The sequence below is a fragment of the Euprymna scolopes genome, chromosome 46 (genome assembly GCF_053919585.1).
Source record: "Euprymna scolopes isolate OS-2025 chromosome 46, ASM5391958v1, whole genome shotgun sequence".
Lineage (NCBI taxonomy): Eukaryota > Metazoa > Mollusca > Cephalopoda > Sepiida > Sepiolidae > Euprymna > Euprymna scolopes.
Genome location: NC_136527.1, coordinates 146112896 through 146174277, shown reverse-complemented (window position 1 = coordinate 146174277; position 61382 = coordinate 146112896). Strand labels below are relative to the sequence as shown.

General features: G+C 34.0%; 1 protein-coding gene and 2 pseudogenes across 1 annotated transcript; 2 read left to right on the top strand and 1 right to left on the bottom strand.

The window, feature by feature from the left end:
• Nucleotides 1–34774: 34774 nt before the first annotated feature.
• On the bottom strand, nt 34775–37507 carry LOC145270227 (uncharacterized). The gene has a single exon (XM_080125862.1). It carries the CDS (start codon nt 37505–37507, stop codon nt 34775–34777), a length of 2733 nt encoding a protein of 910 aa, XP_079981988.1.
• A 13608-nt stretch (nt 37508–51115) lies between these two features.
• LOC145271815 (U2 spliceosomal RNA) lies at nt 51116–51249 on the top strand (annotated as a pseudogene).
• Nucleotides 51250–53945: 2696 nt separating this feature from the next.
• LOC145271814 (U2 spliceosomal RNA) lies at nt 53946–54079 on the top strand (annotated as a pseudogene).
• The last annotated feature ends 7303 nt before the right edge of the window (nt 54080–61382 follow it).

Here is a 61382-nt window from a genome sequence, read left to right as displayed (position 1 = left end):
GAGATAACTTCAACTCAATCTTATGAATTTCATCATCCCAGGCATTAACTCCTTCTGTCAGAATGAGGTAACTAATAGTCAACAACTGAGGCCTTGCTACTTAATAATGCCAATGGATATTTCTGTGATATTTTTTTCCTGTGATATTATTATTATTTTTTATTTATTTTTTGTGTGTGTCAGATGACTCCCTTGTATTGCTTTTATAAGGAAACAAAATATATGAGGTAATCTCGAATATGAACTGATTGTTAACAGCAGGAAAACGGGATTAAACGGACGTTATTGATTGGTGCATTTTTGGTGGAAAAAGATATACAAAAAAAAAAACGAGCTGTAATTCGAAGGAGGAAATGTGAACACGTGTTGACGGATGGAAAATAGAAATCTTTATTGAGGTACAAAATGTGGTGAATAATATATATATATATATATATATATATATATATATATATATATATATATATAAGTGCATTATATATATATAATATAAGAAAAAGTCCATTATATATATATATATATATATATATATATATATATATATATATATATATATATATATATATATATATATAATGGACTTTTTCTTTTTTTTTTTCTTTTGTTGGGAGAGTGTGGTGAATAATACATAGCTTACCTGAGTGTGGCTGCCGGAGATGAGGATGCTCTTCCAACAATCAAGAAGAACAATAGCCTTGTGGTTAATAGAGTAAGGTAATTGTTATAAAAACCTTCCTCCTTTGTGAAGAGTCACTTATTCCTTTATTTTTATGTTACTGTGGTTACAAGACCTGAGAAGAAGGTCGCGATGAAGATTGTATTTTTTTCGCAACCTCACTTCAGGTTAGCTACTCTCAGTTATATGACTTTTTTTCCAACAATTTGCGAAAAAAAATACAACAGTTCAACACAATTTCTAACAGAACTTTGAGTCATTAGTAACAGCAATTACTGACAATTCTGGAAATTGTTCAATTACCCGTACAAGGATATGGAGACCACTGATACTTCAGCTGTGGCAGATTCCAGGGAGCGACACCGTAACCAGATTTCCATTCTGAAGATGAAAATCAAGGGTAGGCTTCGTTTGTCCCGTGGCTCAGCGATTACTCCTGCTATATTTTCTGTATTCCACAGGGAAATTTTGGAATATATCAACGAAGTTGAAATCTCCATCTCCATTGCAACTTTCCTGTGTCTCTGAAGAGGAAAGAGAGATTATGGAGTCCGATTAGCTAAGTTACCAGCTGAATTTACGGAAGGAATTAGAAGATCTCTCTCTCCTGTTACATCCTCCAGAGGCTAGTGGCTATTCGGAGCGACCTTCCCTTCCTTATACGCATGGACCTTCTACGGATAGAGCTCATTCATCATTCACTGTTAGACTTCCTCAAGTTCAAATCACTGGACCAACGTTCAGTGGTCGTGAAATGGAAAACGATAGAATGAGTTTTTACAATTTCTTATCTCGATTTGAAAATTGTGCAGCAGGCATGGCAAATGACGCAGAAAAATTAAACTTTTTAAAATGCTCTCTGGGAGACCTCTGCTGCTGATTAATCACTTAAGTTGCGCCAATACAAATTATCAGCAAGCACTGGCAGTATTAAAACGAGAATATTTAGATGTGAGAAACATCATTGATAAGATATTCCAAGATATTATCGATTTCTCCCCCAAGGGGGAGAGTTCTTATGAGGATCTTGGTAGTTTCATCTGCAGAACAGCTTCCATTCTCGAAGAACTGCCCAGCTCTCTCGATTGTGATTTCTCTGAGGATGGTTCTGCAGGGGCCCGATTAATGGCTAAAATACTTTTGGCCAGCTCTCTTGTGATTTCTCTGAGGATGGTTCTGCAGGGGCCCGATTAATGGCTAAAATACTTTTTTTGAAATTTCCGAGAGTATTGAAGGGAGAGCTTATTCAGTTATGTGGCTCTAGAATTCCTTCTCTGTCAGTTTTGATGCGAGACACCAGTGAGGCTATTAAACGCTTGCTAATTAAAAGCGGCGGGTTGCCTGGTTCTTCGGATATCCATCGAAAGAATTCTCGGGTAACCGTTTCAAAATCTAGAGCCACTACAACCCGAGATGTTTCTTTCTGCATAGATTCAGATTGTCAGTCTCCTTCTGGTTACTCGAGTAAACTACCTCCTCTGATTTGTGTTACCTTCGGTCGAGGAGGAAGAACTATCTCTGTAAACTGCCTATTGGATACTGGCAGTGGCAGAACGTATTTGTCTGGTGATGTCTTGCACTCCTTGGGTTCCTTGAGTCCTGACTGTTTGGATTGTCATTTGAGGCTGACTACACTTCTTGGAGAATGTAAGCCAATATACAGAGAGGTGAAATTGGATGTGGACTTAAGGTCTGGTCATGTGGGGCACTTTCCGGTACTGGTTGCCAACTCATTGGACCTATCCTTATATCTAAAAAATTGGTATTTGCTGTTGGAAGAGTTCAAACGAACTGGATGTTCTCTGGCTGGGCAATTTGAGTCTGGCACTGATTTGGTGGCTATAAGTGGAATTATGGGTCTGGATCTGGTGCAACATTTGGGTCCCTTGCAGTTGGTGCCTTTTTGGGCGGGTCGGGCTTTCTCTGTTCCTGCTGGTTTGATTCCCTTTGGTGAGGTAGACACTTTTTTTTCTACAAATCCTGCCCCTATTTCAAGAGATTCTACTTTGTTCAGTGCAGTGATAGAGAATACTCCCCAAGTGGAATCATCGCATGTTTGCTTCATCCTGGAAGCCGATCCTACCTATGCAGACCCCTGGGTGGATGTCTTTCCTTCTAGCGATGTGGAAAGAGGATTGGAGAAAATGTTCAGCATTGAGTCGTTGGGCATTCAGGACGGAGAAGAGATTTCAGGATATGATCAGGGTATGATTCGGCAGTTCCAGGAATCTATAATATTCAGGGATGGGAAATATCATGTGCAATTATCGAGGCATGCAGATAAGCTCTGGTTTCTTCTAATCATGCTATTGCTTTGCACGTTTTGGATCGTGTGGTCAGGAGCCTGGAGAAGAAGGGGCTGTACCAGGAGTATGTAAATGTATTTCTTCAGCAGCTACGAGAGGGCATCATTGAGGAAATACAGGTGGATCCTAAAAATTTTGTGGCCTATGTATGGGTACCTCATCGGCCAGTTTTCAAGACGCATCCGGCAGCTACTACTAAAATCAGGCCTGTATTTAACTGTAGCTTGAAGGTCGGTGGCTCTGCTTCTCTTAACGAGGCTGCATACTCTGGTGTGAATATGACAGGAGATATGTTGGACCTGTTGATGTCTTTTAGATCGAATAAGTTTGTCTTGATTGCAGACATCAGGAAAGCTTTCTTGATGGTTCGCCTTGCACTGGAGGCAGACAAGAACAGGTTCTGTTTTTTTGTTTTTTTCTGTTTCCGCTATGCCACGTTGATTTTCGGATTCACCTCGAGTCCCTTTATATTGGGGAGTATCTTGAAGTTTCATGCAGCCCAATATCCCTTTGATGAATGTCGAGTCGCAATAGAGAACCAATTCTATGTCGACAACCCGGTGGTTACTGACTCTGACCCAGCAAAGATTGTAAGGCTGTATTCCCAGGTTAGGAGGCGGTTGCAGGAAGGTGGATTTGTGGTGCAGTCCTTTAACTCAAACTTAGGGAGGAGATGAGGAAAGATGGTACATTGAGTACTCATGAGGCCGGATGGGAGATGGTGCTCGGGTACCGGTATGATCCTATTTCAGAAAAGCTCCGCACTACTCCTGCTAAGTGTGATCCGAGTGCATCTACTAAGAGGCAAATCCTTTCGGAATCAGCAAAGGTATTTGATCCCTTATCTCTTTGCCTGCCCGTGACTATAAGGAGTAGGATTTTGGTGGGAGAATTATGGAAGCGAGGTGTGCAATGGGATGAGGAAGTCTCTCCAGAGTTTCAGTCTTCTTGGAGGAACCTGGCAGAAGACTTACCTAAATTGAGTGACATGCATTTCTGCAGATAGGCCCATGACGAGAACCGAACTGGAGAGTTATACCTGTTTTGTGACGTTTCTAAAGAAGCATATGGATTTGCAGCCTACTATGTTCAGGACAACAATTCTACATTGATCTTTGCCAAAGCACGAGTGGCTCCAGTGAAGGATAAGACATTACCAACTTTAGAACTAATGGCGGTATTTCTTGCTCTGAAATGTTTGCCCACTATCTTGGTAGGATGCAAGGGTGTCCGCCCTTCTAGGTTGTGTGTGGTAACAGATGCACAAGTAGTACTGTCATGGATTTTACAGAAACGATGACTAGTAAAAGCATCTTTGCTAGAAACAGGTTAAAGGATGTCCTGCTAATGAGCCTGGATTTGGAAACAAACTACGGCATCAGGCCGACCTTCAGGTATGTTTCTACCACCGAAAACCCGGCTGACTTAATCACTCGTTAAGGAAGTTCCGAGACAACTTTCACTTTTGGTACCATGGCCCTTCTTGGTTGCGCGGTGGGTTCTTGACTTGGCCGGAGCAGGAGTTGCCCTGTCTTGATGATAGGTGCCAACAGATTGTTCGTTCGTCAACAAATTTTGCTGCGATTGTGGATGAGGAGTGTGCTTCGGTGATCTCCATGCGGCGGTTCTCTACGTTTACCCGTTTGTTGAGGGTAACTTCTTTAGTCTTCCGATTCATCGGCTTGATGACGAAAAAGGAAGACAAGAAACAACAAGAAAGCCGCAATTTACTTAATAAAATGTTCTCAACAGCAGGAATTTACGGCTGAATTGAATTACCTGCGGAATCCTATGGTAAAGCCTGTACCTAATCGTGTTCAGGCACTAGATCTTTTTCTGGATGAGGAAGGGTTGATCCGCTCACTTGGACGGCTGGACAGGTCTTCTCAGTTTTCTTATGAAGAATCCCTTGTTGCTGGGCAAGAATCATCACCTGACCCGACTTATAATATTAGACTGCCATCTTAAATGTTCCCATCTGGGTATAGGGTCAACCTTAACGGAATTGAGATGCCGTGGATACTGGGTACCTCAAGGGAGGCAGGCAGTCAAAAATGCCCCGAATTCCTGCACAAGGTGTAAAAGATAAAATTCTAGGCCGGTGCTGCCCGAGAACATGGCCAATCTACCAACTTGTCGTGTCGAATTTGAGGTTTCTTATAGGAATACTGGAGTGGACTTCACAGGACATTTTGGGTGAAGGAGGGTAACAGTGAGAAAAAAATGTATCTGTTGTTGTTCACTTGTTTGAGTGTAAGAGCAGTGCATATAGAGGTGGTGCCTGACATGAGTATATTGTCCTTTTTTCAGGTTCTAGTCAGATTTACTGATACACATGGTGTTCCAGAGTCAATTCTTAGCGACAACGCAAAAACCTTTCTGGGTAGTGGAAGACTGTTTAAGTGCCTTTGTCTTCTCCAGGACTACCAGGCCAAATTTGGGTCATGTAATTTTAATTAATAATAATTTAACCTCTTCATTTTATAGAATGTAAAACAAAAAATAAAAAAAATTTAAAATTTTAATTAATAATAATTTAACCTCTTCATTTTATAGAATGTAAAACAAAAAATAAAAAAAATTTAAATTTTAATTAATAATAATTAAACCTCCTCATTTTTATAGAATGTAAAACAAAAAATAAAAACTTTTTTAAAATCTTAATTAATAATAATTTAACCTCTTCATTTTTATAGAATATAAAACAAAAAATAAAAACTTTTTTAAAAATTTAATTAATAATAATTTAACCTCTTCATTTTTATAGAATGTACAACAAAAAATAAAAACTTTTTAAAAATTTTAATTAATAATAATTTAACCTCTTCATTTTTATAGAATGTAAAACAAAAAATAAAAACTTTTTTAAAATTTTAATTATTAATAATTTAACCTCTTCATTTTTATAGAATGTAAAACAAAAAATAAAAACTTTTTAAAAATTTTAATTAATAATAATTTAACCTCTTCATTTTTATAGAATGTAAAACAAAAAATAAAAACTTTTTTAAAATTTTAATTATTAATAATTTAACCTCTTCATTTTTATAGAATGTAAAACAAAAAATAAAAACTTTTTTAATTTTAATTAATAATAATTTAACCTCCTCATTTTTATAGAATGTAAAACAAAAAATAAAAACTTTTTTAAAATCTTAATTAATAATAATTTAACCTCTTCATTTTTATAGAATATAAAACAAAAAATAAAAACTTTTTTAAAATTTTAATTATTAATAATTTAACCTCTTCATTTTTATAGAATGTAAAACAAAAAATTAAAACTTTTTTAAAATTTTAATTATTAATAATTTAACCTCTTCATTTTTATAGAATGTAAAAAAATTTTTTTTAAATATTTATTAATAATAAGAAAGCCAACAACAATATTTTTACTATAATTTCTTAACCTTTTGACTAGGAGCAAAGTGTAGTATATGTTCTGATACTGCACTATACCTTGTCTTACCTCGATCAGTGGAGCAGAAATCCTTCTAGATTGAGGCAAGTTTTATTTTTGTTCTTATTTAGAGTGCTCCTCTTTAGGGAACTAGATTTTCCCCACATTAAATAGATGAGTAACACTGTTATGTCAGGTTTCTATTAATAATAACAGGACAAGGGTATGTGACCGTTCAGACCAACATGGCCGACTGACCAAGTCTCGTTTATTCACGTTTACGTCTGAGAGTTTACATTTTAAACATTGAACAAAGGGGGACAACTCCCACCGATCCAAGGGACATAACATCTCCCTTTTTTATTTTATTTAATAATGTTTAATGTTATTTTACTATATGGTCTCTCTCTCTCTCTCTCTCTCGCACACACACACTTGATATATCTATTAAAAGAAAAGAGTTCATTTATTTACTTTTATATATATATATATATATATATATATATATATATATATATATATATATATATATATATATATATATTTGTATATACATATATTATAGGTGTAGTTTAATAGGTGGTCTTGACTGACGCCCAGATCTGTTTGTTGTATACTATTGAGAGGTGAGAGTGGGGCATGCTGTTTTGACTGTTTCTTCCCTAGGTAGATGACTGTCTTCATGGGTCTCCGATGTGTGAGCCTCGACCATTTCTGGTGGTTTGGGTACAATGTGTCGTCGATTGCGTCGGATTATTGTTCCTTCTTCTTTGGTCCGTAGAATGTAGGAACGTGGTGTATTTGCCATTCCAACAACGATACCTTCCTGGTTTGGGTGGGGGGTGGAGCTTCTGCCCCATACCGTTGTACCATTTTCGAGTGGTTGTAGCTCTTTAGCTTTGTTTGATATGCGGTGTGTGAGTTGCTGTTGAGCCTTCTGGTTCCTTTCCCTCTGTCTAAAATTCTCAAGATCGGGCCTACTGGGGTTTAGTAGATCCGGGTGAGTCGGGACGTTTGTCCTCAGACGTCGGCCCATTAACAGTTCGCTGGGGCTAAACCCACAGTCCATTGGTGTCGCTCTGTGTGCAAGCAAAGAAAGATATGGGTCTTTTGCCTTCTTTAACATTCTCTTCATTGTTTTCACACAGGCTTCTGCAGCTCCGTTGCTTTGGGAATAGCGGGGACTGTTTGTAACGTGCTGGAAACCCCAGTCATTTGCGAACTTGGCAAAGTTCTTCGAAGTGTACTGGCTTCCTGGGTCTGTTCTTATGACGACAGGTACCCCATGTCTGGCAAAAATAGCTTTAAACCTCTGTATCATTGTGCTGGAAGTCATTGATGTAAGCATGGCGATTTCTGCATATCGAGAGAAGTAGTCAACAAGTATGACATAGCTGCTGCCTTTCAACTCAAACAGATCAGAGGCTACAGTGTGCCATGGTCTTGTTGGAAGCTCAGTTGTCATGAGGGGTTCAGGCGGTTGGTGTCTTAGCTCAGCGCATCTTGGACAGTTTTCTACAGTTCTTTTGATTTGTTCAGATAGTCCTGGCCACTATACGGACTGGCGAGCTCTTTGTCTGCAACTGGTAATTCCCTGATGACCAGAGTGGATTTTTGCAATAATAGTCGGTCTCAGTAGCGATGGAATTATGATCCGTGTGCCATACATCAGTAATCCATTCTCACACGTGATGCTGCCACAGTAGGCCCAATAGGGTTTAACTGATGCTGGGACATGATCCTTTGATGGCCAGCCATTTCTTACATATTGTAATATGCAATTGCTGATTTCATCAGTTTTAGTGGTTTCGTCCAGCTTTTTCAGACGTTTTTCTGTGGCAGGTAAAGATTCCATCATGGTGTGGACGAAACTCTTCGAGGTCCTTGTCTTGTTTGGTGGGTCCGTTGTCAGATACCGCTCTTAACAGAGCATCAGCTGTGTATAGTTCCTTACCATATACTTCATAAGTTTTGGTTTCAATTTAAGCTGATGCACCCAAGTCCTATGGATATATTTTTTTTATTTTTGAAATCGCAACTTTATAATATATAAAAATCGATAGAACATTAACTCTATAAGAATATATACAAAATCTGCAAGAATAAAAATATATTTAAGCATAAATCATGACCGGGCTAGGTCAGGCGTCCCTGCTGACTTAGATAAATACTTTTGCAGTTTTAATAAAAGAGCTACAATTTGGTCAAGATCAAAGTGTAGTATCTGTTCTTCAGATGCTGCACTTTCATTTCTTGTTCTCTTTCGGTGGAGGAGAAATCCTTCACGACTGAGACAATTTTTATTTTTGTACCTTTTCTCCACGTTAAAAAACGACCCTGGTGTCTAACTCTGTCCCGTGATAAATAGTAAATAGGTACAATATTATCAGAACGCTTCCATTTACACTTACATATGAATGAGTCCCTTGTGGAATTTTCACAGGTCACGCTAGTTATTATTATTGTTTTGCTATAATTTTATGGCAATTAATTTCGGTGGTTGTTCATTTTATAAGATAATGAAAGTCTGTTTTTGTAGTCATGCAAATATTAATCAAAACATTTTTTACTACATTTAAAATTTTACTTTTATCTTTTATCTAGCATTATTATTATTTCTATCGACAATGTTCTTTAATTACCAGAAAAAAAGAAAAAACATTTTTTTGCCTTAAATTGCCAGAAAAAAAAGAAAAAAAAAACACTTTTTTTGTCTTAAATTGACACAAAAAAAGCAAAGACAAAAACTTTTTTTGTCTTAAATTACGAGAAAAAAAGGGAAAAAAACCCAAACTTTTTTCTCTTAAATTACCAGAAAAAAACGCAAAGAAAAAAACTACCGTAATTTAAAATCTTGTTTAAATCGGTGTAGTAAAGGTGTTTTTTTTTTGTCTTAACTTTTTTTAAGCAAAAGTTGGGGGATGTTTATACAATGCTAGGACAGTCACCGTGTGGCATTGTAATTGGCCCAGCTTTATGTTCTTAGAATGAATGAGGAGGTTGGGGGATGTTTATAAAATGCTAGGACAGTCACCGTGTGGCATTGTAATTGGCCCAGCTTTATGTTCTTAGAATGAGTAGGTTGGGGGATGTTTATAAAATGCTAGGACAGTCACCGTTTGGCATTGTAATTTGCCCAGCTTTATGTAAATTAGGAGGTTGGGGGATGTTTATACAATTCTAGGACAGTCACCGTGTGGCATTTTAATTGGCCCAGCTTTATGTTCTTAGAATGAATGAGGAGGTTGGGGGATGTTTATAAAATGCTAGGACAGTCACCGTGTGGCATTGTAATTGGCCCAGCTTTATGTTCTTAGAATGAGTAGGTTGGGGGATGTTTATAAAATGCTAGGACAGTCACCGTTTGGCATTGTAATTTGCCCAGCTTTATGTAAATTAGGAGGTTGGGGGATGTTTATACAATTCTAGGACAGTCACCGTGTGGCATTTTAATTGGCCGAGCTTTATGTTAATGAGGAGGATGGGGGTGTTTATAAAATACTAGGGCAGTCACCGTGTGGCATTGTAATTGGCCCAGCTTTATGTTAATGAGGTTGTTGGGGGATGTTTATACAATGCTAGGACAGTCACCGTGTGGCATGGTAATTGGCCCAGCTTTATGTTCTTAGAATGTGGACGTTGGGGGATGTTTATACAATGCTAGGACAGTCATAATGTGGCGTTGTAATTGGCCCAGCTGTACGTTATTAGAATAAGGAGGTTGGGGGAGGTTTTTACTATGCTGGGACAGTAACCGTGTGGTTTGTAATAGGCCCAGCTTTATGTCCTTAGAATGAGGAGGATGGGAGATGTTTATTCAATGCTAGGACAGTCACTGTGTGGCATTGTAACATTATGCATATTTGGGTCCTTTTGCTTACCAGGGGTGGGGGCAAATACAGTTTCATTTCTTCACCAGATTGGACACTAACAGAACAAATTCAACATAAATCATTACCGGTTTATTTCATTTACAAAATAAAGTCCGCTGTTTGCATTTACAGAAAATTTCCCTCCGTCATATATTAGCTGAACCAGGGGGGGGGCATCTATAAATATAAAAGCGAAAATGTGTGTGTGTGTGTGTGTGTGTTCACTTCTTCTTGTGTATGTCCGTGAATGATTTGGCTTGCAGCGCAAAAATAGGTCAAACTTCCTCGCACCTGTTCATTTCGCTTCATAAACCTTCATATAACGCCCTTATCAGTTTCTCTTCCTCGTAGCACAGATGGATAAGCGACTGGCTTTTTCCCCCTTTCGTTTCCACCTTCGCGTCAAGGCTTCGGGGTTCAATCCAACCTTCCGACCAAAACTCTTTTTTTCTTTTACACCTCTTTTTAACACTAACACACACACACACACACACACACACACACACACACACACACACACACAATTCAAAACACCTAGCAACGCCGGGTACCCTCCGCTAGTTATATATAAGGTAAAGGTATTATAACAAGCACTTATTTGAAAATACATAAGTTTAAATACAAAATTAAAAATGAAAAATATATAAAGTAAAGGAACTTATTTGTAAATACATAATTTAGAATACAAAATTTAAAAATGTATAATTATATATAAGCTAAGAGAGACTTATTTGTAAATACATAATTTTAAATACAAAATTAAAAATGAAAAACTATATATAAAATAAAGCTATTCTAACGAAAACTTATTTGTAAATACATTTTTCTAAATCCAAAATGGAAAATAAAAATGATATATAAAGCAAAGGTATTATAAAGGTATTAATGCCGGTGTCCCTCAAGGATCCATCCTGGGCCCAACTCTTTTCCTGATCTACATTAATGATCTTCCAAATCATATCCTTACATCATTTGTAGACATTTATGCTGACGACACTACCATTTATGGTACCACATCTAAGACAGTAAACGACCAAGTTCTCTCCAATTCTCTCTCCTCTGATCTTGAGCACGTAGTACAATGGGGAAAGGAGTGGCTGGTTACTTTTAATGCATCTAAAACCAAGCTTCTCTCTTTACATCATCAACATTCTAATTCGCATTTGTCATCAATTGAAATGAATGGCTCTCGTCTTCAGGAGGCCTCAAGTTTTGACAAGCTTCTGGGCTTGACCATTACTCCTGATCTTAAATGGAACACGTATATCAAATCTGTTGCCAAGGCCGCTGGAAAAATGGTGGGATCTTTCTATCGATCCAGTAGATATCTCACTGCTGATGCTATTCTCTACCTATATAAGAGCCAGGTACGTCCAAGGATGGAATACTGTTGCCACATCTGGGCAGGAGCTGCTAAAAAGGACTTGTCCTGCCTTGGTAGAGTTCAAAATAGACTTCGTAGCCTCGTAGGAGATGTCCTTTTCTCCTCCTTGCAACCTCTATCTCACAGAAGAGATGTTGCGAGTTTGTCTCTGATGTATCGTTATTTTCATGGAAAGTGTTCAACTGAGCTTCAATCTATGGTCCCCCCTCGCCAAACTTTCACAAGAAACACTCGTCTAGCTGTAAACACTATCAATAATTTCCCCCACTCTTTATCTGTGCCTAAACCTAAACGTAGATTCCATGAACAAAGCTTCTTTCTTAGAACTGCACGCCTGTGGAATTGTCTTCCGTTTTCCTGCTTTCCGGCTGACTACAATATGGTTGTGTTCAAGTCTAAAGTAAATAAGTTCTTGATGAGCCGTTCCATATAAGTTATTAAATTTACCAAATTTTCATTACTAATGATTACTATATTGAACAATTTCTACTGTACACTCTTTAACCCTTATCCTTGAGTGGCCTCTGGGCCTTGATAATGTGGTGATGCCTTTGTAAAAAAAAAAAAAAAAAAAAAATACCGAGAATTTATTTGTAAATACATCATTTTAAAATAAAATTAAGACTTTGAAATTATATTTAAAGTAAAGCTATTATAACGAGAAAGTAATCGTAAATACGTCATTTGAAATAAAAATGAAAATTTAAATGAAAGGCTACTATAACGAAAACTTCTTTGAAAATACATCATTTTAAATCAAAATTAAATATAAGAAATGTGATGTAAAGTAAAGGTATTATAACGAGAACTTAATTGAAAATTAAATTTATATATAAAGTAAAGCTATTTTTCAAGAACCGATTTCGAAATACATCATTTGAAATCACAATAAAAATTCTGCAAGGATTTTTTTTCAACGTAAAAAAAAACACACACAAAAATTGGGGGGGGGGGCTTTTTCCCTTATATTTTTGTTTATTTATAGAACTTTTACAAAAATTATTTCATTTGCATTTTACTGCATAAAATAAGTTCTTAAAAAGCAGGAATTTCGGGCGAGTTATTTCCCTCGGGCAAACTAGCCAGTGCAACAGTTATCGTACAAAAATATTTCAAACAACAGAATGAGTTCCTTCTTCCAGTATTTACACAGCAGCGATTTTTAGTCCATTTTTTACACCGATCTACAATAAAAAGAAAAGTGTCATCATCGGATAGGGCTGTGATATAATGATAGTCTGTCAATAAAAAAAGAGAAATTAATTAGATAATCAAACACTATGTAAACAATAGTATTTTATGCCAATCCAACGAAGAGAGGTAAATTAGATTTGTCTTTAATGCAATGTAAACAGTAATTCTTTTTTGGCAAAGTTTATTCTTACAAGAATGTTTAGAAATTTAGAAATTTAAGCATAAAAATGTATATGAAAAAAAAAACACGTCTACTATTAAAAAAAAAAATCAAAAGTATGCACCGGGTATAAAGTTGTATTTTGTTGTTGTTTTTTTTTTAACAAAACTGACTTTGTGTAAATATTATTGTAAAAATAAACTTTATTCAATTTTATTCTTTAGGAAAAATAATTCAGTGGTTGGTACGCCAAATACAATTTTATCAAACCAAAGTAAGTTTTGTTTAAAAAAACAAAAACGAAAAAAAAAAAACCACTTCATACTCGGTGCATAATTTGATTTTTTTTTAATAATAAAAGCGTTTTTTTTTATACGACACACAAAATTATCCAAAAAATTAGTTTTGTTTTATAATCGGAAACACTAACTTCAACTCCGTTGCTGGATTTTAAAAATAATAAACGTAGTTTTTAATATATAAATGTAAAAATATGTTTGTTTCTTTTTTCTGTAAAAAGTTTTTATGACGGATGAACTTTGTCCCGTGGCATAGTTTTTGGCAAGCAAGCGTTCTGCCCCCCCCCAATTGTATTTTATGTGGATCAAACGAAGATAATAAGTCTATGGATACAATGTAAACAATAAGATTTTCTGCCAATAAAACAAAGAGATATTAATTAGATAATCGAATACTATGTAAACAATGGTATTTTATGCCAATCAAACAAAAACAGATTAATCAGATCATCATCAGTAGGTGTATCGGAATTTTTTTGGGACGTTTTGACACCTCTAACAGAAAACGGTAAATTTATACAAATAACGTGACAGCGAATTGGGTAAAAATCCGAAAGTGTATCCGAAATTGGGTAAAAATCGATTTTGTGCGCATAAAATTGGGATACTGCGCATGAGCAAGTAAAATTGGGGTGGTGAAGTGGTGGGGAATTAATTAAAAAGGAAAGGAAATAATTAATTTTTTTTTTTTTTTTATCGCTTATTTTCATTATGGATTATCTCCACTTGTTTTGATTTAAGAGTAGAGCCGATGTACGCCATTTTTGAAAGAAAATATTCCCTTTTAAAAATGTTAATATCTCCGAAACTATTAATTTGCGAGGGGTACGGTTTTCAGATTCGTGTTCAGCACACCGAAACGTAACAGAATACTACGTCTGTTTTTACTAATTCGCTGTCGGTGTTTGTATAATAATACCCAGAAAACTGCGAATAAAAATTAAAAAAGAAAAAAAACTCGTAATTTCTTTTTTTTAAAGTGGGCTGTTTATTTTCTGTATGGAATATACTTCTAAAATAAACTATTAAAGTTGTTTAAAAAATAATAGAAATATTATTTTTTTTTTATTTAAAAAAAAAAAAAACAGTGTTTACAAAGTGCGCGTTCAACCAGCCATTTTTTTACGTATGAAATCAAATAAATTTTACGAGTGAAATTTTTTTTTTCAATTTTTAAACTTAAAAAAATCTATCAAAATTTTTCTATTCGTTTAATTTTTGCGATATTTTCAGAGTCAATGTTAAATTTTATGCTCTTTCCAATAAACCGAGTATAATATTTTAGACAAACATTGTTTTCATTCACCCCGCCCTCATTTTTAAATATCTATTAAAATTTCAATAATTAATTTACACACCAAAGTTTTATATATCACAAATTGAAGATAAAAGATAAACAAATTGACACGAAAAAAACATACGCAAGGTTGCAAAAAAAAAAAAAAAAAAAAAGGTTTAGTTTTTATGGAGCAATTCTGGTTTCTGATTGGTTGGCAGCAGAACCTGAATTAATTTGATTCGTCAGTTCCTAGCAGCAGCCTTTATACATAGAATCTCCCAACTGTGAGGGACCATACACCCAGTAACTTTGCCGGCCTTCGGGTCAAGATCAAAGTGTAGTATCTGTTCCGGCAGATACTGCAAGCTATGACTAGCTATGACTAGCAAAGACCAGATGTGGGGGCAACCCCACATGCCTGACCTTTAACCAGCTCCCATTTCCCACCTCTCGGGAGCTGGTCCCCTTTTTCCCTTCCCCCTCCCTTCACTCCTCACATTAAAAATTGGCCTTGTGCCTAATTTGCTCGGTGGGGGAGCAAATAAATACCATCTGTTCCGGCAGATGTTGCACTTTGTGACCATTGCCCTTGTGGCAATTGGTTATTGGTACATGTAGGGGCAACCCTATATGTACCATCCCCTCCCCCTCCCTCCCCCTTCACCTCACATAAAGCCGACCTTGTGTCACATTTTGCTTACGTGGGGAAGCAAATAAATAACTACACCCAGTACGTATAAACAAATATTGCAACGCCCCCTATGTTTTATATATATGGGAAGTCCTTTATTTATTTTTAATCATGTTAAAAATAAATATGTATTTTATATTCAATTAAAATTTGAGCATGTATAAAGAAGCCATGTTTAATTTTGTTCAAATTTCAAAAAATATTTGTGTGCTTGTAGAAAAGAGAACTAAAAGAAAGTATATTAATTTTTGCCTTAAAAAGGGTGGGAATGTGAAAAATGACTTAAAATTGCTTAATTTTGATGACGCAGTGCCGTTCAAAAAAGACAAAAATCCATCCATCTGCCTGTTTGTTTGTTCACAATTTGATTAATATATATATATATATATATATATATATATATATATATATATATATATATATATATATATATATATATATACAGAAGTTTCCTTTCATTTATTTCTATATACAGTACTAGTAGGGCTACCCGGCGTTGCTCGGGACCGTATAAACAATGAAAAAACAAAAGCAGATATTGAACATATGTTTTATTTTTAGGGGAGAGGAATCTTTAATCTCAAGTTTTAGCGTTACAAACAAACATTTGTCTTCTTTTATATATATAGATAATGACAGGTTTTTTGGGGGCCCCCCTCGAAGATAACTGATCAGTTGACCAACTTCTAGTGGTCCGTTTGATGTGAAATTTCGATATTTGTCATCCGGGTGATGGGGCTTCGATATGATACCAAATTTGTCAAGTTTGGTTCCGTCTTTCAAAAGTTTTAGCGTTACAAACAAACATACATACACACAGACGTTTGGCTTTTATATATATAGACTAGCAGGGCTACCCGGCGTTGCTCGGGACCGTATAAACAATGAAAAAGCAAAAGCTAGAACATGTATTTCAGTCAATTTTTATTACATCCTGGGCTATGCCGGGAAACCAGCTAATCTCTATTTAGTGACTTGACCACCAAAATACCTCCCTAAGTGTGTCCTTTCTTTTGAACTTATTAGATATAGGTATCTAGAAATTTGTGTGAAATTTTGTTGAATGCATTGTTCACTATGATTTTCTTATTGTTCTACACAATATCAACTGTAGCGAAATAACAGTAAACTTAGTGTAATGTTAGAATAAAGAGCAAAGGAAAAAATTAGAATCATATTCTGTAATTGCAAATCTAAATTTGCTAGCGTGTACCAGTATTTGCCAGGTTGTGGAAATTTGGAATTTATAACATATGTAGTGGCCTTTTCCTAGATACCTATTTTTATAATTGTTTCAGTACATTGCTACAAAATGTGACATTTGTTGGCGTTTGTAAAAAAAAGCATGAATTTGCTTATATTCCAAAAAAGAAAATATCAGTGCACAGTATTGAAAGTGTTTGAGATTCAAAAGTCTGTAACATTTCTACTAACTTCATAAGATATCATGTTAGAAACTGAATTGAATATCAAGACATTATCTGAAGCGTTTTTATTTTGGTGTAACATATGTGTTTACAGTGAACCTTAACTTTTAATAAACAGCTTGGTATGCAATGACATGGGCTAGGAATCTTAGACAAAATATATATAAATTGGAAAAATGTGTGAACAAATGAAAAAAAAAAAAATGATCCGCTCCACTTGATGATATCAAGCACAGTAATATTTTAGTGAAGAAAATATGAAATTGATGTTCAGTGATTAGTTTGGATGAATGAGAAAATGTAATTGTTTGATGCATAAAAAATAAGTCATTTGCTGTATTTGATATTAAGCAGCAAAAAAATAGTGATTTGAATATTAAGGAAAACATTAAATCAGATTATGTAAAAAAAAAAAGATGAAATTAGAAAATATATATTTTCTGATTATGAGTTTTGCCAATCAAAATTTTGTGGCAGAAATTGTGTGATTACCATGCAATTTTATTTTGGTAAAATTCTTAAATTATTTCAATGTTTATTATAATTTCTTATTAGTGACTTGTTATCATCAAAATCCGCCCCAAAGAGTGTCCTTTCTTTTATTAGGTATCAGAATAGGTATCCAGATTTCTACTTCTATACAAATATGATATTGTAGTACAGTAAATGTCAAATTGTTTTTCAAGTATTAGTTTGTAACGTTTGTACTGACTTCATCAGATGTCATGTAAGAAACTGAATTCTATGTAAGAAGACTTTATCTGAAGTGTTTTTATTTTGGTATATCATGTGTGATTACACTGTAGTAATTGCGCTGAAATCATGTTAATTACAAATGACAAAAGTTAAATCAATTTCTTATTCAGCTACACAATATAAACTAAAGGAAATCAAATTTGCAAAATAAAAGAAATATGTAGTTATGGGTTAGTTTGGAGTTAGAATAAAAAGCTAACAAAACAGTTAGTTTGTATTGTGTAGATTGTTCATTTCTGATAGTATTGAGAGTCGTCAATGAAACTCTTAATTTCTGACAAAATACTGAATGTTTCTCGGATACCCATTCATAAAAAGTACCTTTTTAAAAAAAAAAAAAAAAAAAAAAAAAAAAAAAACACTCCCCGGATCACCTTCACCACCTTAAAAAAAAAAAAAACTTTATTCTTCAAAAAATGTGCACATTGTTAGTGTAAAAAACAGATTCGCACCACTTGATGAAATCAAGCATAGTAATAGTTTAGTAAAGAAAATATGAAATTGATTTTCAGTAATTAGTTTGAATGAATATCAGAAAATGTAATTGTTTGATGCCTAAGAAAGAACTCATCTGCTGAATTTGATATTAAGCAGCAAAATATTTCAAAACATAAAATGTGAAACATAAATTTAAAAACACAAAAGAGGGTACAATCAATATTGAAAAAGTAACATCTGTCACAGAAAATAGTAATTTATAAATATCAAAAGAAATATTATTCTGTACTTAAAATGTTAAACTTACTGTTAACAATAATTTAAAATGGTGATCAGGATGAGTCCAACAACTTAGTCCTTGAGCTTTCTTATTGGTCATAGTAAAAAGAAATTGTAGTCTTTCAAGTTTGTTGGTCGCATTGGGATTCTTGGAATGTATCAACAGATTCCTGCATATGAATTTTTGTTAATTCCACACAATACAAAATATATATACAAAACAAAGTATAGGGTTAGTTGTGTCCTCTAATTATCAACCAAGTATATGTACTGATAAAAAGATAAAAGCAATGGAAATGTTTATTACAATGTATCAATATTAAATTTTTATCATGAACAACAAATCGAAATTATGATAGATATTTTGTGCTTATACGAAACTGGAATCAAGGATTGTCACCTGTGATTTTATATATGTCAATAGTGCATGCCACTACAAATGATATTAGCCAAATTAAGTTTTGTTTATTTCACTCAATATAAAATATATACACAAAATGCAGTAAACAAAGTTTAGGTTTAGTTAATGATAAGTTTAGGTTCGAGAAATAAGCAAAGAAAAGAAAAAAAGATACATTTGTTTATAGTGTGTAAATTGTAAGTTTGTAAATATTTAAAACTATCCACACTGGTATGTGGAAATTCTAGATACCTATTGTTATAAAGTTCCAATTCATGTTTGATATATCACTCTACATGTTCCCTGTTGCACCCCAAAGATGTAAATGATTATCGAGAAAGTGAAATGAAACAGTATTTGAAATAAAATAAAATAGAAACAAATGCTGATGTTTACTATATAAAACACTGTGTTCAATGGAATTGAGCCTTATACAATATTGGTGGAATAAAAAAGTTCATTTTTTTAATTCAATTTAAGAAATGAGCAAAAATTTGATATTTAATGTATTTGGCATGAAGAAAAAGAAATATAAGATAAAAGGTGATAAAGCAGTAAGAATCATGTGCTGAATTCAATTAAAAACAAATATGATTGTCAAAGAAATATCATGAAAATTTTGTAAGTGAAAAAAAATTGTTTTTGATATATTTGGTTTCGAAGTATTAAGAAACATGTACAACTTCATTTTAAAGACAAAACGAAAACTGTACTAATGATAATGACAATGGTGAAAGGAAATTGGAAAAAAATATATCAGAGGTAAAATGTTGGTCACATATACGTTTGTGTGGTATGCATGAAACACGTGTAGAAAATTATATTTTCTGATGCTGAAAGTAAGAAGAGAAACATTGTTAAAAAATGATCTAAAAGGCAATAGTAAAATCCTCATGTTTAGTGAGGGATATGTTGTTTGTTTCAATTGAGAAAGGAAACTTTAATTTATACAATTCGATGTTATAGATCACAAGTTTTATTACAATAAACATTGTGTTCTTTAATTATCAACCAAGTATATTTATTGATAAAAAGAGACAAGTAATGGACATGTTTATTATAATTTATCAATAATAAATTGTTATCATGAGAAACCAATGGAAAGCGTGAATGTCATTTGGTGTTTTTGAAAAACAGCTACCAATGATTGTAACCAGTGATTTTTGTGTATGCCAACAGTGCAAATGTGGTGGTGAAATGAATTTTTGTTTATTCTTCACAATATAAAATATATACACAAAACTAAAACATAATTTACGGTTAGTTAATGATAAGTTTAGGTTAGAGAATTAAGCAAAATTATAGATACCTATTGTTATAAAGCACCAATTCATGTTTGGTATATCAATCTACATGTTCCTTGTAGCACCCCAGAGAGGTAAATGAGTGTCAACAAAATGAAATAAAACATAGTATTTGAAATAAAATGAAAAGGTGCTTGAAAAGTGAAATATGCTGATGTTTACTATCTAAAACATTGCGTTCAATGCAATTGAAACTTATACTATATTGGTGGACTAAGAATTAAAGAAATAAAATTTAAGAAATTAGCAAAAAATTGATATATAAAATATTTGGCATGAAGAAAAACAAATATAAGACAAAAGGGGAAAAAGCAGTAACAATCATGTGCTGAAGTTCATTGAAAACAAATCGTTTGTCAAAGAAATATAATGAAAAATCTCAGAGTGAAAAAAAAATGGGATTTTTAAAAAATCTGGTTTCCAAGTAATAATGTTCATGGTGAAAGGAAATTGGAAAAAAATTAAAAATGTCAGAGGTAAAATGTTTGTGTGGTATGCATGAAACACGTGTAGAAAATGATCTCATGCTGAAAGTAAGAGAAACATAGCTAAAAAATTATGTAAACGCAATAGTAAAATCCTCATTTTTAGGAACATAGTGTGGGGTATGTTGTTTGTTTCAATTGAGAAAGGAAAGTTTAATTGTTAGAATTGGATGTTATAGATCACAAGTTTTATTACAATAAACATTGTGTTCTCTAATTATCAACCAAGTATATTTATTGATAAAAAAAGAAAAGTAATGGACATGTTTATTATAATTTATCAATATTAAATTGTTATCATGAAAAACCAATGGAAAGCGTGTTGGTTATTTGGTGTTCATAAGAAAAAACATCATGGGTTGTCACCAGTGATTTTATGTATGCTAACATTTCGCTGCAAATGTGGTAGCGAAATGTCTTTTTGGTTATTCTACACAAAATAATATATACACAAAACAAAGTAAAAGAAATGTCAGGGTTAGTTAATGATAAGCTTAGTACCAAGAAATAAGCACAGAAAAAGGAAAAGAAAGATACATTTGTTGATATTGTGTCGATTGGTGAATTTGTTGGTTCATTTTGTTTTATGACATATCAACACTATATCAGGTTATTTCATGCCAAATCTAGTGACATTTTTTTTCCTAGAATATATTTGTTTATTTAATGTTGGTTTCTATTTAACTCATAATTGGGACCCTAACAGGTACTACCACTCCAGATCAGAGTGGACCTGGTAGCAATAGCAATTAAATGGTGGCTTCACACTTCACAAAGCCCCACGTTTGGATACAGTTTATGGTCATATCTAGGACCTGGTGAATTTGTAAATAATTGAAACGATCAACACTGGCGAGTTAGAATTCTACATACCTAATGTTATAAAGTACCAATTTATGTTTTACATATCACTCCACAACGTTGCTGCAGAATCCAGACAGGTGAAAGAGTCTCAAGAAACTGAAAAGCTATTTAGTACTCTTAAATAAAATAACATGCATAAAGAAATCCTAATATAAGACAATAGATGAAAAAGCAATAAAAATTTTGTGTGGAATCAAGTGAAAACAGTTTCTTTGTCAAAGAAATTGCATGAAGATTCTCAGAGACTTTTCCTTCCTCGTTCCCTTCTCTTTTGGTGGAAGGAAACTTTCACAGTGGCTCAGAAGGTGGGCTGAGCACACTTCCTACAAAGGTGGGATGGGTAAATTTCTTTTTCATTTGGTTGCCTGGAGGACAGGCTTAGCCCCCCCCCCAAAGAAAAGGTTGGAGCCGGGGAACTTCTCCTCCCCGAAGGGGGAGGGGGCCCGGGAAGGCTTCTCTTCCCATATTTTTTGTTTTGTGTAAGGTTGATCTCTTTCCCAAGGGAGTAAGAGGATATCCCTCTCTTAGGAGGAGAGCAAAGGCTCCCTGGGCCTCCCATCCTCCTTCTGAGAGAAGTTCCCCGGCTTCCACATTCATTGCTCAGCCCGCCGTCCAGGCAATCAGAGTCTGATTGTCTGTCGTATATAAAAAGGCGATTTTAGCTTGTCAGGCGGTATGCTCTGCGTTGACTATTTTTCTTCCACCTGTTGACCTTCCCTCCCTGCTACGCAGATTAGGGAAGGGCTGAAGGGGTGATTTGCTTTTATTTTTTACCCCTCGGTATAGGGAGGTGACTGATCATCCAACCAACTAAGGGGATGGGGCAGAAAGTCTACCCTCTCCTGCCTTAGGGAGGGAGTATTTTTTTTTTTTAAGTTTGCCCGGAGGGGAGATGGGCAACCAACTGGGGGGGGGGGAGTCAGGACCTTATTCGCACGGAGGAAATGCAGGACTGAAGTGAAATGCAATCTGAAGGAGGTGAGTGGTATACCCTGCGTTGTAAAGTTAATTTTAAGACTCCCTCGCACATGTATGTAACACAAAGGGTTTTTCCGTGGCGCATTTCGCATTGTTTTCCTTCTGGGAAACGTTTTGTAATCCTGTTGTTTATATACTTTTCCTTCTGGGAAAAGTTTATTCTTATAATCTGTGGAACAAAGAATCAATCAGACTGTCTGTGTGTGTCGGTGTATATAAGAAGGTGATTTTAGATCCCCAGGGGCTATACCATGTGTTGACCATGTATTTTTAAATATTTTTTCTTTCTACTTCCCTTCCCTTCTGGTGGAAGGAACCTTTTGTTTTATGGTGGCTCAGAAGGTGGGCTGAGCACACTCCCCACAAAGGTGGCATGGGTAAATTTTTTATTTATTTGGTTGACTGGAGTGCAGGCTGCGCACTCCCCAAAAGGTGGGAGCCGGGGAACTTCTCCCAGAAGGGGGCTCTGGAAGGCTTCCCTCTACCCATATTTTTTTTTTTTGTTTTTGTGTAAGGTTGATCTCTTTCCGGAGGGAGTAAGCGGTACCAACAGGGGGGGGGAGACCAACCATACAAAAGGATATCCCTCTTTTAGGGGAAAAAGAAGGTTCCCTGGCCTCCTCTCCCGCTTCTGAGAGGAGAAGTTTCCCCGGCTCCCACTTTGGGGGTGAGGGAGTGCTTAGCCCGCCCCCAAGGCAAATAGTCTTACTGTCTGCCGTATATAAAAATACGATTTTAGCTTGTCAGGCGGTATGCCCTCCGTTGACTATTTTTCCTCCACCTGTTGACCTTCCCTCCCTGAAGGAGGGAGCCGTGCTACGCAGATTAGGGAAGGGCTGAAGGGGTGATTTGCTTTTTTTTTTTTTATCCCTCGCTCTAGGGAGGTGACAGTCATCCGACCAACGAAGGAGATGGGGCAGGGAGCCTTCTCTCTCCTGCCTTAGGGAGGGGGTAGTTTTCTTTTTAAGTGTACCCAGAGGGGAGTTGGGCAACCTTCCTGCACTTGGGGGGGAATCAGGACCTTATTCGCATGGAGGAAATGCAGACCTGAAGTGAATTTCGGTGTAGTGTACACCTGTGTTTATGAGACCAGCTGGCTATAGCTATTGATCTCTTTATCTTTTTAAGTTTCGCTGTGTGTTGATGCGTATAAAAAGACTCTTCTAGCTCCCAAGGGTGTATACCCTTCGTTGACAATTTATGTTTAAGAGTTTTCCTTGCTCCTTCCCTGCCCCAGAATGGTAGGGGAGCTCCTGTCTCCTGTAGGGCGGGGGGGGGGCTTTCTTTTTTGGTTATGTGGGGGAGCCTTACCTCTACTCCACTTTAGGTGGTAGTTCTTTTTTGTAAGTTTGACATACTTTCAGATATTTCTTGAGTTTTTAACATTAAATTAATCTTGTCCAATGTATTCATTGCCATGGCATGATGGATACTGTACCAGATTTTTAAACTTTAGTTTGTGGGTTCGATTCATTTTTGTCCAATCCAATCTGAAGGAGGATGGTGGTATACCTTGCTTTGTACAGTTAGCTTTAAGACTCCCTCGCACATGTATGTAACGCAAAGGGTTTTTCCATGGCACATTTCGCATTCTTTTCCTTCTGGGCAAAGTTTCGTAATCATCTTTATATATTTTTCCTTCAGGGAAAAGTTTCATAATCATGTTGTTTATATATTTTTTGCTTCAGGGAAAAGTTTCGTAATCATGTTTATATATTTATGCTTCATCTTAATGCTTCAGAATATACAATATTTTTGGTTTTTTTATCTGGTGCCAGAATGAAGAGTCCATCAGGGTGTCCAACTCTTGATAGGCCAACATATAGCTGTCCATGAGAAAATACTGGTTTTGACAGGTTGAGCCCAACAACTTTTAGTGACTGTCCTTGTGATTTGTTTATTGTCATTGCAAAACTTAGCTTGACAGGAAATTGCAGCCTTTCAAACTCAAATGGCAATTCTTGTGGTCTCATTGGGATTCTGGGAATGAAGCAGTGTACTCCTGCATACTTACCTGACATAATTGTTGCTTCCAGTACATGAGGCATCATATTCTTTATGGTGAGCCTTGTGCCATTGCAGAGTTTTGGTGGATCAAGATTGCGAAGTAACATTATTGGTGCTCCAAGTTTTAGAAACAGACTATGTGGAGGCGTTCCTGGTGGTTCAAGACTATTAAGAAACTCAGTCGGATAATTTGTTACTTCGTCCTGTGAACAGATTGTATCAACTGAATTGTATAATATGATTTCTCCAGGTAATCTATTCAACAACCTGCTATTTATTTCATTTACAGATTCATTCTTTGCTGCTAAAATTGCACGGCTACTTAGCCAATTGATATCCGTATGCAAATTATGAAGATCTGGAAAAACTCTCATTATAAATTCCTCTTCTGTTTGAATTGTTGTAAAAGGCAACTGAATCTGGTTATAGGAGTCCTTGTCCAGAAGTCCATTACCCACTTGCAAAAGTTTAATGGCAAAGTCACCAACAGCATCATCAGCATGTAAATGTACTCGCATGTTTAGTGTTAAACTCATTGTTTTAATATGATGCCATAAATAGGAGTTTTTGAGACATGCATTCATTTGATCAGCTCTGGTTCCTCGAGGAACAATTGGAAGGGTTTGTCTGAAATCACCAGCAAAAACCAAAGTCACTCCACCCATTATTTGTGTGTTATCTTTTAGGTCCTGTAGTGTAGAATCTACTGCTTCCATAGCTTTTTTGTGACTCATTGTTGCTTCATCCCAGATTATTAATTTACAGTTTTGCAGTAGTTTAGCCTTTGCTGAATCTTTTTTAATATTACACAATGGTTTTTCCTGTCTAGTAAGGTCCAATGGGAGAGAAAACATAGAGTGAGCAGTTCTACCACCATCCAAAAGTGTTGCTGCAATTCCACTGGATGCCACTGCAAGGGCAATATTGTTTGTGAGACGAACTTTTGTAAGAAGCAGATTTAACAGGAAAGTTTTGCCAGTTCCACCTGGGGCATCAATAAAGAATGTCGATCCGTGATCATGATGAACTTCTCCTCCCAGAAAGGCTTTCCTCTCCACATATTTTTTTTTTTTTTTGTGTAAGCTTGATCTCTTTCCGAAGGGAGTAAGCGGAACCGACAGAGACGGGGGGGAGGAGATCAACTATACAAAAGGATATCCGTCTCTTAGTTGAAAGAGGGAAGGCTCCCTGGCCTCCCCTCCCGCTTCTGAGAGGAGAAGTTTCCCTGGCTCTCAACTTTGGGGGGGGGGGAAGAGGGCTTAGCCCGCCCTCAAGGCAAATAGGACCTTAATCGCACGGAGGAAATAGGGGTCTGAATTTGATATTAAGCAGCAAAATATTTAAAAACTTAAAAATGTGAAACAACATGAATACTCTCCATTGTCACTTGAAAACATTGGTCTTGGTAGGAAGTTTATTAGATGCTGAAATAGTGGGCTTGGTATTGTGTGCTTAATATTATTTTATGCAAAATGTAAAAACACAAAAGAGCGTACAATCAATATTGAAAAAGTAACATCTGTCACAGAAAATAGTAATTTGTAAAAATCAAAACATAATATTGTTCTGTACTTAAAATGTTAAACTTACTGTTAACAATACTGTAAAATGGTGATCAGGATGAGTCCAACAACTTAGTTCTTGAGCTTTCTTATTGGTCATAGTAAAAAGAAATTGTAATCTTTCAAGTTTGTTGGTCGCATTGGGATTCTTGGAATGAATCAACAGATTTCTGCATATGAATTTTTGTTAATTCCACACAATACAAAATATATATACAAAACAAAGTAAAGCAAATTATAGGGTTAGTTAAGTCCTCTGATTAGCAACCAACTATATGTATTGCTAAAAAGAGAAAAGCACTGGAAATGTTTCTTATAATGTATCAATATTGAATTGTTCTCATGAAACACAAATCGAAATAGTGATAGTTATTTGGCGCTTATAAGAAACAGGTATCAGGGATTTTGGTGTATCAGATGTTTTTACAGTGAACTTAACTTTCAAGAAACAAATTGGTATGCAATGATATAGGCTGAGAATCTTAGGCAAAATATATTCAAATGAAAAAAAAAATGTTGAACACTTATAACATTGTATGGACTCTCAAAAACATTTGTAAAAAATGTGTAAACAAATGAAAAAAAAAAAAGAAAAAAAAAAAGAAAGAAAATGATCCGCTCCACTTGATGACATCAAGCACAGTGATATTTTAATGAAGAAAATATGAAAATAATGATTTTCAGTTTGGATGAATATGAGAAAATGTAATTGTTTACTGCATAAAAAAGAACTCATCTGCTGCATTTGATATTAAGCAGCAAAATACAGTGATTTGAATCTTTAGGAAAACATCAAATCAGATTATGTAAAAAGTAAAAAAGATGAAATTAGAAAATATATATTTTATGTTTATGAGTTTTGCCAATCAGAATTTTGTGGCAGAAATTGGGTGATTACCACGTAATTTTATTTTGGTAAAATTCTTAAATTATTTGAATGTTTATTATAATGTCTAATTAGTGACTTGTTATCATCAAAATCCGCCCCAAAGAGTGTCCTTTCTTTTATTAGGTATCAGAATAGGTATCCAGATTTCTACTTCTTTACAAATGTGTTATTGTAATACAGTAAATGTCAAATTGTTTTTCAAGTATTAGTTTGTAATGTTTCTACTGACTTCATCAGATGTCATGTAAGGAACTGAATTCTATTTAAGACTTTATCTGAAGTGTTTTTATTTTGGTAGATCATGTGTGATTACACTGTAGTAATTGCGCTGAAAGCATGTTAACTACAAATGACAAAAGTTCAATCAATTTCTGATTCAGCTACACAATATAAACTAAAGGAAATCAAATTTGCAAAATAAAAGAAAAATGTAGTTATGGGTTAGTTTGGAGTTATAATAAAAAGGCAACAAAACCGTTAGTTTGTATTGTGTAGATTGTTCATTTCTGATAGTATTGATAGTGGTCAAAGAAAATCTTAATTTATGACAAAATACTGAACGTTTCTTGGATACCCATTCGTAAAAAGTACCTTTTTTGAAAAAAAAAAAAAAAAAAAAAAAAAAAAAAAAAAAAAAACACTCCCCGGATCACCTTCACCACCTTAAAAATAAAAACAAAAAATAACTTTATTCTTCAAAAAATGTGCACATTGTTAGTGTAAAAACAGATCTGCACCACTTGATGAAATCAAGCACAGTATTATTTTAGTAAAGAAAATATGTAATTGATTTTCAGTAATTAGCTTGAATGAATATCAGAAAATGTAATTGTTTGATGCCTAAGAAAGAACTCATCTGCTGAATTTGATATTAAGCAGCAAAATATATCAAAACATAAAAATGTGAAACATAACATGAATACTCTCCATTGTCACTTGAAAACATTGATCTTGGTAGGCAGTTTATTAGATGCTGAAACAGTGGGCTTGGTATGGTGTGCTTAATATTATTTGTATTTATAAAAAGAGAAAAGCAACGGAAATGTTTCTTATAATGTATCAATATTGAATTGTTATCATGAAAAACAATTCGAAATTGTGATAGATATTTGGTGCTTATAAGAAACAGCTATCAATGATTGTAACCAGTGATTTTTGTGTATGCTAACATTGTAAATGTGGTAGTGAAATTGATTTTTGTGTATTCTTCAATATAAAATAGATATATAAAACTAAAACAAAGTTTATGGTTAGTTAATGATATGTTTAGGTTAGAGAAATAAGCAAAGGAAAAGAAAAAAAAAGATACATTTCTTTATATTATGAGATTTTAAGTGTATACATGTTTAAAACTATCCACATTGCTATCTGAAAATGCTAGATACCTATTGTTATAAAGTACCAATTCATGTTTGATATATCACTCTACATGTTCCTTGTAGCACCCCAGAGAGGTAAATGAGTGTCAACAAAATGAAATAAAACATAGTATTTGAAATAAAATAAAAAAATACTTGAAAAGTGAAATATGCTGATGTTTACTATATAAAACATTGTGTTCAATGGAATTGAAACTAATACTATATTGGCGGACTATGAATTAAAGAAATAAAATGTAAGAAATGAGAAAAAATTTGATATATAAAATCTTTGGCATGAAGAAAAAAAATATAAGACAAAAGGGGAAGAAGCAATAACAATCATGTGCTGAAGTCAATTGAAAAAAATAGTTTGTCAAAGAAATAAAAAGAAAATTCTCAGAGTGAAAAAAAAAAAAATGAAATTTTTACAAATCTGATTTTAGTCCTCTAATTATCAACCAAGCATATTTATTGATAAAAAGAGAAAATGAATGGACATGTTTATTATAAATTATAAATATTAAATTGTTATTATGAAAAACCAATGGAAAGCGTGAATGTTATTTGGTGTTTTTGGAAAAATATCAGAGGTAAAATGTTGGTCACATATACGTTTGTGTGTTATGCATGAAACACATGTAGAAAATTATATTTTCTCATGCTGAAAGTAAGAGAAACATAGCTAAAAAATTATGTAAACGCAATAGTAAAATCCTCATTTGTAGGAACATAGTGTGGGGTATGTTGTTTGTTTCAATTGAGAAAGGAAAGTTTAATTGTTAGAATTGGATGTTATAGATCACAAGTTTTATTACAATAAACATTGTGTCCTCTAATTATCAACCAAGTATATTTATTGATAAAAAGAGAAAAGTAATGGAAATGTTTATTATAATTTATCAATATTAAATTGTTATGAAAAACCAATGGAAAGCGTGTTGGTTAATTGGTGTTCATTAGAAAAAACATCATGGGTTGTCACCAGTGATTTTATTTATGCTAACATTTCGCTGCAAATGTGGTAGCGAAATGTAATTTTTTTTTTTTTTTTTTTAATTCTACACAAAATAAAATATATACACAAAACAAAGTAAAAGAAATGTCAGGGTTTGTTAATGATAAGCTTAGAACCAAGAAATAAGCATAGAAAAAGGAAAAGAAAGATACATTTGTTGATAATGTGTCGATTGGTGAATTTGTTGGTTCATTTTGTTTTATGACATATCAACACTATATCAGGTTATTTCATGCCAAATCCAGTGACATTTTTTTCCTTGAATATATTTGTTTATTTAATGTTGGTTTCTATTTAACTCATAATTGGGACCCTAACAGGTACTACCACTCTAGATCAGAGTGGACCTGGTAGCAATAGCAATTAAATGGTGGCTTCACACTTCACAAAGCCCCACGTTTGGATACAGTTTATGGTCATATCCAGGACCTGGTGAATTTGTAAATAATCGAAGCGATCAACACTGGCGAGTTAGAATTCTACATACCTATTGTTATAAAGTACCAATTTATGTTTTACATATCACTCCACAACGTTGCTGCAGAATCCAGACAGGTGAAAGAGTCTCAAGAAACTGAAAAGCTATTTAGTACTCTTAAATAAAATAACATGCATACAGAAATCCTTAGTACCAAGAAATAAGCAAAGAAAAGAAAGATACATATATATCCGTCTCTTAGTTGAAAGAGGGAAGGCTCCCTGGCCTCCCCTCCAGCTTCTGAGAGGAGAAGTTTCTCCGGCTCTCAAATTTGGGGGAGGGGCTTAGCCCGCCCTCAAGGCAAATAGAGTCTGACTGTCTGCCGTATATAAAAAGGCGATTTTAGCTTCTCAGGCGGTATGCCCTGCGTTGACTATTTTTCCTCCACCTATTGACCTTCCCTCCCTGAAGGAGGGAGCCGTGCTACGCAGGGAAGGGCTGAAGGGGTGATTTGCTTTTTTTTTTTACCCCTCGCTATGGGGAGGTGGCAGTCATCCAACCAAAGAAGGAGATCAAGCAGTGAGCATTCTCTCTCCTGCATTAGGGAGGGGGTAGTTTTCTTGTTAAGTGTGCCCGGAGTGGAGTCGGGCAAACTCCCCGCACTTGGGGAGGGGTCAGGACCTTATTCGCACGGAGGAAATAGAGGCCTCAACTGAACTTGGATGGAGTGTAAACCTGTGTTCATGAGACCGGCTGGCTATAGCTATTGATCTCTTTATCTTTTTAAGTTTTGCCATCAGATGAGCTGTATAAAAAGGCTCTTTTAGCTTCCCAGGGTGTATACCCTTCGTTGACCATTTATGTTTAAGAGTTTTCCTTACTCCTTCCCTACCCTGGAATGGGAGGGGAGCTCTTTCCCCCTGTAGGGGGGGGCGGCTTTCTTTTATGGTTATGTGGGGGAGCCTTACCTCTACTCCACTTAAGGTGGTAGTTCTTTTTTGTAAGGTTGACATATTTTCGGATATTTCTTGAGTTTTTAACAGTAATTTTATCTTGTCCAATGTATTCATTGCGATGGCATGATGGATATTGTATCAGATGTTCAACGTTTAGTTTGTGGGTTCAATTCATGACTGTTCCTAATTTCGTTTCCTTTTAATTTCATTTTTGTCCAATCCAATCTGAAGGAGGCGGATGGTATACCCTGCGTTGTACAGTTATTTGTAAGACTCCCTCCAACATGTATGTAACACAAAGAGTTTTTTCCATGGCGCATTTCGCATTCTTTTCCCTCTGGGAAAAGTTTTGTAATCATGTTTGAATGATAAGTCAGAATTGTTAATGTTGGCTCAGTGTTTTAATCTTATAATCTGTGGAACAAAGAATCAATCAGGTGGGCTGAGCACTCTCCCCACAAAGATGGGATAGGGAAATTTCTTTTATTTGGTTGACTGGAGGGCGGGCTGAGCACTCCCATAAAGTTGGGAGTTGTGGAACTTCTCCTCCCAGAAAGGGGGCCCGGGAAGGCTTCCCTCTCCACATATTTTTTTTTGTGTGTAAGGTTGATCTCTTTCCGAAGGAAGTAAGCGGAACCGACAGAGGGGGGGGGAGATCAACCATACAAAAGGATATCTGTCTCTTAGTTGAAAGAGGGAAGGCTCCCTGGCCTCCCCTCCCGCTTCTGAGAGGAGAAGTTTCTCCGGCTCTCAACTTTGGGGGGGGGGGGGGAGTCAGAGGGCTTAGCCCGCCCTCAAGGCAAATAGAGTCTGTCTGCCGTATATAAATAGGCGATTTTAGCTTGTCGGGCGGTATGCCCTGCGTTGACTATTTTTCCTTCTTTCTCCTGCCTTAGGGAGGGGGTAGTTTTCTTTTTAAGTGTGCCCGGAGGGGAGTTGGGCAACCTCCCTGCACTGGGGGGGGGGGAGTCTAGCTTCACAGGGTGTATACCCTTTCGGTGACCATTTATGTTTAAGAGTTTTCCCTGCTCCTTCCCTGCCCCAGAATGAGAGGGGAGCCTTCTTCCCATGGAGGATGGGGCTTTCTTTTTTGGTTATGTGTTGACCATGTATTTTTAAATATTTTTTCTTTCTACTTCCCTTCCCTTCTGGTGGAAGGAAACTTTTGTTTTATGGTGGCTCAGAAGGTGGGCTGAGCACTCTCCCCACAAAGGTGGGATGGGTAAATTTTTTATTTATTTGGTTGACTGGAGTGCAGGCTGCGCACTCCCCAAAAGGTGGGAGCCGGGGAACTTCTCCCAGAAGGGGGCTCTGGAAGGCTTCCCTCTACCCGTATTTTTTTTTTTTGTTTTTGTGTAAGGTTGATCTCTTTCCGGAGGGATAAAGCGGAACCAACGGGGGGGGGGGAGACCAACCATACAAAAGGATATCCCTCTTTTAGGGGAAAAAGAAGGTTCCCTGGCCTCCCCTCCCGCTTCTGAGAGGAGAAGTTTCCCCGGCTCCCACTTTGGGGGTGAGGGAGTGCTTAGCCCGCCCCCAAGGCAAATAGTCTTACTGTCTGCCGTATATAAAAATACGATTTTAGCTTGTCAGGCGGTATGCCCTGCGTTGACTATTTTTCCTCCACCTGTTGACCTTCCCTCCCTGAAGGAGGGAGCCGTGCTACTCAGATTAGGGAAGGACTGAAGGGGTGATTTGCTTTTTTTTTTTATCCCTCGCTCTAGGGAGATGACAGTCATCCGACCAACGAAGGAGATGGGGCAGGGAGCCTTCTCTCTCCTGCCTTAGGGAGGGGGTAGTTTTCTTTTTAAGTGTACCCAGAGGGGAGTTGGGCAACTTTCCTGCACTTGGGGGGGAATCAGGACCTTATTCGCATGGAGGAAATGCAGACCTGAAGTGAATTTCGGTGTAGTGTACACCTGTGTTTATGAGACCAGCTGGCTATAGCTATTGATCTCTTTATCTTTTTAAGTTTCGCTGTGTGTTGATGCGTATAAAAAGACTCTTCTAGCTCCCAAGGGTGTATACCCTTCGTTGACAATTTATGTTTAAGAGTTTTCCTTGCTCCTTCCCTGCCCCAGAATGGTAGGGGAGCTCCTGTCTCCTGTAGGGCGGGGGGGGGGGGGCTTTCTTTTTTGGTTATGTGGGGGAGCCTTACCTCTACTCCACTTTAGGTGGTAGTTCTTTTTTGTAAGTTTGACATACTTTCAGATATTTCTTGAGTTTTTAACATTAAATTAATCTTGTCCAATGTATTCATTGCCATGGCATGATGGATACTGTACCAGATTTTTAAACTTTAGTTTGTGGGTTCGATTCATTTTTGTCCAATCCAATCTGAAGGAGGATGGTGGTATACCTTGCTTTGTACAGTTAGCTTTAAGACTCCCTCGCACATGTATGTAACGCAAAGGGTTTTTCCATGGCACATTTCGCATTCTTTTCCTTCTGGGCAAAGTTTCGTAATCATCTTTATATATTTTTCCTTCAGGGAAAAGTTTCATAATCATGTTGTTTATATATTTTTTGCTTCAGGGAAAAGTTTCGTAATCATGTTTATATATTTATGCTTCATCTTAATGCTTCAGAATATACAATATTTTTGGTTTTTTTATCTGGTGCCAGAATGAAGAGTCCATCAGGGTGTCCAACTCTTGATAGGCCAACATATAGCTGTCCATGAGAAAATACTGGTTTTGACAGGTTGAGCCCAACAACTTTTAGTGACTGTCCTTGTGATTTGTTTATTGTCATTGCAAAACTTAGCTTGACAGGAAATTGCAGCCTTTCAAACTCAAATGGCAATTCTTGTGGTCTCATTGGGATTCTGGGAATGAAGCAGTGTACTCCTGCATACTTACCTGACATAATTGTTGCTTCCAGTACATGAGGCATCATATTCTTTATGGTGAGCCTTGTGCCATTGCAGAGTTTTGGTGGATCAAGATTGCGAAGTAACATTATTGGTGCTCCAAGTTTTAGAAACAGACTATGTGGAGGCGTTCCTGGTGGTTCAAGACTATTAAGAAACTCAGTCGGATAATTTGTTACTTCGTCCTGTGAACAGATTGTATCAACTGAATTGTATAATATGATTTCTCCAGGTAATCTATTCAACAACCTGCTATTTATTTCATTTACAGATTCATTCTTTGCTGCTAAAATTGCACGGCTACTTAGCCAATTGATATCCGTATGCAAATTATGAAGATCTGGAAAAACTCTCATTATAAATTCCTCTTCTGTTTGAATTGTTGTAAAAGGCAACTGAATCTGGTTATAGGAGTCCTTGTCCAGAAGTCCATTACCCACTTGCAAAAGTTTAATGGCAAAGTCACCAACAGCATCATCAGCATGTAAATGTACTCGCATGTTTAGTGTTAAACTCATTGTTTTAATATGATGCCATAAATAGGAGTTTTTGAGACATGCATTCATTTGATCAGCTCTGGTTCCTCGAGGAACAATTGGAAGGGTTTGTCTGAAATCACCAGCAAAAACCAAAGTCACTCCACCCATTATTTGTGTGTTATCTTTTAGGTCCTGTAGTGTAGAATCTACTGCTTCCATAGCTTTTTTGTGACTCATTGTTGCTTCATCCCAGATTATTAATTTACAGTTTTGCAGTAGTTTAGCCTTTGCTGAATCTTTTTTAATATTACACAATGGTTTTTCCTGTCTAGTAAGGTCCAATGGGAGAGAAAACATAGAGTGAGCAGTTCTACCACCATCCAAAAGTGTTGCTGCAATTCCACTGGATGCCACTGCAAGGGCAATATTGTTTGTGAGACGAACTTTTGCAAGGAGCAGATTTAACAGGAAAGTTTTGCCAGTTCCACCTGGGGCATCAATAAAGAATGTCGTTCCGTGATCATGATGAATGCTTTCCAAGATGCTCTCGTAAATATTCTTCTGCTCGTCTACAAGCCGAGGTTCATTTTCCTGAATGAATTGGTCATAGGCATCATAGTCATAAGTCTCTTGCTGTATTCTGTGGTTTACATTCATAATATCAGCAGGCTCTGGCATGCCACAATTCGTTAACGTACGGTTAAGTGCTTGTACTCGACGGGATAGGTCAGCAAGAGATAGATTAAATATCTCAGGCGAAAATGCAATTGCCATATTTTCATTTCGCATTTGGGCTTGATGAAGAAAATCTTCGGACATATCAGTTTTAAATTCATTCCAGAGCAAATGTGGTTGTTCAATCCCACAGGCTGTAAGCATAATTGCAAATAATTGTCTAATTTGATTGGCGATTTGTGAGACTGATGCTTCTTGTAAAGTTTTCCGCCAGTGTTCATCGTCTTTCAAAAGTCCACGTACAGCACATGCTTCTTGGTATGTTGTACACAGTCCAACTTCAAAGCGTCAGAGATCCTCAAAAGATGTTGGTCCACGAATAGTATGGAGAAGCAATCGTAAATAAAAGCATTCTCTGTTATTAGGATGCACAATATAAACACGGCCAATAGCGTCAGATGCTTTGATGTCATGACCTGGCACAATTTGTCCTTGCTTACGACGAACCCACTTTTTTTGCTTACTCCAGGTATAATATGTAGGAATTTCAGTATACATGAGAGATCTAGCGAAATCATCTTCTTGGCATAGTTTAAAAAATGCAGTTAAGGTTGTTTCTGGTGGTGTCTGCGCCAAATTATGTGCAGTCTCTTCATTGAAATAAACTCTCTGTCCATTCTCAACATGTACTGCTAAATGTACAACGGTTGGAAATCGTTGGTGGATTTCAAATCCAAAGATCCTCCATATTGCTTCATTACTGGAGATGTATCTTCCTGTCTGATAAAACTTTATTTCATCCCTTGCACCCTCATCACCAATACTGAATGTTGCCATGTCACTACCCTTGTTTATGTATTTTGTTATGTACTTAAGGGCTTTGATGGAGTTGCAAAATTCCACATTGATATGTGCCTTCAGAATTTTACATAATAAACTATTATAAGGCACTATCCATCGATTGTCCACGGTTGTTATTTGTCCTCTAACAACTAAGGTTGTTGATTCGCCTCCATTTTCTGGTGAACGTCTGCGATAAAGAGGATAACCATTATTGTCAGTCTGTGTTTCTCCAATAAAAGGCTTTGGATATCTTCTGGAGCATTTACGATCTTCCATACAGGGTGACGCTGGATTTAAGACTCCACATGGTCCATGGATTAATTGAGTTTTTATTATTTCGAAAAGTTCTGGATCCGTAGATTCATTTGGCAGTTCAGCCGAAATTATTTTGTCTATATCATCAGCATTAATATTATCTTTACACCAAATCAGGGTGTGAGAGTGCGGAAGGCCTCTCTTTTGCCACTCAATCGTAGTTATATAAGCACTAAGTTCACCAAAAATTCGTCCTTCTTTGAGAAGCCAGAGGAGTTTCTTTTGTTTTTCATGGAACACTCGAGCAATCAAATCATGGCGATCCTTGGCTTTTTGATGTGGAAAAAGTTCATTAGTAATTTCACTCCACTTTGGATTACATGTGAATGTGATGAAAAGATCAGCTCGTCCAAATTTTCTTACATAAGTCATTGCATCTTGAGTCCGTTGTTGCATATATCGTGGTCCTCCTGTATAACTGGAAGGCAAGATAACTGGTTGTCCAATATTTCTCGGGTCACCATCACAATTCATAGCATCTTGCAGATGTATATATTCTTCCACCCTTAATTTTTTTTGATTTTTTCGTATGAAATGTAATCTTTCAGTTTCTATTTTTGCATACATATCCACCATGAACTGACTGGTCACTTCTTTTAAAGATAATACATGATTGAATCCATCTCGCACCATAAAATGAAATGCATAAAAACACTTAGATGTTACAGATCGAGTTGTATTGAGACCTGTTTGTGGATTCCTCTGCCACAGCTGAAAATGATATCCATCTTGTCCATTCCAGAACATAAGTGGGTATTGGAGTGCATCATAAGCTCTATGAGTTTCTGGAATACGACGCAGTTGTCCACTTCTTAATTGCAAAACAATGTCCCTGTATTCATGTTGTTCACCCACCATTATGATAGCAACTTCATCGGCCGTAGGTGCATTGTATCTCCGTGCATGTTCTGATGGTGGATGTTTGTCTGCTTTGATGATGACTTTATGATTACGACTATGTTGCATCTGTTCAATTGCATATTTCAAAATTCCAACATATTTATGGTGTTGGTGAAGCATGTTCTGCAACTCCATGACAATCTCCAAGTCTAATCCACCTTGCACATTCGTGCATCTTTGCTGTGCTTCTGATTCGTTGCCACCCATAAAATAAACCTGCACAAATTCATAAGAATGTCCGGGTAATGGAAGCAGATCACCCATCAAGTGATAACACTGACCTTGTATTTTGTAAGTGGTAAAGAATGCAAAGTCAGTAACATTTCTAGAAGCTCCAAAAGATGTCATTTGAAAGGCAGAGTTGTATTTTAGAAGACTTTTTCTGAATTGTTTCGCTTTTGTTGTATCCTGTGTCAGTAAAGTTTTCAGAACTTCTGGAGGATCTTGTATTTTTGGCAAATTGATTTTACCTCCCAAGCAACACAAACCAGGTCTTTCAGCAATCCATTTTTTGGCACCACAATGTCCACAAATGTTGTCCATTTCCCCAATTATTACTTTCGGGTCAGTGTTATAATGTTTCTCTGCATCATAAAAAAATGCTTCCATCAGCCAATGACTATGTCTCTCGTGTCTTAGATTAGTTCTGCGTGTTGACTGGAAGGTTCGATCAGCCATTCTCCTATTCTGTTGTATTTCTTGTGTCTCTTGTGATCTCACTGTAGCCATGTGATTGCTATGAGCCATAAGACGAATTTCTCTTTCGTCTTCAGTTTCATCTTCTCTCAATGCAGCGATGCGGCTGTAATTAGCCATTAGACGAATTTCTCTTTCGTCCTCAGTTTCATTTTGTCTCATTGCAGCAATGCGGCTGCTATTAGCCATTAGTCGAATTTCTGTATCGTCTTCATTTTCATTTTCTCTTATTGTAGCCATGCGACTACTGCTAGCAGTCAAACGTGTTTGTCTGTCGGCCACACTTTCATGTTCTCTTTTGTTTTCAATCCTGATTCGATTAAGCATCAAGCGTTCTTCTCGAGCTTCTGCACTTTCTTCCGACCGCCTTCGTTTCTGTTCACGCGCTGCTGCTGCTGCGCGTCCATATGATGATGCTGATGATCTCCTAGGCATTTTTTGTTGTTTTTTTAATATATAAACGTTTCTTAGAAGAAATGTATGGGTAAAAATACAATAATAAAAGTGAAATGTAGCAACAAAATTGTTAACGTAAAAAGCAAAGTCAAATAAACAATTAAAACTTTTATAATAAAAATGCTTATATATTTGTAACTGTTTCTATTCAAGTCGGCAAAGAATGTGCAAACTGCAACGAAAAAGGAAAAATTGTATACATGTTTAGTAGAATGCATTAGCAAATGTGGGAGAGGGGTGCAGTCTTTTACAGGTTTTCAGGGATGCTTAAAATGAATATTACATTTAAATATAGGGCAGATAAGTAGTTTTCATAAAATAAATATATTTCTTTACTGCGAATAATAATTTTAATGTGTAAATAGAACAGAAAATGATAAGATACTTTCTGGCCACCAATTTTTTTTTGGGGGGGGGCAATTATGAGTATTTTGGGCTGAAAGTACTTTTTATTTGTTTCAATTAAGCAAAGGTCTCAATTGGTTTGTAATTCAAACCCTAGTGTTGTTATGTGGTGAATATTTTAAAATATGATTTTTAATTCTGTATGTTCTAAGAATATTTAATAAAGTTTACTGTAAAATCCAAAATCATGGAAACAAAATATTTGTTCCAAAAAATATTAGCATATGAAATAAATGTGTCAATGTTATCGACTTTTTCTTTTATTTAATTGAAATATTATGTATATGAAATATTGAAAGTATTCTTATATCGAATATTGAAATAAAAGACATTACTACCCATTTAAAAATAAAATTTTTTTTTTTTTTTTTTTTTACTGTTTATGTCTCACTCTTATCGACGTTTACTTTTTTTAATAGCATATTCTTTAAATGAATAGAAAAAGAATTTCCCAACTTTTCGACCCCGGCTATTTGGCTGATAGTCGATAAAAGTGATTAAAAGAGAGATAATATTAATAAATGTGCCGTAATGTATTTTATGTATTTGAACATTAACGTTGTCATATAAAAAGAAAATGCTATGAAAAAGTATATAAAAAACTTAAAAAAAAAAATTAAGAGAGATAATAAAAATAAATGTGTACTAATGTATAATAGGCACCGCCAAAACTGGGGGGGGGGGCAGATCAGTACTTTTTGACGGACCGTCTTTTTAAAAATCTACCAAAAATCAGGTAATTATCCGATCAATACGAAATTTTCAGCGATTATTAGGAGAAGAATGAACTTTATAACAGTGTACTTATTTTTCATAAACGATATATATATATATTTTTTTTTTTTGCTTACAAACCCCCCCTTGTTTTGAAGTGGGAACAAATATGCTTAAAATAATCATCTGAGACTGAAATCAACATATTGTGTTGTAAGGGACAGAATTATAGATTTAAAAAAAAAAAAAAAAAATTGTTTGCATACCTTATTTTGACGTCTGAATATCAGAACTTCGATTGTGTTTAATTATCCCGCTTTTGAGTTTTGAAGTGTGAAATTCGGTGAATATGTTAAGTAAAATAATTAATTTAAGTTAAGCAAAAAAAAAAAAAAAAAATTTAATATGTATACTAAAAAATCTATTTAAAAATTTTTGATAAATAAATTAACAATTTTTTTTTAGCGAGCCGAATAATGCATGACCATTATTAAACAGGGCATGCTTTGAATAATCGATACCAAAAAAAAAAAAAAATTCGATAAATATTGTGCCCTTTGTGTTAAAAATAGCATCTTTTTTTTCGATCCCGTTTGAAAACGTTTGCCGCCTATGACTATGGTGGACCAAACGCGCTGAAATAATTTTTTTTTTATTCTGCTTTAAATTGCCCCCCCCCCATTTTGGGGAGTCTGGCCCCCACACACATACACATTACAAACTAAACGCATACAAATGGTCACCCATCTGGTACTGGCCAGCCTCAGCTTAATAATACATTGAAATTTTCGTCACTGAAAAATAAGTTTTTTTTGGCCTGTTTGGTCTTCCATAGTTTGCTTTTTATCAGACGAAAACGTAAACAGAGTCGATCTGAACTCTACGTCAACGCGAATATTTGGTTACCTATATGAATAAGTGGAATTATTTGAAATTCAGGTACTTATATTATAATATTTTTGCATATTCTCTTAGAAAATCATCCTAAATCTTAGTTAGACAATAAATAAATTAATTAATTATTTCAAAAACCCTTTTTTTTTTAATATTTAAGTACGTTTTTTGTGCAAGACAAAAAATGTCAATTGTTAACTTTTTGGGAAAATTTAACATTTAAAATTGAATTAAAAATAGTAGAAAAAGTTTTACATTATTCTGTTTTCTAAATGATAAAATTCAGGGTTTAATCTTTCTGGAAAAAAAAAGTTACTCAGAAATAATGGATTTTAATAAACGTAATTTCGTTTAAAAAAACAAAAACTTGATTTTGCGGCCATTTTTGGCGGTGCCTAATGTATAATGTTGTAATTTAAAAAGAAAATGCTATAAAAAATTATAAAAAAAGGTAAAAAGAAAAAGAAAATTCCGAAAAATGGAAACAAAATATTTTTATCCAAAAAGTATTAGCAATATGAGTTAAATAAACTGTTGCCAAAGTATTTGTAATAAAGTGTATTGTAAAATTCCAAAAATATTAGCATATGAAATAAATAAATAAATGTTATTAAGTTCTATAAATAAAAAGAAAGCAGCCAATATAACTCCTTTAAAAATGTAATTCAAGCCCTAATTTTTTTTTCAATTAAAGGAGCAAGGACCAAGGTTCCATTAAAACAAAAAAAAAAATCAAATAACGTGGTTAAAAAAAAGGTTTTAAACTTCAAACTTTACAGGTAAAATTCTAAAAGAACACTGTTTTTTTTTTAAATTTGAATATATTATGTATTGACCTTTTCTCTTCAATTTGTGGGTAAATTAATAATTTACTATCGGGTTACTAAAGTAAGTATTTATTTTTTAATAGACACTTAAAAATTGGGATTGGGGGGGGGGGTCGTGAATTAAAAAAAAACGTTTGTCTAAAATATTATATTCGATTTATTGGAAAGAACATAAAATTTCACATTGACCCTGTAAATATCGTAAAAATAGAATCAATAGAAAAATTTTGATAGATTTTAAAAATTTAGCAATTGTAAAATATTGAGTTGTGAAAATTCATTACTGTTTAAAAAAAAAATATTTCTATTACTTTTAAAACAACTGTAATAGTTTATTAAAATAATAAAATGTGTTTATTAATAAAAATCGAATCAGCACAAAAATTAACTGATAGCTGATAAAAGTGATTAAAAGAGAGATATTATTAATAAATCTGTAGTAATGTATTTTATTTCAATATTCATAAACATTAACGTTGTAATATAAAAAGAAAATGCTAAATAAATAAGTAAATGTTAATAAGTTATATAAATGAAAAGAAAGCAATCAATATCTAAAGTATATAAATATAATTTCTATTACTTACGTGAAAAATCAAATCGCTGCTGATAAAAAATGGCACGAATGATATAATGAATTTGAATGTTTACATCGCTAACCAATGTATGGTTTTCGATAGAAAGAGGGTGATAGAGAGAGAGAGAGAGAGAGAGAGAGAGAGAGAGAGAGAGAGAAAAAAAACTCCCAAAACATGGAAACAAAATAATTTTACAAAAAAATAGCATTGAGTTTAATAAATAACTGGTACCAGAATTTATCGAATTTTTGCTTTTTTCTTAAAATGAATAGAAAAATAATTTCCCAACTTTTGTCATTTCTATGTGTTCTAGTTTTGTGTGTTGAATGTGAAAAAAGGTAAAAAAAACATGGAAACAAAATATTTTTACCCAAAAAGTATTAGCATATGATTGAAACTATTATTTTTCATTAAAATAATAAAATGTGTTAATTAATAAAAATCGAATCAGCACAAAAATTAACTGATAGACGATAAAAGTGATTAAAAGAGAGATATTATTAATAAATCTGTAGTAATGTATTTTATTTCAATATTCATAAACATTAACGTTGTAATATAAGAAGAAAATGCTATTAAAAATTATAAAAAAAGGTAAAAAAAAAAAAAAAAAAATTCCGAAAACATGGAAACAAAATATTTTTACCCAAGTATGTCTAAAATATTATAATCGATTTATTGGAAAGAACATAAAATTTCACATGGGATTGTGGGGGGGGGTTCTTGAATTTTAAAAAAAAAACGTTTGTCTAAAATATTATATTCGATTTATTGGAAAGAACATAAAATTTCACATTGACCCTGAAAATATCGTAAAAATAAAATCAATAGAAAATTTTTGATAGATTTTAAAAATTTAAAAATTGTAAAATATTGAGTTGGGAAAATTTATTACTGTTTAAAAAAAATATATTTCTATAATTTTTCATACAACTTTAATAGTTTATTTTGGAAGTATAATCAATAAAGAAAATAAATAACCCACTTTTAACAGAGAAATTCCGAGATTTTTATATAGTTTCGTGTTAACTGTTTACAGAAGTATTTGTAATAAAGTGTATTGTATAATCTGAAACATATTAGCATATGAAATAAATAAATAAGTAAATGTTAATAAGTTATATAAAAGAAAAGAAAGCAATCAATATCTAAAGTATATAAATATAATTTCTATTACTTACGTGAAAAATCAAATCGCTGCTGATAAAAATGGCGCTAACCAATGTATGGTTTTCGATAGAAAGAGGGTGATAGAGAGAGAGAGAGAGAGAGAGAGAGAGAAAAATTCCCCAGTTTTTGTATAAGAGAATATAAGTATCTCCCCTCCTTGACAACAAATATTTTTATAAAATGGCGCGAATGATATAATGAATTTGAATGTTTACATCGCTAACCAATGTATGGTTTTCGATAGAAAGAGGGTGATAGAGAGAGAGAGAGAGAGAGAAATTCCCCAGTTTTTGTAAAAGAGAATATAAGTATCTCCCCTCCTTGACAACAAATATTTTTACCCAAGTATGTCTATAATAATATATTCGATTTATTGGAAAAAACATAAAATTTCACATGGGATGGGGGTGGGGGGGGGGGGTTTCGTGAATTTAAAAAAAAAAACGTTTGTCTATAATATTATAATCGATCTATTGGAAAGAACATAAAATTTCACATTGACCCTGAAAATATCGTAAAAATAGAATCAATAGAAAAATTTTGATTTTAAAATATAAAAAATTGAAAAATATTTAGTTCGGAAAATTCATTACTGTTTATAAAAAAAAATATTTGGGTTTGTATTACTGTACACATAGATTCAAAAAAGTTGTCAAAAGACAAATATATAACAAATAAATGTTATCGAAGGCAACTGGATATATTTTTTGTGTTTTTATTCAATGTAACATATTTAATCAGCTCGAAAAACATACAGTGTTTATCGATGTATTCGAAAAATCAAGATAGCGTCTCACACCCTCTTTAACACCGTAAGTATGGAAAAAAGTGTTATATGTTAAATATTTTTACCCAAGTATGTCTAAAATAGTATATTCGATTTATTGGAAAGAACATAAAATTTCAGATGGGATTGGGGGGTGGGGTTCGTGAATTAAAAAAAAAAAACGTTTGTTTAAAATATTATATTCGATTTATTGGAAAGAACATAAAATTTCACATTGACCCTGTAAATATCGTAAAAATAAAATCAATAGAAAAAGTTTTATAGATTTTAAAAATTTAAATAAATAACCCACTTTTAACAGAGAAATTCCGAGATTTTTATATAGTTTCGTGTTAACTGTTTACAGAAGTATTTGTAATAAAGTGTATTGTATAATCTGAAACATATTAGCATATGAAATAAATAAATAAGTAAATGTTAATAAGTTATATAAATGAAAAGAAAGCAATCAATATCTAAAGTATATAAATATAATTTCTATTACTTACGTGAAAAATCAAATCGCTGCTGATAAAAAATGGCGCGAATGATATAATGAATTTGAATGTTTACATCGCTAACCAATGTATGGTTTTCGATAGAAAGAGGGTGATAGAGAGAGAGAGAGAGAGAGAGAGAGAGAGAGAGAGAGAGAGAGAGAAATTCCCCAGTTTTTGTATAAGAGAATATAAGTATCTCCCCTCCTTGGCCACAAATATTTTTATAATAATCTCGTTTAAAAATTCTTCAATTCTTTGCATTCTTCAATTTCTTTGCATAATCAATAGTATTCTTATTTAAAAAAAAAAAAAAAATGCCAAAAAATTGCAGATTTTAAAAAAACAGAAAAAAAGAAAAAAAAAATAAACGTAAAAAATTGCAGAGGTGTTGTGCGCATCTCAATATGGCGAGGAAAAAAAAGGCTAGATTGCGAAATTTGGCATAAAATGCTATGTACATTTACAAAATGGCAAAGTTGACGACGGCGTGATAAATAATTGGTTTTCGCTGTAAAAAAAAACAGAAAAAAAAAAAAAAGAAACTACTTGATCAAATGAAGTGAAATTCTTTTTCGGAGAACTTCAGTCTATAACAGTTTTGTACAATAAAATATATTTTTCAGTATTTCCATTTTTTTAATGTCGTCACTAAACTGTATAATTACCAAAAATTTTATGTTTTAAAGTTAATAACGAAAGGAAAATAATTCCATTTTTAAACGAAAAAGTCAGTTTAAATACTATTTTTTTTTAAGCAAGAAAAAAAAAAAAAGGTAAATATCCAGATACGCTACTACAGAACACCACCGACCACTCTAAATTGTTTTTTTTATAGGTAATCGAGGTCCCTGGCAACGAATCTGATAGTAAAACTTAACTATAAAAAATATTTAGGTTTGGTTCACCGTAAATAATATAGGTGACTGAAATAGGAATGTAATTGAATGTTTAATATTCAGAATAGTATTCGATAATTCACGGAATAATTATTGTTACAAATTACGATGACTGTACACAGATTTGAAAAAGTATAAAAAAATAAATGTTATATTTATTCAGCTCGAAAAACATACAGTGTTTACCGATGTAATCGAAAAATAAATGAAAAACTATACGAAATACTTATGTCACGGTAACATATATGTAGCGAGTTTTTAACCGTATTTTTATCCGTTTTTTTTATGTATAACAATGTTTTCCCACACTTATTGTTTTAAAGAGAGAATAAGACGACGTCTTGAAAGATGTAAAATATTATCGTATGTAACAGTTATGAAAAGTTATAATCATAGTTAAATGTCTTATATGTTCTGTGTTTTTTTTTTTTACACAATGAATAACTTTTCTTCTTGCTTCAGGGAAAAGTTTCGTAATCATGTTTATATATTTATGCTTCATCTTAATGCTTCAGAATATACAATATTTAAAAAAATATCTGGGTTTGTATTACTGTACACATAGATTCAAAAAAGTTGTCAAAAGACAAAAATATAACAAATATAATATTTTCCCATGTAAAAAAAAAAAAAGAAAATGCTATTAAATATAATAAAAATTACTGAGATAAAAATATAAAAAAATACGTACGTAACAACAAAAACACACCGAAGAAAGTGTGTGTGTGTGTGAGAGAGAGAGAGAGAGAGAGAGAGAGAGAGGGAGGGAGGGAAGAGGAAGCGGTGTATGTTGAATTTTGTTCCTTTTCGAAGCAGCACAAAAAGTAAGTGTTTCCATAGTAACCAAACCGTGACGTCACGTCACGTGACATGACTAAGCGTTTTTAAACGAATAGAAAAATAGAAAGAGGGTGATAGAGAAAGTGAGAGAGAGAGAGAGTAAGTGTGAGAGAGAGAGACGGTGTTGGTTTTACTCCCCCCCCTTCCAGCTTAAGAGGTATGAGGTCACGTGGTAATATACAAAATGGCTAATTATTTTACATTACATAAATATTACGATATTTTTATAATCGTCTAATATTTTGAAAGGTGAATTTTTTTATTCCCGTACATTTTTTCCTGACATTTTTCGTTAAAACTCTTGTATAAATAATATTTTTAACCAGGTAATAACGATGGAAACATTGGCATAAAGTAAAAAAAAAGATATAACTGAGCCGAAGAGAAAAATGCAAAAGTATCGGAGAAAGATTTTTTTATTAACAATTGTTCGCCATTAGTGGACGTTGACGTCACGTCACGTGACATGACTAAGCTTTTTTTTTTTACGTATGAATTACATTGGATCATTCAAGAATTACGTAATAAAAAGCATTACAATGACAGTTTTTTTTGGGACCCCCTTGGAGATAACTGATACGTTTACCCCTTTCTCCTCGTCCGTTTGACGTGAAATTTCAATATTTGTCATCCGGGACACGGGGCTTCGATATGATACCAAATTTATCAAGTCTGGTTGTGTCTTTCAAAAGTTTTAGCGTTACATACAAACATACAAACTCACAGACATTTGGGATTTATATATATAGAAGACTAGCAGGGCTACCCGGCGTTGCTCGGGACCGTATAAACAATGAAAAAACAAAAGCAGATATTGAACATATGTTTGATTCTTAGGGGAGAGGAATCTTTCATCTCTATGTATTATTTGTTTTATCTACCCTAGGACTGATATTGTTCATGTTTTATCCCTAGCATAGGTAATTTACAGCATGTATATGAAATTGTTTTACCTTAGGGAGAAGAGAACAGGTAATATACAACATAATGTGTCTATATTACATCCCTGGCAACGCCTAGAAACCAGCTAGAACATGTATTTCAGTCAATCTTTATTATATCCTGGGCTATGCCGGGAAACCAGCTAATCTCTTTTTAGTGACTTGACCACCAAAATACCTCCCTAAGTGTGCCCTTTCTTTTGAACTTATTAGATATAGGTATCTAGAAATGTGTGTGAAATTTTGTTGAATGCATTGTTCACTATGATTTTCTTATTGTTCTACACAATATCAACTGTAGCGAAATAACACAGTAAACTTAGTGTAGTGTTAGAATAAAGAGCAAAGGAAAAAATTAGAATCATATTTTGTAATTGCAAATCTAAATTTGCTAGCATGTACCAGTATTTGCCAGGTTGTGGAAATTTGGAACTTATAACATATGTAGTGGCCTTTTCCTAGATACCTATTGCTAAAAATTATACTTTCATTTTGTTAGAAAAATCTCTCTTCAGATGCCCTGCATCATTCAAAATAAAAACAAATATTTTTATAATTGTTTCAGTATATTGCTACACAATGTGAAAGTTTTTAACGTTTGTAAAAAAAATCATGAATGTGCTTATATTGCAAAAAAGAAAATATCAGTGCACAGTATTGAAAGTGTTTGAGATTCAAAAGTCTGTAACATTTCTACTAACTTCATAAGATGTCATGTGAGAAACTGAATTGAATATCAAGACATTATCTGAAGCGTTTTTATTTTGGTGTAACATATGTGTTTACAGTGAACCTTAACTTTTAATAAACAGATTGGTATGCAATGACATAGGCTAAGAATCTTTAAAATATATATAAATTGGAAAAATGTGTGAACAAATGAAAAAAAAATGATCCGCTCCACTTGATGACATCAAGCACAGTAATATTTTAGTGAAGAAAATATGAAATTGATGTTCAGTGATTAGTTTGGATGAATGAGAAAATGTAATTGTTTGATGCATAAAAATAACTCAGTTGCTGTATTTGATATTAAGCAGCAAAATATAGTGATTTGAATATTTGGGAAAACATCAAACCAGATTATGTAAAAAGAAAAAAAAAAGATGAAATTAGAAAATATATATTTTATGTTTATGAGTTCTGCCAATCAAAATTTTGTGGCAGAAATTGGGTGATTACCATGCAATTTTATTTTGGTAAAATTCTTAAATTATTAGAATGTTTATTATAATTTCTAATTAGTGACTTGTTATAATCAAAATCCGCCCTAAAGAGTGTCCTTTCTTTTATTAGGTATCAGAGTAGGTATCAAGATTTCTACTTCTATACAAATGTGATATTTCAGATCTGTACATAAAAAATTTGTTGAATATATAGGTTGAGAATTGTTCTGTGTCGCTCTCTCTCACACACACACACGCATTCTCACTTTTATAGATATAATAGATAGATTACTCTAGATATATTTCCATATGTCTGAATACCCTATATAAAAATTTTCAAATCTGTAGATAAAAAAATTTGTTGAGTATATAGGTTGAAAATTGTTCTCTCTCTCTCTCTCACACACACATTCTCAATTTTAGAGATATAATAGATAGATTATGCTAGATATATTTCCATATGTCTGAATACCCTATATACAAATTTTCTAATCTGTAGATCCAATATTTGTTGAATATATAGGTTGAAAATTGTTCTTACTCTCTCTCTCTCTCTCTCTGGCTACCTCACACACACATTCTAACTTTTATAGATATAATAGATAGATTATGCTAGATATATTTCCATATGTGTGAATACCCTATATACAAATTTTCTAATTTGTAGATAAAAAATTTGTAGAGTGCATAGGTTGAGAATTGTTCTCTCTATCTCTCACACACACACATTCTAACTTTTAATGATATAATAGATTATGCTAGATATATTTCGATATTTCTGAATACCCTATATATAAAAATTTGTTGAATGTATAGGTTGAGAACTGTTCTCTCTCTCTCTCTCTCTCTCTCTCTCGCTCACACACACACACATTCTCACTTTTATAGATATAATAGAAAGATTATCCTAGATATATTTCTATTTGTATGAATACTCTATATACAAATTTTAAAATCTGTAGATAAAGAATTTGTTGAGTATATGGGTTGAGAATTGTTCTCTCTCTCTCTCTCTCTCTCTCACACACACACACACATTCTCACTTTTATAGATATAATAGATTATGCTAGATATATTTCCATATGTCTGAATACCCTATATACAAATTTTCAAATCTGTAGATAAAAAATTTGTTGAGTATATAGGTTGAGAATTGTTCTCTCTCTCTCTATCACACACATTCTCACTTTTATAGATATAATAGACAGATTATGCCAGATATATTGAAATATGTCTGAATGCCCAATATACAAATTTTGAAATCTGTAGATAAAAAATTTGTTGTATGCATAGGTTGACAATTGTCCTCTCTCTCACACACACACACATTCTCACTTTTATACATATAATAGATAGATTATGCTAGATATATTTCTATATGTCTGAACACCCTATATACAAATGTTCAAATCTGTGGATAAAAAATTTGTTGAATGTATAGGTTGAGAATTTTTATCTCTCTCTTTTTCTCTCTCTCTCTCTCGCTATCTCACACACACGCATTCTCACTTTTATAGATAAAATAGATAGATTATGCTAGATATATTTCCATATGTCTGAATACCCTATATACAAAGTTTCAAATCTGTAGATAAAAAATTTGTTGAATATATAGGTTTAGAATTGTTCTCTCTCTCTCTCTCTCACACACACATTCTAACTTTTGTAGTTATAATAGATAGATTATGCTAGATATATTTCCATATGTCTGAATACCCTATATACAAATTTTCTAAACTGTAGGTAAAAAATTTGTGGAGTATGTAGGTTAAGAATTGTTCTCTCTCTCTCTCACACACACACACACACACAAGTTCTCACTGTTATAGATATAATAGATAGATTATGCTAGATATATTTCTATATGTCTGCCTACCCTATATACAAATTTCCAAATCTGTGCCCAAAAATGTGTGGAATATATAGGTTGAGAATTGTTCTCTCTCTCTCTCTCTCACACATATTCTCACTTTTATAGGTTATATAGGTTGAGAATTTTTTGCTCTTTCCATCACTCACATTCACACTTTTATAGATATAATACATAGATTATGCCAGATATATTTACATATGTCTGAATACCCAATATACACATTTTCAAATCTGTAGATAAAAAATTAGTTGAATATATAGGTTGAGAATTGTTCTCTCTCTCTCTCTTTCTCTCTCTCTCACACACACATTCTCACTTTTATAGATATAATAGATAGATTATGCTAGATATATTTCCATACGTCTGAATACCCTATATCCAAATTTTCTAATATGTAGATAAAAAATTTGTTGAATATATAGGGTGAGAATTTTCCTTCCTCTCTTTCTCTCTCTCTCTTTCTCACACACACACAAGCTGAAAATTGTTCTCTCTCTCTCTCTGACTCTCTCTCTCTCTCACACACACACACACATGGTCATTTTATAGATATAATAGATAGGTTATGCTAGATATATTTCTATATGTCTGAATACCCTATATACAAATTTTTAAATCTGTAGATAAAAAATTTGTTGAGTATATAGGTTGAGAATTGTTCTTTCTCTCTCTCTCACACACACATTCTCACTTTTATAGATATAATAGATTATGCTAGATATATTTCCAAATGTCTGAATACCCTATATACAAATTTTCAAATCTGTAAAGATAGAATTTGTTGAATATATAGGTTGAGAATTGTTCTCTCTCTCTCTCTCTTTCACACACATTCTCACTTTTATAGATATAATAGATAGATTATGCTAGATATATTTCCATATGTCTGAATACCCAATATACAAATTTTCAAATCTGTAGGTAAAAAATTTGTTGAATATATAGGTTGAGAATTGTTCTCTCTCTCTCTCACACTCACATTCTCACTTTTATAGATATAATGTATAGATTATGCTAGATATATTTCTATATGTCTGAATACCCTATATACAAAGTTTAAAATCCGTAGATAAAAATACGTTGAGTATATAGGTTGAGAATTGTTCTCTCTCTCTCTTACGCACACACACACACACACACACACATTTTCACTTTTATAGATATAATAGATAGATTATGCTAGATATATTTCCATATGTCTGAATACCCTATATACAAATTTTCAAATCTGTAGATAAAAAATGTATTGAATATATAGGTTGAGAATTGTTGTCTCTCTCTCTCTCTCTCTCTCTCTCTCTCTCTCTCTGGCTACCTCACACACACACACATTTTCACTTTTATAGATATAATAGATAGATTATGCTAGATATATTTCCATATGTCTGAATACCCTATATACAAACTTTCAAATCTGTAGATAAAAAATTTGTTGAGTATATAGGTTGAGAATTGTTCTCTCTCTCTCACACGAAACTGTGCGCTCGGCTTCTTCCCCCCCTTCCCACCCCAAATGCTTGGGAAACTGTGCACTGTTTTTGTTGGTTTTCAAGCTGCCTCTTCCCCCCCCCACACACACACAGTTTAACAGTAGTAGGAGGTCAAGAGAAAGAGGGTGAGAGAGAGAGAAGAGTAAGTTGGTGAGAGAGAGAGAAAAGAGAAAGAGGGTGTTGGTTTTATATTTTTATTATCGTCTAATATTTTGAAAGCTGAATTTCTAATAAAATGTGCATCTATAGGAGATAATGCCTGGGAATGTGTCCCCCCCCCCACAGTTTAACAGTGGTGTGACGTCAAGAGAAAGAGGGTGAGAGAGAGGGAAGAGTAAGTGGGTGAGAGAGAGAAAGAGAGAGAGAAAAAAAAGAAAGACGGTGTTGGTTTTGTGGAAAAAGTTGTTATTTACAATTGTTCGCATTCTTGGCCTTTTGGTCAAGATCAAAGTGTAGTATCTGTTCTTCAGATGCTGCACTTCTATTTCTTGTTCTCTTTCGGTGGAGGAGAAATCCTCCACGACTGAGACAATTTTTATTTTTGTACCTTTTCTCCACGTTAAAAAACGACCCTGGTGTCTAACTCTGTCCCGTGGGGAGGCATAGTAAATAGGTACAATTGTTCGCCATTAGTGGATGTTGACGTCACGTCACGTGACATGACTAAGCGTTTTTTTTTTTAGTATGAATAACATTTTTTGTTTTAATTATAAAGTCTACACTTAATTTTATAGAAAATGATGTATATATAATAGAAAAAAAAAATTACTGGTTTTGTTGGATTCAAGTGGATCCCCCCCCTCCAGTTTAAGAGATAGCAGGTCACGTGGTAATATACAAAATGGCTAGCGTAAATATAAAGATCGGTTTTTTTATCGACGAATATTTTGAAAGCTGAATTTTTTTTTATTCCTGTACATTTTTTCCTGATATTTTTCGTTAAAACTCTTGTATAAATACTATTTTTAACCAGTTAAATACGTTGGAGACATTGTCATGGAGTTTAATAATCTCTAGAACAAAGCAGAAGAGAAATTACAAAAGTATCGGTAAAACAAAGTGTTTGTTTACATTTGTTTGCCATTACTGGATGTTGACGTCACGTCACGTGACATGACTAAGCGTTTTTGGATTATGTAATATTAACATTAAAATGACAGGTTTTTTTGGGGGCCCCCCCTAGGAGAGAAATGATCAGTTCACCCCCTTTTAATGGTCCGTTTGGTGTGGAATTTCGATATTTGTCATGCGGGTGATCAAGGTTCAATATGATACATAATTTGTCAACTTTGGTTGTGTCTGTCAAAAGTTTGAGCTGACGTCACGTCACGTGACACGTATTGAATAACGTTAAAATGACAGGTTTTTTTGGGGGCCCCCCTAGGAGAAAAACGATCAGTTGACCCCTTTCTACTGGTCCGTTTGACGTGAAATTTCGATATTTGTCATCCGGGTGATCAAGGTGCAATATGATACCAAATTTGTCAACTCTGGTTCCGTCTTTCAAAAGTTTTAGCGTTACAAACAAACATACATACATACATACATACATACACACCGATTTTTGCCAGATAAAAAATTAGTTGAATATATAGGTTGAGAATTGTTCTCTCTCTCTCTCTTTCTCTCTCTCTCACACACACATTCTCACTTTTATAGATATAATAGATAGATTATGCTAGATATATTTCCATACGTCTGAATACCCTATATCCAAATTTTCTAATATGTAGATAAAAAATTTGTTGAATATATAGGGTGAGAATTTTCCTTCCTCTCTTTCTCTCTCTCTCTTTCTCACACACACACAAGCTGAAAATTGTTCTCTCTCTCTCTCTGACTCTCTCTCTCTCTCACACACACACACACATGGTCATTTTATAGATATAATAGATAGGTTATGCTAGATATATTTCTATATGTCTGAATACCCTATATACAAATTTTTAAATCTGTAGATAAAAAATTTGTTGAGTATATAGGTTGAGAATTGTTCTTTCTCTCTCTCTCACACACACATTCTCACTTTTATAGATATAATAGATTATGCTAGATATATTTCCAAATGTCTGAATACCCTATATACAAATTTTCAAATCTGTAAAGATAGAATTTGTTGAATATATAGGTTGAGAATTGTTCTCTCTCTCTCTCTCTTTCACACACATTCTCACTTTTATAGATATAATAGATAGATTATGCTAGATATATTTCCATATGTCTGAATACCCAATATACAAATTTTCAAATCTGTAGGTAAAAAATTTGTTGAATATATAGGTTGAGAATTGTTCTCTCTCTCTCTCACACTCACATTCTCACTTTTATAGATATAATGTATAGATTATGCTAGATATATTTCTATATGTCTGAATACCCTATATACAAAGTTTAAAATCCGTAGATAAAAATACGTTGAGTATATAGGTTGAGAATTGTTTTCTCTCTCTCTTACGCACACACACACACACACACACATTTTCACTTTTATAGATATAATAGATAGATTATGCTAGATATATTTCCATATGTCTGAATACCCTATATAAAAAATTTTCAAATCTGTAGATAAAAAATGTATTGAATATATAGGTTGAGAATTGTTGTCTCTCTCTCTCTCTCTCTCTCTCTCTCTCTCTCTCTCTCTCTGGCTACCTCACACACACACACATTTTCACTTTTATAGATATAATAGATAGATTATGCTAGATATATTTCCATATGTCTGAATACCCTATATACAAACTTTCAAATCTGTAGATAAAAAATTTGTTGAGTATATAGGTTGAGAATTGTTCTCTCTCTCTCACACGAAACTGTGCGCTCGGCTTCTTCCCCCCCTTCCCACCCCAAATGCTTGGGAAACTGTGCACTGTTTTTGTTGGTTTTCAAGCTGCCTCTTCCCCCCCCCACACACACACAGTTTAACAGTAGTAGGAGGTCAAGAGAAAGAGGGTGAGAGAGAGAGAAGAGTAAGTTGGTGAGAGAGAGAGAAAAGAGAAAGAGGGTGTTGGTTTTATATTTTTATTATCGTCTAATATTTTGAAAGCTGAATTTCTAATAAAATGTGCATCTATAGGAGATAATGCCTGGGAATGTGTTCCCCCCCCCACAGTTTAACAGTGGTGTGACGTCAAGAGAAAGAGGGTGAGAGAGAGGGAAGAGTAAGTGGGTGAGAGAGAGAAAGAGAGAGAGAAAAAAAAGAAAGACGGTGTTGGTTTTGTGGAAAAAGTTGTTATTTACAATTGTTCGCATTCTTGGCCTTTTGGTCAAGATCAAAGTGTAGTATCTGTTCTTCAGATGCTGCACTTCTATTTCTTGTTCTCTTTCGGTGGAGGAGAAATCCTCCACGACTGAGACAATTTTTATTTTTGTACCTTTTCTCCACGTTAAAAAACGACCCTGGTGTCTAACTCTGTCCCGTGGGGAGGCATAGTAAATAGGTACAATTGTTCGCCATTAGTGGATGTTGACGTCACGTCACGTGACATGACTAAGCGTTTTTTTTTTTAGTATGAATAACATTTTTTGTTTTAATTATAAAGTCTACACTTAATTTTATAGAAAATGATGTATATATAATAGAAAAAAAAAATTACTGGTTTTGTTGGATTCAAGTGGATCCCCCCCCTCCAGTTTAAGAGATAGCAGGTCACGTGGTAATATACAAAATGGCTAGCGTAAATATAAAGATCGGTTTTTTTATCGACGAATATTTTGAAAGCTGAATTTTTTTTTATTCCTGTACATTTTTTCCTGATATTTTTCGTTAAAACTCTTGTATAAATACTATTTTTAACCAGTTAAATACGTTGGAGACATTGTCATGGAGTTTAATAATCTCTAGAACAAAGCAGAAGAGAAATTACAAAAGTATCGGTAAAACAAAGTGTTTGTTTACATTTGTTTGCCATTACTGGATGTTGACGTCACGTCACGTGACATGACTAAGCGTTTTTGGATTATGTAATATTAACATTAAAATGACAGGTTTTTTGGGGGGCCCCCCTAGGAGAGAAATGATCAGTTCACCCCCTTTTAATGGTCCGTTTGGTGTGGAATTTCGATATTTGTCATGCGGGTGATCAAGGTTCAATATGATACATAATTTGTCAACTTTGGTTGTGTCTGTCAAAAGTTTGAGCTGACGTCACGTCACGTGACACGTATTGAATAACGTTAAAATGACAGGTTTTTTTGGGGGCCCCCCTAGGAGAAAAACGATCAGTTGACCCCTTTCTACTGGTCCGTTTGACGTGAAATTTCGATATTTGTCATCCGGGTGATCAAGGTGCAATATGATACCAAATTTGTCAACTCTGGTTCCGTCTTTCAAAAGTTTTAGCGTTACAAACAAACATACATACATACATACATACATACATACATACATACACACCGATTTTTGCCTTTTATATATATAGAAGAAGACTAGCAGGGCTACCCGGCGTTGCTCGGGACCGTATAAACAATGAAAAAACAAAAGCAGATATTGAACATATGTTTTATTCTTAGGGGAGAGGAATCTTTCATCTCTATGTATTATTTGTTTTATCTACCCCCGGACTTGTATTGTTCATGTTTTATCCCTAGCATAGGTAATTTACAGCATGTATATGAAATTGTTTTACCTTAGGGAGAAGAGAACAGGTAATATACAACATAATGTGTCTATATTACATCCCTGGCAACGCCTAGAAACCAGCTAGAACATGTATTTCAGTCAATGTTTATTACATCCTGGGCTATGCCGGGAAACCAGCTAATCTCTATTTAGTGACTTGACCACCAAAATACCTCCCTAAGTGTGTCCTTTCTTTTGAACTTATTAGATATAGGTATCTAGAAATGTGTGTGGAATTTTGTTGAATGCATTGTTCACTATGATTTTCTTATTGTTCTACACAATATCAACTGCAGCGAAATAAAACAGTAAACTTAGTGTAGTGTTAGAATAAAGAGCAAAGGAAAAAATTAGAATCATATTCTGTAATTGCAAATCTAAATTTGCTAGCGTGTACCAGTATTTGCCAGGTTGTGGAAATTTGGAATTTATAACGTATGTAGTGGCCTTTTCCTAGATACCTATTGCTAAAAATTATACTTTCATTTTGTTAGAAAAATCTCTCTTCGGATGCCCTGCATCATCCAAAATAAAAACAAATATTTTTATAATTGTTTCAGTACATTGCTACACATTGTGAAATTTGTTGACGTTTGTAAAAAAAAATCATGAATGTGCTTATATTCCAAAAAAGAAAATATCAGTGCACAGTATTGAAAGTGTTCGAGATTCAAAAGTCTGTAACATTTCTACTAACTTCATAAGATGTCATGTGAGAAACTGAATTGAATATCAAGACATTATCTGAAGCGTTTTTATTTTGGTATAACGTATGTGTTTACAGTGAACCGTAACTTTTAATAAACAGCTTGGTATGCAATGACATAGGCTAAGAATCTTAGACAAAATATATATAAATTGGAAAAATGTGTGAACAAATGAAAAAAAAAATGATCCGCTCCACTTGATGACATCAAGCACAGTAATATTTTAGTGAAGAAAATATGAAATTGATGTTCAGTGATTAGTTTGGATGAATGAGAAAATGTAATTGTTTGATGCATAAAAAATAACTCATTTGCTGTATTTGATATTAAGCAGCAAAATATAGTGATTTGAATATTAAGGAAAACATCAAATCAGATTATGTAAAAAAAAAAGATGAAATTAGAAAATATATATTTTCTGTTTATGAGTTTTGCCAATCAAAATTTTGTGGCAGAAATTGGGTGATTACCATGCAATTTTATTTTGATAAAATTCTTAAATTATTTCAATGTTTATTATAATTTCTTAGTAGTGACTTGTTATCATCAAAATCCGCCCCAAAGAGTGTCCTTTCTTTTATTAGGTATCAGAATAGGTATCCAGATTTCTACTTCTATACAAATGTGATATTTCGGATCTGTAGATAAACAATTTGTTGCATATATAAGCTGAGAATTGTTCTCTCTCATTCTCTCTCTCACACACCCACACATTCTCACTTTTATAGATATAATAGATAAATTATGCTAGATATATTTCCATATGTCTGAATAATCTATATACAAATTTTCAAATCTGTAGATAAAAAATTTGTTGAGTATATAGGTTGAGAATTGTTCTCTCTCTCTCTCTCTCCTCTCACACATGCTCACTTTTATAGATATAATAGATAGATTATGCTAGATATATTTCCATATGTCTGAATACACTATATAAAAATTTTCTAATCTGTAGATAAAAATTTGTTGAATATAAAGGGTGAGAATTGTTCTTACTCTCTCTCTCTCTCTCACACACAGACATATTCTCACTTTTATAGACATAATAGATAGATTATGCTAGATATATTTCCATATGTCTGAATACCTTATATACCAATTTTCAAATCTGTAGATAAAAAATTTGTTGAATATATAGGTTGAGAATTGTTCTCTCGCTCTGTCTCTCTCTCTCTTGCTACCTCACACACACACACACGCAAACATTCTCACTTTTATAGATATAATAGATAGATTATGCTAGATATATTTCCATATGTCTGAATACCCTATATACAAATTATCTAATCTGTAGATAAAAAATTTGTTGAGTATATAGGTTGAGAATTGCTCTCTCTCTCACAGACACACACATTTTCACTTTTGTAGATATAATAGATAGATTATGCTAGATATATTTCCATATGTATGAATACCCTTTATAACAAATTTAAAATCTGTAGATAAAAAATTTGTTGAATATATAGGTTAAGAATTGTTCTCTCTCTCTCTCTCTCTACCTCACACACACCCACACACACAAACATTCTGACTTTTATAGATATAATAGATAGATTATGCTAGATATATTCCATATGTCTGGATACCCTATATACAAATTTTCTAATCTGTAGATAAAAAATTTGTTGAATATTTTCAACCCTTATCCTCGAGTGGCGTCTGGGCCTTGATAAGTAGTAATGCGTATTTAGCAAAATATAAATATATATATATATAACAAATTTACTGAATTTCCATTACTAACGATTACTGTATTGTCCAATTGACTACTGCGCTTTTCAACCCTTATCCTCGAGTGGCCTCTGGGCCTTGAGAAGTAGTAATTACTAACGATTACTATATTGACCAATTGACTACTGCACTTTTTAACCCTTATCCTCGGGTGGCCTCTGGGCCTTATTGTCCAATTGACTACTGTGGACTTTTTAACTCTTATGCTCGAGTGGCCTCTGGGCCTTGATAAGTGGAAATGACTAAGTAACAAAAAATAGGTATATAACAAATTTACTGAATTTCCATTACTAACGATTACTATATTGTCCAATTGACTACTGTGCACTTTTCAATCCTTATCCTCGAGTGGCCTCTGGGCCTTGATAAATGGTAATGCGTATGTAACAAAATATACATATATATAACAAATTTACTGAATTTCCATTACTAACGATTACTATATTGTCCAATTGACTACTGCACTTTTAAACGCTTATCCTCGAGTGGCCTCTGGGCCTTGATAAGTGGTAATACCATCGAGTGGCCTCTGGGCCTTAATAAGTGGTTGTGCCTAAGTAACAAAAAATAGGTATATTACAAATATCCCGCATTTCCATTACAACCGACTACTACGGTGCACTTTTCAATCCTTATCCTCGAGTGGCCTGTGGGCTTTGATAAGTGGTAATGCGTATTTAACAAAATATTAATATATATATAACAAATTTACTGAATTTCCATTACTAACAATTACTATATTTTGTCCAATTGACTACTGCACTTTTCAACACTTATCCTCTAGTGGCCTCTGGGCCTTGATAAGTGGTAATGCCTATATAAACAAAATATAAATATATATATAACAAATTTCCCGACTTTCCATTACTAAGTATTACTATGTTGTCCAATTAACTACTGCCATTTTCAACCCTTATCCTCGGGTGGCCTCTGGGCCTTATTGTCCAATTGACTACTGTGCACATTTAACTCTTATCCTCGAGATGTATCTGGGCCTTGATAAGTGGAAATGCCTAAGTAACAAAAAAATAGATATATAACAAATTTCCCGAATTTGACTACTGTGCACTTTTCAACTCTTATCCTCGAGTGGCCTCTGGGCCTTGATAAGTGGTCATATATATTTTTTACAAAATAACAAAATAGGTTGGAGTCGCTGAATAACTCATCCTCCCGTTAAAGCGGTTCCATCCTCTTTCCCCAATTTGACTACTGTGCACTTTTCAACTCTCGTCCTCGAGTGGACTATGGGCCTTGATAAGTGGTAATACATATTTTATGAAAAATATATCTATATATATATATATATATATATATATATATAACAAAATAGGTTGGAGTTGCTGAATAACTCATCCTCCTGTTAAAGCGGTTCCATCCTCTTTCCCAAATTTGACTACTGTGGACTTTTTAACTCTCATCCTCGAGTGGCCTATGGGCCTTGATAAGTGGTAATACATATTTTTTTATAAATATATATATATATATACCAAAACAGGTGTGAGTCGCTGAATAACTCATCCTCCTATTAAAGCGATTAAATCCTCTTTCCCAAATTTGACTACTGTGCACTTTTAAACTCTCATCCTCGTGTGGCCTCTGGGCCTTGATAAGTGGTAATATATAGTTTGTACAAAAAAAAATATATATATATATATATATAACAAAATAGGTTGGAGTGGCTGAATAACTCATCCTCCCGTTAAAGAGGTTCCATCCTCTTTCCCGAATTTGACTACTGTCCACTTTTCAACTCTCATCCTCGAGTAGCCTATGGGCCTTGATAAGTGGTAATATATATTTTTTAGTAAATATAGATATAAATATATATATAACAAAATAGGTTGGAGTCGCTGAATAACTCATCCTCCCGTTAAAACTGTTCCATCCTCTTTCCCGAATTTGATTACTGTGCACTTTTCAACTCTTATCCTCGAGTAGCCTATGGGCCTTGATAAGTGGTAATATATTTTTGTTATAAATATAGATACATATATATATATATAAAAAATAGGTTGGAGTCGCTGAATAACTCATCCTCCCGTTAAAGCGGTTCCATCCTCTTTCCCGAATTTTACTACTATGCACTTTTCAACTCTCATCCTCGAGTGGCCTATTGTCCTTGATAAGTGGTAATATATATTTTTTAATAAAAGTATATATATATATATATATATAACAAAATAGGTTGGAGTCGCTGAATAACTCATCCTCTCGTTAAAGCGGTTCCATCCTCTTTACCGTATTTTTTATACAGTGCACTATTCAACTCTCATCCTCGAGTGGCCTATTGTCCTTGATAAGTGGTAATATATATTTTTTAATAAATATAGATATAAATATATATATAAAAAAATAGGTTGGAGTCGCTGAATAACTCATCCTCCCGTGAAAGCGGTTCCATCCTCTTTCCCGAATTTGACTACTGTGCACTTTTCAACTCTAATCCTCGAGTGTCCTATGGGCCTTGATAAGTAGTAATATATATTTTTTACAAAATATATACATACATATATATAACAAAATAGGTTGGAGTCACTGAATAATTCATCCTCCTCTTAAAGCGGTTCCATCATCTTTGCCGAATTTGACTACTGTGCACTTTTAAACTCTCATCCTCGTGTGGCCTATGGGCCTTGATAAGTGGTAATATATATTTAAAAATAAATATAGATATAAATATATATATACCAAAATAGGTTGGAGTCGCTGAATATCTCATCCTCCCGTTAAAGCGGTTCCATCCTCTTTCCCAGATTTGACTACTGTGCACTTTTCAACTCTAATCCTCGAGTGTCCTATGGGCCTTGATAAGTAGTAATATATATTTTTTACAAAATATATACATACATATATGTAACAAAATAGGTTGGAGTCACTGAATAATTCATCCTCCTCTTAAAGCGGTTCCATCATCTTTCCCAGTTTGACTGCTGTGCACTTTTCAACTCTAATCCTCGAGTGTCCTATGGGCCTTGATAAGTAGTAATATATATTTTTTACAAAATATATACATACATATATGTAACAAAATAGGTTGGAGTCACTGAATAATTCATCCTCCTCTTAAAGTGGTTCCATCATCTTTGCCGAATTTGACTACTGTGCACTTTTAAACTCTCATCCTCGAGTGGCCTATAGGCCTTGATAAGTGGTAATATATAGTTTGTACAATATATATATATATATATATATATATATTACAAAATAGGTTGGTGTCGCTGAATAACTCATGCTCCCGTTAAAGTTGTTCCATCCTCTTTCCCAAATTTGACTACTGTGACCTTTTGAACTGTCATCCTCGAGTTGCCTATTGGCCTTGATAAGTGCTAATATAGAGAGAAGAGAAACGGGGTGAGAGAGAGAGAAGATAAAGAGGGCGAGAGAGAGACAGAAGAGAATGAGGGGAGAGAGAGAGAGAAGAGAAAGACGGTGTGAGAGAGAGAAGAGAAAGGGGGTGAGAGAGAGAGAAGAGAAAGAGGTAGACAGGGAGAGAAAAGAGGGTAAGAGTGAGTTGAGAATGAGGGTGAAAGAGAGAGAGAGAAGAGAAAGAGGGTGAGAGAGAGAGAAAAGAAAGACGGCGAGAGAGAGAGAAAAGAGAAGAGAAGAGAAAGAGGGTAAGA

Coding starts and splice junctions, on each gene's coding strand:
- LOC145270227 (XM_080125862.1), bottom strand. CDS start 37,507: ATGCTTAATCGAATCAGGATTGAAAACAAAAGAGAACATGAAAGTGTG.